The sequence below is a fragment of the Bos javanicus genome, chromosome 7, assembly GCF_032452875.1.
Source record: "Bos javanicus breed banteng chromosome 7, ARS-OSU_banteng_1.0, whole genome shotgun sequence".
NCBI classification, from domain to species: Eukaryota; Metazoa; Chordata; class Mammalia; order Artiodactyla; family Bovidae; genus Bos; species Bos javanicus.
Genome location: NC_083874.1, coordinates 13,494,983 through 13,567,071, shown reverse-complemented (window position 1 = coordinate 13,567,071; position 72,089 = coordinate 13,494,983). Strand labels below are relative to the sequence as shown.

At 39.6% G+C, this 72,089-nt stretch overlaps 2 protein-coding genes across 2 annotated transcripts; both read left to right on the top strand.

Moving 5' to 3' along the window:
- The first annotated feature begins 30,278 nt into the window (after positions 1–30,278).
- On the top strand, positions 30,279–31,291 carry LOC133251976 (olfactory receptor 7E178-like). The gene has a single exon (XM_061424747.1). The coding sequence runs from the start codon at positions 30,387–30,389 to the stop codon at positions 31,221–31,223; it is 837 nt and encodes a 278-aa protein (XP_061280731.1). The 5' UTR covers positions 30,279–30,386; the 3' UTR covers positions 31,224–31,291.
- Positions 31,292–60,566: 29,275 nt separating this feature from the next.
- Positions 60,567–61,619, top strand: LOC133251975 (olfactory receptor 7E178-like). The gene has a single exon (XM_061424746.1). It carries the CDS (start codon positions 60,690–60,692, stop codon positions 61,617–61,619), a length of 930 nt encoding a protein of 309 aa, XP_061280730.1. The 5' UTR covers positions 60,567–60,689.
- The last annotated feature ends 10,470 nt before the right edge of the window (positions 61,620–72,089 follow it).

The following is a 72,089-nucleotide window of genomic DNA, read 5'->3' as shown; positions in this document are numbered from 1 at the left end:
TCTATATTTGCAGATGAATTCTTTACCACTAGCACCATCTAGAAAGCCCAAAAGCAATAGACAGAGGAGCCCGGTGGGTTACTGTCTAAAGGGTTTCAAAGAGTTGGACACGACTGAGCCACTAAGCCCTTCCACTTCCATGGAAGGACAGAGGAGTTCTCATTGTTCTACATCCTCACCATCACATTGATATTTTCCATATTAGCTTCTATTTATCAATTCTGCATATGGAGTTTATGTGGGAGGATACATATAACCTCTCCTCAGTCCTGGTTTTTATGAAAATCATCCAGGAAACATAAAAATACTGACAATTGGGTCTCAATAACAGAGATTCTGATTTAACTGGACTTGGTTGTGCCCTGAGGATGAGGACTATTAAAAGCACTCAATGGTCCTACTGAGAATTACTGATATGAACCAATACGTTCATTCAAAGGTGCCCTTTATGCTTTGGGTCCTAACTGCTCATGGATGAAGATGCTAAAGTGATCAGACTTCAGTAGGGGACAATATGAAAAGCCAACTGGCAGTTTATTTCCTCCATTATTCCTGAAAATGATTTGCACATATGGTCTCTCTTCATACCATACAATTGGGTCTGTGTGCTGTTTGTGTGTTTGTGAAGCTATCATCTTTGCCCCAAACTCACATTTATATACTTTGTTTGGGGTGGAGCTCTAAAATCCTTGCTCTATTTCCCATCTTGTGGTCATCTTATATACATTCAATTGTGGTCAGTAAAATTCTCTTTACCCTAAATCCTCGACTGTTCCCTTTTTATCCCTCAAGGCCTTGGAGTTGTAGCTTCCTTCACTTTTTTTCTCCTTTTTTACTCATTCATCAACCATTTATTTTTCTCAGTTGCATTTTTACAAAAACAACATCCACTCATTGTGACAAGCCAGCGATAGAATTATAAAGAAAATCATCCTTCCCCTCCTTTCTCCAACCTCATTTGCTGGATTGAGTATTGCACCTAGGATTTCTTTCATCCTCTTCTCTATATTCAGACAGGCAAAAGCAAATGCAAGGGTTTTTTTTTTTTTTTTTTTTTTTACCTTTTACAAAGAATAAGGTTGTTCCATACATATCACTCTGAAATTACAATCAATATGCATGGGTATTTTTTTGGTTTTTAATATTTATTTTGTCTTATAATTGGAAGAAAATTGATTCACAATGTTGTGTTGGTATTTGCCATACAACACGAATCAGTCATATTTATACATATATCACCTTCCTCTTGAGCCTCCTTCCTCTCCCCTGATCCCACCCATCTAGGTCATCGAAGAGCACCAGACTGGGCTCCCTGTGTCCTATAGCAACTTCTCACCAGGTATCCATTTTACACACGATAGTGTGTATATGTCGATGTTACATTCTCCTTTCATCCCACTCTCTCCTTCATTCACTGTGTCCACAAATCCATTGTCTACGTCAGGTGCTCCATTCCTGCCCCACAAATAGGTTCATTGATACCATTTTTCTAGATTCCATATATATATATACATTAATATATGATATTTGTTTTCTTTTTCTGACATGTCACACTTATGACAGACTCTAGGTTCATCTACCTCACTACAATGGACTCAGTTTCATTTCTTTTATGGCTGAGTAGTATTCCATTGTATATATGTACCACATCTTCTTTATCCATTTCATCTGTAGTTGGACATCTAGGTTGCTTCCATGTCTCAGCTATTGCAACTAGTGTGCTGATGAACTTTGGGATACATATGTCTTTTTGAATTATGGTTTTCTCAGGGAATATGCCCATAGTAGAATTGCTGTGTCATATGGCAGTTGTATCCTAGTTTCTGAAGGAACTTCCATGCTGTTCTCCATAGTTGTAGATAGAATTTTAAAAATTACATCATATCACTATCCACAAACATCCCACTTTATCCACTATTAAAAAATGGGTGAGCCCAAATCACATTTTATAAAAGTGTTCAAGCACTGAGACCACAAAGAAACCTTAAAAAAATATATTCTGGAGCGAGTAGATTCCCATGTAGTTAGCAGAAATTGGAAGCGCATGGAAGATTTATTACATTCATCCATGAAATGGCTGCAGGTTGTCCGGATGTTGGTGGAGGAGCTCTCTTTCTGCTAAGTGGCTTCAGTTGTGTCCGACTCAGTGTGACCCCATAGACGGCAGCCCACCAGGCTCCCCAGTCCCTGGGATTCTCCAGGCAAGAACAATGGAGTGGGTTGCCATTTCCTTCTCCAATGCATGAAAGTGAAAAGTGAAAGTGAAGTCTCTCAGTCATGTCTGACTCTCGTGACCCCATGGACTGCAGCCCCACCAGGCTCCTCCGTCCATGGGATTTTCCAGGCAAGAGTACTGGAATGGGGTGCCATTGCCTTCTCTGGGAGGAGCTCTCTTAGTATATCAGAAACCAGGGGTCTACTTCAGACTGTATTATGTGAAGCAGTAGAGTAGGATCTGCAGAAGTACCCAGGGGAGAGTAAGTTCTACCCATAATCTAGCTTGTGTCCAGGAAATTTTTGTTGAGATCATGGTGGTGGGGTGAATCTGGGGATATGCTGGAAAGCAGATGGACAAGCCCTGAGTCTTGAATTGTTTGGAGGACAAAGTCTTTATAGAGAACGAGGATTGTGTGGTGGGCAGTATCTGAGAAGCTCCCAATGTCCCATCTCTTGGTTTCCATTGCTTTGCATATTTCCCTTCCCACTGAGTGTGACATGTACATAGAGACCCACTTCCAACAATGAGAATGTGGAAGAATGTTGGGAAGTCAATTCTGGGAAGCGAGTAAAATAATCTGGCTTTGTTCTTGCTGCATCTCTCTCTTGTTTTATTGATAGTCCACACTGATAAAACCCAACTCCCCCACCAGGCAAGGAGGTCAAGTGTCAAGGAACTTAAGGAATTCTTTGGACAATATTGTGTGGACAGGTGAATCCTCCCAACTGGTTCATGAGTGTGCTTGAAAGTGGACACCTGCTGATTCAATCTTGAGATGCCTGCAGCCCTGGCTATCACCTTGAATACAACCTTCTGGGAGACACACTGAAATATTTAAAGTATCAGTAATAAAATCATAAGTAAAGATCAATAATTTTCTAATATGCCAATGTAATTCATTTAGAGAAAAAAACTTAGAACTGAAGATTCATTCAAATTAGCAAAACATTGAAGTCCCCCATTTCCGATACCAGCTGAGCCAGGGTGAGGAAAGGAAAATAAGAAGTTATCCTTAGAAACAAATATTAACTGTGAAAATGGAAAGTGTATCATATCCCTGGTATGGATCTAATGCTGCACAGACCTCATGATTGATACAATCAATTTGCAGATATCAAGACCACACTGAGTGTTTTAGATTGTGAAATAAAATCTGAGTTTTATGTTAAGAACCTGTAAATTAGAAGTAAGAAGCAAGAGTACAGGTGAATTTCCTTCTGAGAAGAGGAACTGAGTCACTGCCCAGGACATTCACTTTTTTCCTTTTCCTTTGCTGTTAATATTAACAAGTCCCCAGAGATAGAGGCAACACTGTCCCACTGGCTAATGATGAGCTCTGGGCGTTGAGCCCTAAGGTCAAATCATTTTAAATAATTAGCCTGTGCCTAGAGCTCTTTAGTTTGCCAGCTTTAATATTGTGACTCCACACCCATGTCTTTATCCTTTGCAGGAGCTTGCATCATAAGGTTCAGCCTGATTCTGTCTTTCTGCCCATCCTGAGGAGGGACCCTGAGACTTCATCACACATCAGGCAGGAGAGGGTCAGTGAGTCTGTGCTCCTTGGTCATGTTCTAGCAGCCCAGCCCAGTAAGTGCAGAGGGGAATGTGTAGAATGTTATTATATCTACAGAGATTCTATAGTTTATCCCTGGCAGCCTAAGCATACTCAAAAGATGAGTAATTCCCTTTCATTTATACATCAGCATATGCAAAATAAATAGCAAGTGAGAATTTGATATGTGACACAGGGAACTCAACCCAGTGCTCTGTGACAACCCAGAGGGATGGGATGGGATGGAGATGGGAGGGGGACTCCAGAGGGAGGGGACATATGTATACCTGTGGCTGATGCATGTTGATGAATAGCAGAAGCCAAGACAATATTGTTGGAGAAGGCAATGGCACCCCACTCCAGTACTGTTGCCTGGAAAATCCCATGGATGGAGGAGCCTGGTAGGCTGCAGTCCATGGGGTCGCTAAGAGTAGGACACGACTGAGCGACTTCACTTTCATTTTCCACTTTCATGCATTGGAGAAGGAAATGGCAACCCACTCCAGTGTTCTTGCCTGGAGAATCCCATGGACGGAAAAGCCTGGTAGGCTGCAGTCCATGGGGTCACATAGAGTTAGACACGACTGAAGCAACTTATCAGCAGCAGCAACACAATATTGTAAAGCAATTATCCTCCAAGGAAACAAAAAGAAAAAATATCTATGCAAGGAGATATAAATAAGTAAAAATTAGTTTTCATGTCTTTTTCCCCCCCGGAATTATCTTTTATTTATTAATATTTTAATATAATTTTATTTTTTAACTTTGCAATATTTATTGGTTTTGCCATATATCAACATGACACCACCACAGGTATACACGTGTTCCCATACTGAACCCTCCTCCCTCCACCTTCCCTGCACCATCCCTCTGAGTCGTCCCAGTGTACCAGCCCCAAGCATCCAGTATCTTTCATCGAACCTGGACTGGTGACTTGTTTCATATATGATATTATTCATGTTTGAATGCCATTCTCCCAAATCATCCCACCCTCTCCCTTTCCCACAGAGTCCAAAAGACTGTTCTATACATCAAGTTTGTTTTGCTGTCTCGTATACAGGGTTATTGTTACCATCTTTCTAAATTCCATATATATGCGTTAGTATACTGTATTGGTGTTTTTCCTTCTGGCTTACTTCATTCTGTATAATAGGCTCCAGTTTCATCCACCTCATTAGAACTGATTCAAATGTATTCTTTTTAATGGCTGAGTAATACTCCATTGTGTATATGTACCATAACTTTCTTATCCATTTGTCAGCTGATGGACATCTAGGTTGCTTCCATGTCGTGGCTATTATAAACAGTTCTGTGATGAACATTGGGGTACACGTGTTTCTTTCAATTCTGGTTTCCTCAGTGTGTATGCCCAGCAGTGGGATTGCTGGATCATAAGGCAGTTCTATTTCCAGTTTTTAAAGAAATCTCCACACTGTTCTCCATAGTGGCTGTACTAGTTTGCATTCCCACCAACAGTGTAAGAGGGTTCCCTTTTCTCCACACCCTCCCCAGCATTTATTGCTTGTAGACTTTTGGATCGCAGCCATTCTGACTGGCATGAAATGGTACCTCATAGTGGTTTTGATTTGCATTTCTCTAATAATGAGTGATGTTGAGCATCTTTTCATGTGTTTGTTAGCCATCTGTATGTCTTCTTTAGAGAAATGTCTGTTTAGTTCCTTGTCCCATTTTTTGATTGGGTTGTTTATTTTTCTGGAATTGAGCTGTAGGAGTTGCTTGTATATTTTTGAGATTAGTTGTTTGTCAGTTGCTTTATTTGCTATTATTTTCTTCCATTCTGAAGGCTGTCTTTTCACCTTGCTTATAGTTTCCTTTGTTGTGCAGAAGCTTTTAAGTTTAATTAGGTCCCATTTGTTTATTTTTGCTTTTATTTCCAATATTCTGGGAGGTGGGTCATAGAGGATCCTGCTGTGATGTATGTCAGAGAGTGTTTTGCCTATGTTCTCCTCTAGGAGTTTTATATTTTCTGGTCTTACATTTAGATCTTTAATCCATTTTGAGTTTATTTATTGTATGGCATTAGAAAGTATTCTAGTTTAATTTTTTTAGAAGTGGTTGACCAGTTTTCCCAGCACCACTTGTGAAAGAGATTGTCTTTAATCCATTGTATATTCTTGCCTCCTTTGTCAAAGATAAGGTGTCCATAGGTGCATGGATTTATCTCTGGGCTTTCTATTATGTTCCAATGATCTATATTTCTGTCTTTGTGCCAGTACCATACTGTCTTGATGACTATGGCTTTGTAGTAGAGCCTGAAGTCAGGCAGGTTGATTCCTCCAGTTCCATTCTTCTTTCTCAAGATAGCTTTGGCTATTTGAGGTTTTTTGTATTTCCATACAAACTGTGAAATTATTTGTTCTAGCTCTGTGAAGAATACTGTTGGCAGTTTGATAGGGATTGCACTGAATCTATAAATTGCTTTGGCTAGTATACTCATTTTCACTATATTGATTCTTCCAATCCATGAACATGGTATATTTCTCCATCTATTAGTGTCCTCCTTGATTTCTTTCACCAGTGTTTTATAGTTTTCTATATATAGGTCTTTAGTTTCTTTAGGTAGGTATATTCCTAAGTATTTTATTCTTTCCGTTGCAATGGTGAATGTAATTGTTTCCTTAATTTCTCTATTTTCTCATTTTTAGTGTATAGGAATGCAAGGGATTTCTGTGTGTTGATTTTATATCCTGCAACTTTACTATATTCATTGATTAGTTCTAGTAATTTTCTCGTAGAGTCCTTAGGGTTTTCTATGTAGAGGATCATGTCATCTGCAAACAGTGAGAGTTTTACTTCTTCTTTTCCAATTTGGATTCCTTTAATTTCTTTTTCTGCCCTGATCGCTGTGGCCAAAACCTCCAAAACTATGTTGAATAGTAATGGTGAAAGTCGACACCCTTGTCTTGTTCCCGACTTTAGGGGAAATGCTTTCAATTTTTCACCATTGAGGATATTGTTTGCTGTGGGTTTGTCATATATAGCTTTTATTATGTTGAGGTATGTTCCTTCTAATCCTGATTTCTGGAGAGTTTTTTCATAAATGGATGTTGAATTTTGTCAAAGGCTTTCTCTGCATCTATTGAGATAATCATATGGCTTTTATTTTTCAATTTGTTAATGTGGTGTATTACATTGATTGATTTGCGGATATTGAAGAATCCTTGCATCCCTGGGAGAAAGCCCACTTGGTCATGCTGTATGATCTTTTTAATGTGTTGTTGGATTCTGATTGCTAGAATTTTGTTAAGGATATTTGAATCTATGTTCATCAGTGATATTGGCCTGTAGTTTTCTTTTTTTGTGGGATCTTTGTCAGGTTTTGGTATTAGGGTGATGGTGGCCTCATAGAATGAGTTTGGAAGTTTACCTTCCTCTGCAATTTTCTGGAAGTGTTTTAGCAGGATAGGTGTTAGCTCTTCTCTAAATTTTTGGTAGAATTCAGCTGTGAAGCCATCTGGACCGGGGCTTTTGTTTGCTGGAAGATTTCTGATTACAGTTTCAATTTCCGTGCTTGTGATGGGTCTGTTAAGATTTTCTATTTCTTCCTGGTCCAGTTTTGGAAAGTTGTACTTTTCTAAGAATTTGTCCATTTCTTCCACGTTGTCCATTTTATTGGCATATAATTGCTGATAGTAGTCTCTTATTATCCTTTGTATTTCTGTGTTGTTTGTTGTGATCGCTCCATTTTCATATCTAATTTTATTGATTTGATTTTTCTCCCTTTGTTTCTTGATGAGTCTGGCTAATGGTTTGTCAATTTTATTTATCCTTTCAAAGAATCAGCTTTTGGCTTTGTTGATTTTTGCTATGGTCTCTTTTGTTTCTTTTGCATTTATTTCTGCCCTAATTTTTAAGATTTCTTTCCTTCTACTAACCCTGGAGTTCTTCATTTCTTCCTTTTCTAGTTGCTTTAGGTGTAGAGTTAGGTTATTTATTTGACTTTTTTCTTGTTTCTTGAGGTATGCCTGTATTGCTATGAACTTTCCCCTTAGGACTGCTTTTACAGTGTCCCACAGGTTTTGGGTTGTTGTGTTTTCATTTTCATTTGTTCCTATGCATATTTTGATTTCTTTTTTGATTTCTTCTGTGATTTGTTGGTTATTCAGCAGGGTGTTGTTCATCCTCCATATGTTGGAATTTTTAATAGTTTTTTCTCCTGTAATTGAGATCTAATCTTACTATATTGTGGTCAGAAAAGATGCTTGGAATGATTTCAATCTTTTTGAATTTACCAAGGCTAGATTTATGGCTCAGGATGTGATCTATCCTGGAGAAGGTTCCATGTACGCTTGAGAAAAAAGTGAAATTCATTGTTTTAGGGTGAAATGTCCTATAGATATCAATTAGGTCTAACTGGTCTATTGTATCATTTAATGTTTGTGTTTCTTTGTTAATTCTCTGTTTAGTTGATCTATCCATAAGTGTGAGTGGGGTATTAAAGTCTCCCACTATTATTGTGTTATTGTTAATTTCCCTTTCATACTTGTTAGCATTTGTCTTACATATTGCGGTGCTCCTATGTTGGGTGCATATATATTTTTAATTGTTATATCTTCTTCTTGGATTGATCCTTTGATCATATGTAGTGACCTTCTTTGTCTCTTTTCACAGCCTTTGTCAAAAATAAACAAATGGGACCTAATTAAACTTAAAAGCTTCTGCACAACAAAGGAAACTATAAGCAAGGTGAAAAGACAGCCTTCAGAATGGAAGAAAATAATAGCAAATGAAGCAACTGACAAACAACTAATCTCAAAAATATACAAGCAACTCCTACAGCTCAATTCCAGAAAAATAAACAACCCAATCAAAAAATGGGCCAAAGAAGTAAATAGACATTTCTCCAAAGAAGACATGCAGATGGCTAACAAACACATGAAAAGATGCTCAACATCACTCATTAACAGAGAAATCAAAACCACTAGGAGGTACCATTTCATGCCAGTCAGAATGGCTGTCATCCAAAAGTCTACAAGCAATAAATGCTGGGGAGGATGTGGGAAAAAGGGAACCCTCTTACACTGTTAGTGGGAATGCAAGCTAGTACAGCCACTGTGGAGAACAGTCGGAGATTCCTTAAAAAAGTGGAAATAGAACTGCCTTATGACCCAGCAATCCCACTGCTGGGCATACACACTGAGGAAACCAGAATTGAAAGAAACACGTGTACCCCAATGTTCATCGCAGCACTGTTTATAATAGCCAGGACATGGAAGCAACCTAGATGTCCATCAGCAGAGGAATGGATAAGAAAGCTGTGGTACATATACACAATAGAATATTACCCAGCCATTAAAAAGAATACTTTTGAATCAGTTCTAATGAGGTGGATGAAACTGGAGCCTTTTATACAGAGTGAAGTAAGCCAGAAAGAAAAACACCAGTACAGTATACAAATGCATATATATGGAATTTAAAATGATGGTAACAATAACCGTGTATACAAGACAGCAAAACAAACTTGATGTATAGAACAGTCTTTTGGACTCTGTGGGAAAGGGACAGGGTGGGATGATTTGGGAGAATGGCATTGAAATATGTATAATATCATATATGAAACGAGTCACCAGTCCAGGTTTGATGCACGATACAGGATGCTTGGGCTGGTGCACTGGTACGACCCAGTGGGATGGTATGGGGAGGGAGGAGGGAGGAGGGTTCAGGATGGGGAACACATGTATACGTGTGGCAGATTCATTTTGACATATGGCAAAACCAATACAATATTGTAAAGTTAAATAAAATAAAATTAATAAATAAATAAAAATAAAATAAAGTCTATTTTTTCTGATATGAGTATTGCTACTCCTGCTTTCTTTTGGTCTCTATTTGCATGGAAAATATTTTTCCAGCCCTTCACTTTCAGTCTGTATGTGTCCCCTGTTTTGTGGTGGGTCTCTTGTAGACAACATATGTAGGGGTCTTGTTTTTGTATCCATTCAGCCAGTCTTTTTCTTTTGGTTGGGGCATTGAACCCATTTACGTTTAAGGTAATTATTGGTAAGTATGATCCCGTTGCCATTTACTTTATTGTTTTGGGTTCGAGTTTATACACCTTTTTTTGTGTTTCCTGTCTAGAGAATATCCTTTAGTATTTGTTGGAGAGCTGGTTTGGTGGTGCAGAATTGTCTCAGCTTTTGCTTGTCTGTAAAGCTTTTGATTTCTCCTTCATACTTGAATGAGATCCTTGCTGGGTACAGTAATCTGGGCTGTAGGTTATTTTCTTTCATCACTTTAGTATGTCTTGCCATTTCCTCCTGGCTTGAAGAGTTTCTATTGAAAGATCAGTTATCCTGATGGGAATTTCCTTGTGTGATATTTGTTGTTTTTCCCTTGCTGCTTTTAATATTTGTTCTTTGTGTTTGATCTTTGTTAATTTGATTAATATGTGTCTTGGGGTGTTTCGCCTTGGGTTTATCCTGTTTGGGACTCTCTGGGTTTCTTGGACTTGGGTGATTATTTCCTTCCCCATTTTAGGGAAGTTTTCAACTATTATCTCTTCAATTATTTTCTCATGGTCTTTCTTTTTGTCTTCTTCTTCCAGGACTCCTATGATTCGAATGTTGTAGCGTTTAATATTGTCCTGGAGGTCTCTGAAATTGTCCTCATTTCTTTTAATTTGTTTTTCTTTTTTCCTCTCTGATTCATTTATTTCTACCATTCTATCTTCCAATTCACTAATCCTATCTTCTGCCTCTGTTATTCTACTATTTGTTGCCTCCAGAGTGTTTTTTATTTCATTTATTGCATTATTCATTATATATTGACTCTTTTTTATTTCTTCTAGGTCCTTGTTAAACCTTTCTTGCATCTTCTCAGTCCTTGTCTCCAGGATATTTATCTGTGATTCCATTTAGATTTCAAGATTTTGGATCATTTTCACTATCATTATTTGGAATTCATTATCAGGTAGATTCCCTATCTCTTCCTCTTTTGTTTGGTTTGGTGGACATTTATCCTGTTCCTTTACCTGCTGGGTATTCCTCTGTCTCTTCATCTTGTTTATATTGCTGAATTTGGGGTGTCCTTTCTGTATTCTGGCAGTTTGTGGAGTTCTCTTTATTGTGGAGTTTCCTCACTGTGTGTGGGTTTGCACAGGTGGCTTGTCAAGGTTTCTTCATTAGGGAAGTTTGTGTCGGTGTTCTTGTGGGTGGAGCTGGATTACTTCTCTCTGGAGTGCAATGAAATGTCCAGTAATGAGTTATGAGATGTCTATGATTTTGTAGTAACTTTGGGCAGCCTGTATATTGAAGCTCAGGGTTGTGTTCCTGTGTTGCTGGAGAATTTGCATGGTATGTTTTGCCCTGGAACTTGTTGGCCCTTGTGTGGTGCTTGGTTTCAGTGTAGGTATGGAGGCGTTTGAATAGCTCCTGTTGATTAATGTTCCCTGGAGTCAGGAGTACTCTGGTGTTCTCAGGATTTGGACTTTAGCCTCCTGCTTCTGGTTTTCAGTCTTATTTTTACAGTAGTCTCAAGAATTCTCCATCTATACAGCACCGTTGATAAAACATTTAGGTTAAAGATGAAAAGTTTCTCCACAGTGAGGGACACCCAGAGAGGTTCACAGAATTACATGGAGAAGAGAAGAGAGAGGAGGGAGTTAGAGGTGACCTGAATGAGATGAGCTGGAATCAAAAGAGGATGAGCAAGCTAGCCAGTAATCACTTCCTTATGTGCAATCCACAGTCTGGACCGCTCAGAGATGTTCATGGAGTTATACAGAGAAGAGAAGAGGGAGGAAGGAGACAGAGGTGGCCAGGAGGATAAAAGGGGGGAAATCAAAAGGAGAGATAGATCCAGCCAGTAATCAGTTCCCTAACTGTTCTCCACTGTCTGGAACACACAGAAATTCACAGAGTTGGGTAGAGCAGAGAGAGATTAGGGAAGAGACACAGGCGACCTGGTGGAGAAAAAGGAGAGTCGAAAGGGGGAGAGAGCAGTCAATCGGTAATCTCGATCCCAAGTAAAAATGGGTACTGAATTGGGTTCTTAAAGGTACACCAAAAATAAAAAAATTAAGAATCTAGTGTTGTGTTTGGAATTTCAAAAATACAATGTTAAGGAAAAGAAGAAGAAAAAAAAAGAGAGAAAAAAAAACCAAAGTCATAAAAATTATAAAGAAAATATAGGTATGAAATGATAACAAATACCAAAAAGCAAAAATTAAAAATCTAGAGTACAGTCTGGAATTTCTAAAATACAATATTAAAGATAAGAAGAAGAAAAAGAAGGAGAAAAAAAAGTCACAAAAATTATTTAAAAAAATATAGGTAAAAAATTTATAACAAATACCAAAAAGCAAAAATTAAAAATCTAGGTAGAGATTGGAATTTCAGAAATATAATGTTAAAGAAAGAAGAAAAAAAAAAAAGAGAAAAGAAAAACAAAGTCACAAAAAATATAAAAAAATATATGTATGAAGTTTGCTTTTTAAAAAAATAGGGTCTTTTTTTTTTTTTTTTTTTGCAATGTAATAGTAGGTTATAACTTGACTTCACATTCCAGGATGTCTGGCTCTAGGTCAGTGATCACACCATCGTGATTACCTGGGTCATGAAGATCTTTTTTGTACAGTTCTTCTGTGTATTCTTGCCATCTCTTCTTAATATCTTCTGCTTCAGTTAGGGCCATACCATTTCTGTCCTTTATCAAGCTCATCTTTACATGAAATGTTCCTTTGGTATCTCTGATTTTCTTGAAGAAATCCCTAGTCTTTCCCATTCTGTCGTTTTCCTCTATCTCTTCTTGCTATTCTTTGGAACTCTTCATTCAGATGTTTATATCTTTCCTTTTCTCCTTTGCTTTTCACTTCTCTTCTTTTCACAGCTATTTGTAAGGCCTCCCCAGACAGTCATTTTGCTTTTTGCATTTCTTTTCTATGGGAATGGTCTTGATCCCTGTCTCCTATACAATGTCACGAACCTCATTCCATAGTTCATCAGGCACTCTATCTATCAGATCTAGGCCCTTAAATCTATTTCTCACTCCCACTGTATAATAAGGGATTTGATTTATGTCATACCTGAATGGTCTAGTGGTTTTCCCTACTTTCATCAATTTCAGTCTGAATTTGGCAATAAGGAGTTTATGGTCTGAGCCACAGTCAGCTCCTGGTCTTCTTTTTGCTGACTGTATAGAGCTTCTGCAACTTTGGCTGCAAAGAATATAATCAATCTGATTTCGGTGTTGACCATCTGGTGATGTCCATGTACAGAGTCTTCTCTTGTGTTGTTGGAAGAGGGTGTTTGTTATGACCAGTGCATTTTCTTGGCAAAACTCTATCAGTCTTTGCCCTGCTTCATTCTGTATTCGAAGGCCAAATTTTCTTGTTATTCCAGGTGTTTCTTGACTTCCTACTTTTGCATTCCAGTCCCCTATAATGAAAAGGACATCTTCTTTGGGTGTTAGTTCTAAAAGGTCTTGTAGGTCTTCATAGAACCATTTAACTTCAGCTTCTTCGGCGTTACTGGTTGGGGCATAGACTTGGATTACTGTGATATTGAATGGTTTGCCTTGGAAATGAACAGAGATCATTCTGTTGTTTTTGAGATTGCATCCAAGTACTGCATTTTGGACTCTTTTGTTGACCATGATGGCCACTCCATTTCTTCTGAGGGATTCCTGCCCACAGTAGTAGATATAATGGTCATCTGAGTTAAATTCACCCATTCCAGTCCATTTCAGTTCACTGATTCCTAGAATGTCGTTACTATGAACAAAGCTAGTGGAGGTGATGGAATTCTAGTTGAGCTATTCCAAATCCTGAAATATGATGCTGTGAAAGAACTGCACTCAATATGCCAGCAAATTTGGAAAACTCAGCAATGGCCACAGGACTGGAAAAGGTCAGTTTTCATTCCAATCCCAAAGAAAGGCAATGCCAAAGAATGCTCAAACTACTGCACAATTGCACTCATGTCACACGCTAGTAAAGTAATGCTCAAAATTCTCCAAGCCAGGCTTCAGCAATATGTGAATCGTGAACTTCCTGATGTTCAAGCTGGTTTTAGAAATGGCAGAGGAACCAGAGACCAAATTGCCAACATCCTCTGGATCATCAAAAAAGCAAGAGAGTTCCAGAAAAAACATCTATTTCTGCTTTATTGACTATACCAAAGCCTTTGACTGTGTGGATCACAATAAACTGTGGAAAATTCTGAAAGAGATGGGAATACCAGACCACCTGATCTGCCTCTTGAGAAATTTGTATGCAGGTCAGGAAGCAACAGTTAGAACTGGACATGGAACAACAGACTGGTTCCAAATAGGAAAAGGAGTATGTCAAGGCTGTATATTGTCACCCTGTTTATTTAACTTATATGCAGAGTACATCATGAGAAACGCTAGACTGGAAGAAGCACAAGCTGGAATCAAGATTGCCAGGAGAAATATCAATAACCTCAGATATGCAGATGACACCACCCTTATGGCATAAAGTGAAGAGGAACTAAAAAGCCTCTTGATGAAAGTGGAGAGTGAAAAAGTTCACTTAAAGCTCAACATTCAGAAAATGAAGATCATGGCAACCGGTCCTATTACTTCATGGGAAATAGATGGGGAAACAGTGGAAACAGTGTCAGACTTTATTTTTCTGAGCTCCAAAATCACTACAAATGGTGACTGCAGCCATGAAACTAAAAGACGCTTACTCCTTGTAAGGAAAGTTATGACCAACCTAGATAGCATATTCAAAAGCAGAGACATTGCTTTGCCAACAAAGGTTCATCTAGTCAAGGCTATGGTTTTTCCAGTGGTCATGTATGGATGTGAGAGTTGGACTGTGAAGAAGGCTGAGTGCCAAAGAATTGATGCTTTTGAACTGTGGTGTTGGAGAAGACTCTTGAGAGTCCCTTGGACTGCAAGGAGATCCAACCAGTCCATTCTGAAGGAGATCAGCCCAGGGATTTCTTTGGAAGGAATGATACTAAAGCTGAAACTCCAGTACTTTGGCCACCTCATGCGAAGAGTTGACTCATTGGAAAAGACTCTGATGCTGGGAGGGATTGGGGGCAGGAGGAGAAGGGGACGACAGAGGATGAGATGGCTGGATGGCATCACTGACTCGATGGATATGAGTCTGAGTGAAATCCGGGAGTTGGTGATGGACAGGGAGGCCTGGCGTGCTGCAATTCATGGGGTCGCAAAGAGTTGGACATGACTGGGTGACTGATCTGATCTGATCTGACCTGAGTAGGTTATAAAAGTGAAAATTAAAGGAGTAATAGAGGACTTAAAATTTTTAAAAAAATTAAAAAAGAAAAGAAAAAAGAATGTTCATTAAAATTGTAAAAATATATCTAGGACTTTCTCTGTTGTTGTGGGTATTGTGGGGTTGGTTCATTTTCGGCTAGTTCCTTGGTCCGGCTTATATTTCTCAAGATCTATAGGCCCCTTCTTATGTAGTCAGTACTAACAACAGGGTTTTAATCTATTGCACCTGTCGCTTCCAAGGTGATTCCCTCTGTTTTAGCTTCTTCCGTTTGCTGGTCTCTTCAGTGTCTGATTTCTGCCCTGACACAAAGAGGGCGGTGGTGGACACTTTTTTTTTTAGGCTCACTTGTTCAGTCGCATTGTGGGGAGGGAGGGATGCTGCAAACAAATAACACTGGCGTGTGCTCTCAGTGCCTCAGCCACACTGGACCTGCCCCCACTCACGGCACGTGTACCCTCCCTGCCCACATTGCTCAGGCTCTGGGTTGCTCCGCTGGGAACCATCCAAGGCCAGCCCTGGATGCAGCCTGGGCTGCATGCACCTCCCAGGTCTAAGCCGCTCAGGTTCAGGCACTCGGGTAGTCCTCAGAGGTGCAGACTCGGTTGGGCCTGCGTTTTGTGCCCTTCCCAGGTCCGAGCAGCTCAGGTGACGGGGTGTTTGGCAAGCGCAGTCGCTGCGACTTATCGCCTCCCCACCACTTGGTTTTCTGGGTGTACAACCGGCACACCTTCTCAGACGGATGTTGACCGTCCAGAACCCCAAGAACTCTTAGTTAGCAAAGAAGCCGGCTAACAGTCTTGTAGATAATGTCTCTCTGGGGCTGCGATTGCCCCTTTCTGGCTCTGGCTGCCTGTCACCAGAGGGGGATGGTCTGCAGCTGGCTATCTCTGTTCAGTCTTTGTTCTGTGCGTGGGCCTGGCGGTGTCTTAGGTTAGGGCTGGCTTTTCGCGTGGTAGTTATCCCCGCAGTCTGGTTTTGCTAGCCCAAGTTATTTCACTCAGATAGAGCTTGGGGCATTCAGGCCAGTTCCTTACTCTAAGCGATATAGTCCATGCCTCCCTGCCTAGCCCCTGCTTGCTAGTGGCGGGTGCAGGCATCTGCGCTGCTTCTCCACTGGGGGAGTTGCTGTTGGGCTCGTAATTTGTGGGTTTTAATTGTTTATTTATTTTTCCTCCCTGTTATGTTGTCCTCTGTGCTTCCAAGGGTCGGCACAGACTCGGCAGTGAGAGTGTTTCCTGGTGTTTGGAAACTTCTCTCTTTGTAAGACTCCCTTCCCAGGAAGGAGCTCTGTCCCTCCCTCTTTTGTCTCCTTTTTTGTCTTTTATATTTTTTCCTACCTCCTTTCAAAGACAATGGGCTGCTTTTCTGGGTGCCTGATGTCCTCTGCCAGCTTTCAGAAGTTGTTTTGTGGAATTTACTCAGCGTTTAAATGTTCTTTTGATGAATTTGTTGGGGAGAAAGTGGTCTCCCCATCCTATTCCTCCACCATCTTAGCTCCTCCTCTAGTTTTCCTGTCTTTTTATATTATTCTTCAGGTTTTAGTTCTTAATTTGTAGTTACTTTTGTATTATGGTATAGTGGCTAATAAAAATAAAGTCTTTAAAATTTTTTCTTTTAATATATTGAAAATTTACAATTTTTCTGTAGCCCTTATGTATTTTCTATGTGTGTGTGCCTAGTTGCTTCAATCGTGTCTGACTCTTTGGGACCCCATGGCCTGTAGCTGCCAGGCTCCTCTGTCCATGGGGATTCTCCAGGCAAGAATACTGGAGTGGGTTGCTGTGCCCTCCTCCAGGGGATCTTCCCAACACAGGGATTGAACCTAGGTCTACCACATTGTAGGTGGATTCTGAGCCACCGTCTGAGCCACCAGGGAAGCCCATATATTTTCCATAGTAAATTCTATTTTTCAAATCTCTACATGCAGTTTTGTGTGAGGATGCATGCCACTGCTTATCAACATTGACTTTTATCTAAATCATCTTGGAAGCTTAAAAATACTGATCACTGGGTCTCACCACCAGATATTCCTATTTAACTGACTTGGGTATGGTCTGAGTATGAGGATTTAAAATAGTACTCAGGTGTTTCTACTCTATGGCCGACATAGTAAACTACTGAGGTAAGTCAGGTGTTTCACTCAAAGGTGACCTCTAAACCTTGGGTCCTAACTGCTCATGCACAAATGTTCAAGATTTGAAAGAGATCAGAAGTTGGAGGGGGAAGATATAAAGAGCCTCTACTCTAACACGAGACAATGTGTTTACACATTGTTTCTGATAATTTTCTTCATTTAGCTTCTCTACATCATACCACCTGGGCTTTGCTTTGGATTAGGGGACTTGAAATCACTGCTCTATTCTCCATCTTGTCATCATCTTACATACTTTCTGTAGTGGTCAGTAAAACCTCTGCACCCTTAAAGTTCACCTGGTCCCTTCATACCCTTCAGGCCCTTGGGGCATTAACTTCAACCTTCACTCAGGATTCCTATGTTACTTCTTTATTCTTTCTTGCCTTTCAGTCCTTCAGTAATTCTTTAACCAACTTTACTCTATTAAATTTTTTCACTCAAAGAACTAATTTCACTATTCCTGGCCAGTGGCCACTCAGCCACACAAAATAAATAAATAATGCTATTTTTAGCAACATGGATGGACCTAGAGGTTGTTCTACTGGGTAAAGTACATCAGAGAAAGACAAATATCATATGATATCACTTATACATGGGATTTTAAAAACAGGCACAAATAAACCTATCTACAAAACAGAAATAGTGGGGTTCAGGACGGAGGGGACATGCATGCCTATGGCTGATTCATGTTGATGTATGGCAGAGGCTATCACAATATTGTAAAGTAATTATCCTCCAGTTAAATTAACTTAAAAAAGGAAAGAAAACAAAAGATTAAGACTCACAGAATATAGGTTGGGGTTTGAAAAGTACTACAAATAACAAAGGGAGAAAATGTGAGAATAGAAATTTCTCAATTTCATTTCACATGGTGAAAACATTCCCATTTCCTGAAAAGATACTCATGTTTGTGAAGAGGAATTGAGAAAAGGTAATCACTAATTTTATTATATGCACATCAGTATCTGTGTGTTTCATACACCATGTCCTATACACACATCTTTGGCAATGACTCTGATATCATATCCCTTCTACACAATATACCATGAGTTTAGGTTAATACTATTTTTGCTACTGTCCAAATATTTTAAATGATTCCAAATCTCACTTCCACTTTCTCTAATCCACCTCTGCTTATTTACCACTTAGTAAAGGATACTTATCATGAGAACTGGGAAAAGTACAAAGCATATGTCACATTTTTGATCCAAACATAACTAGTACTGGTTTTCATATCGCATGTGCTGGAAATCATGTTTGTTACTGATGGTCAGTTGCTTCAGTTGTGTCTGACTCTTTGTGACCCCATAGCCTGCCAGGCTACTCTGTCCATGAGATTTCCCAGGCAAGAATACTGGAGTGGTTTGCCATTCCCTTCTCCAAGGGATCTTCTCAACCCAGGAATTGAACCCACGTCTCCGGCATTGGCAGGTGGATTCTTTACCACTGCACCACCTGGGACGCCCTTTTGTCACTGAACCTAGTACCTTATCTTATCTATTCTATTCATTATCGAATAACTTCTGTTTAATAACATATTTTTGCACTGGACTCATTATTTTAAATGCCTCAACACTCTCTCTCTCTCTCTCTCTCTCTCTCTCTCTCATATCCACTTCTACATATCTGCCATGTGCTCTTGACTAATTGGTCCCATCACTTTTGGGAAAATAGATGGGGAAACAATGGAAACAGTGACAGACTTTATTTTCTTGGGCTCCAAAATCTCTGTAAATGGTGAATGCAGACATGAAATTAAAAGACACTTACTCCTTGGAAGAAAAGCAATGACAACCCTAGACAGCGTATTAAAAAGCAGAGACATCACTTTCCTGACCAAGGTCCATATAGTCAAAGCTATGGTTTTTCCAGTAATTATATATGGATGTGAGAGCTAGACAATAGAAAGGACTGAGTGCTGAAGAACTGATCCCTTTGAACTATGGTGCTGAAGAAGATTCTTGAGCATCCTTTGGACAGCAAGGAGATCAAACCACTCAATCCTAAAAGAAACCAGCCCTGAATATTCATTGGAAGGACTGTATTGAAGCTGAAGCTCCAATCCTTTGGCCACCTAATGCTAATAGCTGACTCATTGGAAAAGACCCTGATGCTAGGAAAGATTGAGGGCAGGAGGAGAAGGGGAAGACAGAGGATGAGATGGTTGGATGGCATCACCAACTCAAGAGGCATGAGTTTGAGCAAACTGTGGAAGATGGTGAAAGACAGGGAAGCCTGGCATGCTAAGTTCATAGGGTCACAAAGAGTCAGATCAGACTGAACGACTGAACAACCACTCCCCTAAACAATATTCTCTGTTTCTTATTCCCACACAGGTAACTAACATCCTTTCCTGGGTATTGAATTTGAATTTGGTATAAATTAAAGTTTTCTTCATATTGTTTAATGATAAACCAGTCTCTGCATTCCTCAGCACAGAGGTCTGTGAGTCAGAAAGGCTGCACGGACAGGATTTAGAAGGTTACATCACACTACTACCTGCTTACATCTCACTTTATCCACTAGAAGAAAACAGATAAGCAAAAACCATACTTTATTAAAGTCTTCAAGAGTTGAGAGCGCAAAAAAATGTGAAGAAAATATGTTCTGGAGTAAGTTGATTCCTCTTTAGTGAGAATAAATTAGATTCACTGGGAACATTTGTTACATCTGTCAATGAAATGGCTGCATATTGGTCTGATGTTGATGGAGGCGCTCTCCTAGTGTATCAGAAAACAGGGGTCAACTTGAGACTGCACGACCTTAAGCTGTAGAGTGAGGTCTGCAGAAGTATTCAGTGAAGGGAAAGGTCTACCCATATGCTAGTTTCTGTCCAGGGAATTTTGTTGATATTATGGTGGTTCAATGAATTTGGGAATATACAGGAAAGCAGATGGACAGGATTTGAGTCTTGAATTGCTTGGAGAACAAAGTCCTTATAGTGGATGAGGCCTGTGTGGTGGGCAGGATCTGAGACGATCTCACTGATCCCAACTCTTGTTATTACAGTGTATTTCCTGCCCATTGACTTGAATTGCATATAGTGACTCAATTATAACAATGAGAAAGAAATTTTGGGAAGTCATGACAGGCATTAGATAAAAAGATAAATCTGGCTTTCTTCTTGCTGCTTTTCTCTTTCTCTTTTGGTTGATAGAACCCAACTTCTATGTTGTGCTCTACTCCTTCAGGGGCCCATGTAACAAGGAATTTCTAAATTCTCTGAATAATATCCTGGGTACTTGCGAATCCTACCAAAAGCCCTGTGAGTGAGCTTGAAAGTGATCCTCTGTTCATCAAGACTTCAACTGCCTGCAACCCCAACCAATATCTTGGATGTGCTCTGAAGTATTTCAGCAAATTTCAGTTACCAAATAATAAGTAAAAACTAAAGACTTTCCTTTTTTTTAATACTGAGCTTGCATGAGCTGTTCGTATATTTGGGAGATCAATTTCTTGTGGGTTGCTCCATTTGCAAATATTTTCTCCCATTCTGAGGATTGTCTTTTTGTTTTGTTTATGGTTTCCTTTGCTGTTCAAAAGTTTTTAAGTTTAATTAGGTCCCATTTGTTTATTTTTGTTTTTACTTTCAGTACTCCAGAAGGTAGATCAAAAAAAGATGCTGCTGCAATTTGTGTCAGAGAGTGTTCTGCCTCATTTTTCTTCTAATAGTTTTATATTATAGTAACTTGTGTTAAATTTAGGTCTTTAGTCCATTTCACATTAACAATCAAATTTTAAAAAATGAGCAGGAAAAAAAATGAGCAGAAAATCTAAATAGACATTTCTCCAAAGAAGCCATACAGATGGCTAAAAAGCATATGTTGACGATAAGTTCTTTTTTTTTTCTTTTATTATATGGTTTACTACCTGGGAGAATAAAAAAGCCATTTTAATTGTGAAATTATTAAATGTAAGATTTGTCTAACTTTTAAAATATTATATGCTGTATCACTCCTGATATAAATTTATGGTTTGCATAATTAAAAAAATAGAAAGCACATGAAAAGAGGCTCAACATCACTAATTACTGGAGAAATGCAAATCAAAACTATAATGAAATATCCCCTCACACCAGTCAGAATGACAATCATCAAAAAATCAATTCTTCAATGCTCAGCTTCCTTTATAGTCCAACTCTCACATCCATACACGACTACTGGAAAAACCATAGCCTTGACTAGACAGACATTTGTTGGCAAAGTAATGTCTCTGCTTTTGAATATGCTGTCTAGGTTGGTCATAACTTTCCTTCCAAGGAAAGTTTTTTAATTTCATGGCTGCAATCACCATCTGCAGTGATTTTGGAGCCCAGAAAAACAAAGTCTGACACTGTTTCCACTGTTACCCCATCTATTTGCCATGAAGTGATGGGACCAGATGCCATGATCTTCGTTTTCTGAATGTTGAGCTTTAAGTGAACTTTTTCCACTCTCCTCTTTCACTTTCATCAAGAGGCTTTTTAGTTCCTCTTCACTTTCTGCCATAAGGGTGGTGTCATCTGCATATCTGAGCTTATTGATATTTCTCCCCCCAATCTTGATTCCAGCTTGTGCTTCTTCCAGCCCAGTGTTTCTCATGATGTACTCTGCATAGAAGTTAAATAAGCAGGGTGACAATATACAGCCTTGACGTACTCCTTTTCCTATTTGGAACCAGTCTGTTGTTCCATGTCCAGTTCTAACTGTTGCTTCCTGACCTGCATACACGTTTCTCAAGAGGCAGGTCAGGTGGTCTGGTATGCCCATCTCTTTCAGAATTTTCCACAGTTTATGGTGATCCACACAGTCAAAGGCTTTGTCATAGTCAATAAAGCAGAAATAGGTGTTTTTCTGGAACTCTCTTGCTTTTTTAATCATCCAGCGGATGTTGGTAATTTACTCATCCATAAAAAGAATGAAATAATGTCATTTACAGCAAAATGGATGGACCTAGAGATTGTCATACTAAGTAAGGTAAGTCAGACAGAGAAAATCAAGTATCATGGTGTCACTTATATGTGGAATCTTAAAAAAAGGTACAAATCAATTTATCTGTAAATAGAAATAGACTTACAGATGTAGAAACTAAACTTATAGTTACTATGGGGTAATGAAGGGATAGGGATACATGGGAGATTGGGATTGACATATATACACAACTATATATAATAATATATAACTAATATGGACCTACTGTATAGCATAGGGAACTCTTTTCAATACCCTGTAGTGACTAATGTGGGAGAAATCTAAAAAACAGTAGGTATATATGATGTATAAATGATTCACTTTCCTGTACACCTGAAACTAACACACCATTGTAAATCATTTATATTCAATAAATTAAAAAAATAAAATCATTTTTCTAATATGGCAACATAATTCTGTTAGAGAAAAACTCAGAAACAAAGACTCATTCAAATTAGAGACAAAATGTAAATCTTCATGATATAAAATGTCATTCAAAGCAAGGAATAAGGCAATGAAAATAAAAATTTATACTTACTTACAGACAACTATTAACTGAGAAAATGGAAAGGGTATCATATCCTTGGTATAGAAGTCCTAATACATCTAGATTTCATGATAAATAAAGTGGACTTACAAATATCAAAATCACACATTGTGTGATTAAATTGAGAAAAAAGTCTGAATTTTACGTTATCTTCGCACAACTTGGAAGTAAGAAGTAAAGAGGAGAGGTGCACAACCACCTGAGGAGAGGAGGAACATTCCCAGGACATTCACTTTTCTCCTTTTCTTGTTCTGTTAATATTAACAAGTCTCCAGAGATTGGGACAACATGGACCATCTGGCTAATGATGAGCTTTGGGCACTGAGCTCTAAGGTCATACCACTGAAAATAATTGGCCAGTGCCTCCAGTTCTTTAGTTTGCCTGTTCTAATATTGTGAGTCCACACCTATGTCTCCATCCTTTGGAGGAACCTGCATCAGAAGGTCCAATCTGAGTGTGTCTTCCTTCCTCTCCTGAGGAGGGACCTGAGACTTCATCACACACCAGGCAGGAGAGAGGCAGAGTCTGTGCTCCTTGGTCCTGTTTCAGCAGAGATGCAGCCCAGCCCAGTAAGTGCTGAGGGAGACAGTAATTGACAGAGGGACTGTTTGAGCATTCTTTCCCCCTCAAGAGCAGCAAACACAATAGTTTTCATAAAAGGTAGGAAGGCACCCATCTACGTGGTTTTGGAATAGAGACTTTTGAAATTTATCTATTAGGTTCTGGTTGGCATATGAGAACTCTCATTCAGAGTTCTGCATATGCCTTACTTGTTCTGGTTCTGTCTGGCATCCTTCCCACAAGAACAGCTAATGGGTCTGTAAACTTCCCTTCACTCATTTAAATCATATGAAAGCAGTGATGAGAATGAGGAGGATAAAACTGATCATAACATCATGTACTGTTGTTCAAGGCTTCTTAAGTGTCAGACTCTGAGGTACGTTTTATGTTTCTTGTTCGATTCTGTCTGCATAATCTCTCCCAAATTGTTAGTGCACACATTATTATAATTTTAAAAAGAGGAAAGAGGCACAGCATTTTATGTCACATCTACCAGTTCATGAGTTAGAAAGTATTAAAGCCAAATCTGAAGCCTGTCAATCTGGGGAGTCTGACTCCAGACACATGGCATCTGGGCAGTCTTCCCCTTTTCACCCAAACAGTCCTGTCACTTCCTGGCACTCCCTGCTTACTGTGCCCTTCCCCTTGGAATTTCCTGGAGGACACAGTGTTGGGCAGTAGGTGGCACTTGCCTCATCAACTATGGGAAGAACGTCTGAAATCACAGACGAAGCCATAGAAATAATTGGCACCTAATACTTTAGGGTAGATCTCTGTTGATGCTGTTCTGTGATTTCACTTCACCTGTCCACTGTCTCTTCTACAGTTATAATGAGCTAAGTCAATCACAAAAGGAGACACAAAATCAGTCTTGTGGTCCAGACTTATGCAGGAAAATGAAAATGCTTAAAATAATATACTCCAGATGCATCTGTAGTTATACCTCTCTACCTCTGCTGAAAACTTTCAGAAAGTCTGAAAATGAAATTCAGGGCATGGGACTCAGAGAAGAAAACCTTAATTTTGTTTGTTTGTTTGTTTGTGTTTTTTTTGAAAAATTTTTTTTAATTTTTATTTTTTTTTAAACTTTACAATATTGTATTAGTTTTGCCAAATATCGAAATACGAAACCTCCAATAAGGCCTACTCCTGTGTTCTCCCATCCTTAACCCTCCTCCCTCCCCCTCCCCATACCCCCCTCCCTCTGGGTCGTCCCAGTGCACCCCACGCCCACCCAGGTCATCAGATCTGCATACCCGGGACTGGTGACTCGTTTCATACATGATATTATACATGTTTCAATGCCATTCTCCCAAATCTCCCCACCCTCTCCGTCTCCCACAGAGTCCATAAGACTGATCTATACATCAGTGTCTCTTTTGCTGTCTCGTACACAGGGTTATTGTTACTATCTTTCTAAATTCCATATATATGCGTTAGTACACTGTATTGGTGTTTTTCCTTCTGGCTTACTTCACTCTGTATAATAGGCTCCAGTTTCATCCACCTCATTAGAACTGATTCAAATGAATTCTTTTTAATGGCTGAGTAATACTCCATTGTGTATATGTACCACAGCTTTCTTTATCCATTCATCTGCTGATAATAGCATCTGCAGCATTTAGTCACTGAGAAGTCATTGAAGAGATTTTCATGAATATGAGGGGAATAAAAGAGAAAAGAATAGGACATGTATATTTTAATGCATGGGCTGAGACTTATTTTAGGGTTTCATGTTAACTGTGCTCCAGCTCTGAGATAGGAAAGGCTTTGATCTCTCTGCTATATACTCCATGATACATCATTACATTTTGGGCATTGTATTTTATTAATAAACATGCATGCCTGCTAACTCGCTTCAGTTGTGTCCAACTATTTGCAACGCCATGGACTGTAGTCCACCAGACCCCTCTGTCCATGGAGTTTTGCAGGCAAGAATACTGGAATGGGTTGCCATGCCCTCCTCCAAGGGATCTTTCTGATCCAGGGATCAAACCTGCATCTCATGTCTCCTGCATTTGCAGGTGGGTTCTTAACCACTAGTGCCTCTTGGGAAGCCCTATTAATAAGCACACTATCCCAATAATGATTAAAATTATTTATACAAATGACCAAATATTGTTTCTAATTTCCCTTTGGTGCCATATATGTTCTAGAGTGGGTGGTAGATCTTTATGTCCAAGAAGAAGAGAAGCACAGAGAGCTTGAGATATTTGCACACATTTCGCTTACAGGGGTGAAAGACCCAGGACTCAAATCACTGATCTGATTTTTCATGTACCAGCTCTCAGTCACCTCCACTGTGGCTCATGTGTTTCTTTTCAAACCTACTTGGGTCCCAGAGGTGAAAGGAAGGTAGAGAATTGTTTCGTCCCCTTTTGGTTCAGTGAGTATCTGTGAATCACTGGACTAAGGCCGCAGTTTACAGAGATCATAATGGCACTAACATGGATGACTATAAGGTTTTCAATGAATAATCATGCATTGCAGTACAGCTTTCAAATTTAAGGTTGAAAAGATTTCCTATATAAGGTGAAAATGTTATGAATGCAGTTGACAGAATGTTATTTTTGCACTGAAACAAATATAAGGAATTAGCTTCCCTGGTGTCTCAGACAACATAGAATCTACCTGTGATGCAGGAGGCCCGGGTTCAATCCCTGGGTCAGGAAGATCCCCTGGAGAAGGAAATGGCAACCCACTCTGCCAGGAGCCAGCATGGGAGTCCCCACCCATGACAAGGTCATGTGGGAGAGTTCTGGTGGGCAAGGCGAGCAAGAACTCGAGGGGTACCCCTCTGGGCCTGCCTGAGTGTCTACCCCAAAACCAGAGTCTGTCTGTTTTACTGCTTCATGACTTTCACCAACTCCTCTGACAGTCATGGTAGGCTATCCCCGACCACCTTTTCTCTGAAGGAAATCAACTTAGAGCTCTAGCTAATTAGCCTCCTGGGCATAATAGGAGTGTTTCAATCCAAAGCCCTCAGACGGCTCTCTAATTTGCCTGACAGGTTTACCCGGACTCCTACAGCTATGCATACGATTGTTTACAGTCTCCCAGCCATGAGAGGCATGGGAAGCCTAAGATATTCAAACAGTATAGAGCCTCTCGGGGAGTTGGAAATTGTTAGAACTAGTAGAAGATTTCATTGTTGAGCCAATGCTTGCTGGCAAGTTTCCACATCCCCTGTATTTATCCTTAAAAATGTATTAATTAATATAGTTGGTACATAGGAAAAATAAGTAGTGGCCTTGGTGCTAACAACTTTAGACCCTTAAGGTAATAAATTCTTTCCTTGTTGTAAACCCACTGCACCTCTGCCCTATAGGAATGCAGCTTTATCTAGCACCTTCGGAGGATGGCGCCAAACTTTAAAATAATTACTCTTAGAGAAAATAAGTCTCATGGTTGACAAACCTTTATCAGAGTCATAAAATGTTAACAGGCCTTCTGGCCAGAAGATGATGTAAATCACCCAAACCATTTGTATACGATAAGCTTGCAGAAGAGAAAGCCTGGTCTCGATAAGGATCAAAGACTGCTGACTTCGCATGATTTCACCCCTCCAATTATTCTCTAGGCAGAACTTAAGGTATGTAAGGTCCCTTTGAAAATAAAGCTATGGGCCTTGCTCAAAGCTTGGTCTCCCGGTGTCATTCTTTCTTGTTTCCTTTTCCTCCTTTTCTTTTCTGTTCTTCCTTCAGGACATTTAATTGGAGTGTGGGGGTCCTCTGGGACTACTTATTTGCCTGGGCTTCTAAGACCCACTCGAGAAGGCACCCAAGGTGGAGCACCTTCCGCTATTTGAGAGGGCGCCTGCGGCCTCCATAGTCAGAGCAAGTTCGGTGTCATGAACTTTATTGATTTCCCACATAAACCAGTTATTAATGAGCCTCTAAAATCTCTCAGCTTTTGCTATTATAATCGCCAACACCGTCCTCCTGAGGGAATCCCTGGATCCTACCAGGACTGGACTCTGGTACTACTCCAGTATTCTTGCCTGGAGAATCCCATGGACAGAGGAGCCTGGCTGGCTCCAGTCCATGGGATCACAAAGAGTCAGACATGACTGAGCACACACACACATACCAAACTGGTTATGCACCCATTTTGAGAACTTAACTAATTGCCACTCACATGTTATGTACTAATTTCCATTTGTCTGAAACAGAGAGAGGTACAAGAATTTTCATAGGATTGTTGTAAGCAAAAACTGATATAAATAAAAAATAATATACATAATGTAAACTAAATACTTATTTAATATGTAAAATATATTAAATTATATATTACTGCATTTAAATGTGTAAAATTTGTTAAAGTGAAATTAATTTATATAAACTTACCAACTGAAGAAAATGGTATGTTTCCTTATGTAATAACATGTGTCAGGAAATTGTTTGATGTAGTTGTATGTACTTCACAAGAGACTTAACCAAAATGTTGGGTAAAGAAGTGCATTCATACGCAATATGGATAGTATTCTATTTAGGGAAAAGTTTTTAAAAGCTGGTTATGCATAACGTCAAATGAATATTGACATTATGGAAACATTTACAAGGAAACATCTATCAAGTTCATCACACTAGTTGCTTTTGGGGACATGTATGCAGAGAAATGGGATAGAACTGAGATTCCAAAAGAAGTTAAATTTTATCATTAATGTTTCAAATTTCTATAATATGTGGAATCTGAAGCAATATTATTAAATGTTTATATTTTAAGAATAGGTAGGGTATTCATGCAATGGCACCCCACTCCAGTACTCTTGCCTGGAAAATCCCATGGACGGAGGAGCCTGGTAGGCTGCAGTCCATGGGGTCGCTGAGGGTCGGACACGACTGAGCGACTTCACTTTCACTTTTCACTTTCATGCATTGGAGAAGGAAATGGCAACCCACTCCAGTGTTCTTGCCTGGAGAATCCCAGGGACGGGGGAGCCTGGTGGGCTGCCGTCTATGGGGTCGCACAGAGTCAGACACGACTGAAGTGACTTAGCAGCAGGGTATTCATGACAGTATTAATTGATAATATTCATGGAGATTTTTCTAAGTGTTGGGCAATATTCATTCTAAGGCAGTGTTGATCAAGCCCTGGTTCACAGAAGGGAGACCAAGACACTCGCCAGTAGAGATCCTGAAACTGGTTCTGGGCTGAAGTTGGGGTAACTAAGCATTTTTAAATGAGCACACATGAATAACGGAAGTGAGAATCACTGGTTTTTAAAAACTTTCTTGAATGATATTATTCTGTAGGTTCAATTACTATCATAATTTCATAGATAAGGATACTGCAAGATGTGTTGGGATGATTCTATTTAAATCTTTTTAATGCATTCCCTTGTCATTGCAATATTATTTGAAATAGTGAAAATATGAATACATGTATGTTGACAGATGAACAGGTAAAGAAAATATGGTGTGTATAAATAAGATATTACTCAGCCATGAGGGGAGATATAGTTAGGGAGGGAATCAACATGTACACTCTGCTATATGCTTTTTTTGTTCTTTGTTACATTTATATTTTTAATTGATTTATTTATTTTACTGGAAGGTAATTAAAATATTGTGATGGTTTTTGCCTTACATCAACATGATTTGGCCAAAGGTACACATGTACAACCAACAAGGACTTACTGTATAGCACAGGGAACTCTGCTCAATGTTATGTGGCAGCGGGGAGGGGAGGGGATTTTGAGGCAGAATGGATACATTTATATGTATGGCTGAGTTCCTTTGCTGTTTGCCTGAAACTATCACAACATTGTTAACTGGCTATACTCCAATATAAAATAAGAAGTTTAAAAGAAAGAGCTGTAGTTTTGAGAACTGGTAGTGGAGAAGGTGGAGAAATGTTGGTCAAAGGATATAAACTTTTGTTATAAAATGAATACATTCTGGGGCTCTAATATGCAGTCTGATGACTATAGGTAATAATTTTGTATTGTGTGTTCTTGAAATCTGCTGTGAGAGGTCTGTTTAACTTACCACATAGGCGCGTGAGCACAAATAGAAGCTATGTAAGGTGACATATACATTAATTAATTTGATTGTGGTAGTTATTCACGATTTGTATTCTGTTAAATCATCATTTTAATGATGATTTTCATTTTTCAAAACCTCCTTTAAAAACCTTCATGTGGCACAACACAAATATATGCAATTTTGTCAATCATTCCAATAAACTGAAAACAAAAAAGCAAAACAATAAGGTAGTGTTATTTCACCAACACAGAATAGAGTCCAAAAGATCTAAAGTGGTCTCACACATTAGACATTTAAATGAGATGGTATGGAAACAAATAACATTGTATAAAATTAAAAAAAATTTTCAAGAGCGTTTCTAAAATTTCGTTATTGTTTAGTCATTGAAATGCTCTGTACACTAATGCTGTAATTATAGTTACTGATGCTGTATGATCATGTGCACTTAATTAACCCATGCAGATCAAAGTTTTCAGTACACTAAAGTCAAATGAAATATATACTAAGTGATTCTTAAAACAGAACCCTGATAACTGAGTAATTACTTATTTCATGAAGGAGGGAAGACAGAGAAACCAATAAAACTCTGAATATCACCTAAAAATGCTTTCTGACTGTGAACATTCATTTTTAACTTAGAATCCAGACGACCAAGTCCTTCATTTCATAGAGATTTAAAAAATATTCCAAATAAAGGAAATATCTAGAATTGAATTTAAATGAAATACGATTTATACAAATATTTCATTTCTTTGAAGTATAATTTTTCATAAAGGGGAAGGGAATTTCTCTTTCTGTATTATTTCTAAATAAGTAGGCTGTATTTAACTGAGATCATGGATGTTCTAGTTCCCTTTCACTTTTCTGTGAAGTTTTATAATCTAAGAGTTTATAGACAGACATGTATAACACAGAAATCAAGAAGGAAAAATTCTAAGCAAATATAATTTGTCACAGTGAGAAATATTGTTGAAGGAACAGGGATATATAATCTTAGAAATAAGTTAGTTGAATCCAAAATATGGACACAGTGCTGCATGACTGACCATTTATGTATTTCCTATTTTCCAAGTCCTCTTTTCTTTTTCCAAAGATATCCAACCTACATAGAACTGGAAATCTAACCAGTGTCTCAGAATTCTTCCTCCTGGGCCTCTCAGATGATCCAGAACTGGAGCCTTTGCTCTGTGTCCTGTTCCTGTCCATGTACCTGGTCACCGTGCTGGGGAACCTGCTCATCATATTAGCCATCACCTCTGACCCCCGCCTCCATACCCCCATGTACTTTTTCCTCTCCAATCTGTCCTTGGCTGACATCAGTTTCATCTCCACCACCATCCCTAAGATGATTGTGAACATCCAAAGTCACAGCAGAGTCATCTCCTATGCGGGCTGCCTGACACAGATGTCTACTCTTATCCTTTTTGGGTATATGGATTGTACTCTTCTTACCGTGATGGCCTATGACAGGTTTGTGGCCATCTGTCACCCACTGCACTACACGGTCATCATGAACCCACGCCTCTGTTGCTCCTTAGTCTTGGTGTCCTTTTGTGTTAGCCTTTTGGACTCCCAGGTGCACAATATGATTGTGCTACAACTTTCCTGCTTCAAGAATGTAGAAATTTCTAGTTTCTTCTGTGACCCTTCCCAACTCCTCAACCTTGCCTGTTCTGACACACTCAAAAATAGTATAGTCAGGTATATTATTGGTGCCATGTCTGGTTTTATCCCTACCTCAGGGATCTTTTTCTCTTACTATAAAATTCTTGTCTCCATTCTGAGGGTCCCCTCATCAGGTGGGAGGTATAAAGCCTTCTCTACCTGTGGTTCTCACCTGGCAGTTGTTTGCTTATTTTATGGAACAGCCCTGGGTGAGTACCTCAGCTCAGCTCTTTCACAATCTCCCAGGAAGAATGCTGCAGCCTCGGTGATGTACACTGTGGTCACCCCCATGCTGAACCCCTTCGTCTACAGTCTGAGAAACTGGGGCATCAAAAGGGCCTTGTGGAGATTCCTTAGCAGAACAATCTCCTCTTAGGTTCTGGCCACCCATTTGAGTGTAGTCTTGAAAATGTAGCAAAACTAAACCTGGAGATATAAAAATTCTACCTCTCTCATGTTATCAGTTTTGTAAGTCTTATGACCCCCTTGCCTTTCTTTGATTGACACCTGAATATTGCTTCTCTTTCATGGTTTAACATGACAGTAGGGACATTGAGGATCCTTTGTGTATCATAATCACTCCTTGACTGAATCTCATTATATCTATGGAGATTCAATAATTTTCTTTGGTGGTGCAAGCATCCTTGAAAGGTGAATCATTCCCTTTTTTTTGCCACTTTTTTAATTTTTATTTTTTGACATACGGTGCTTTATTATTTCAAGATAGGTAAAATCTCAACTGAGAGATGAGAAAGGGTTTATATAGAAGGTGCTGTGACTGATTGAACATGTCCACAGTGGTTTGTGAAGTTCTGTACTGGAGATTTCTCACTGGATGATGCTCCATGGTTGGGTAGACAAGTTGAAGTTGATAGAGATCAAATCAAGATACGAGGTGAGAAAATAATTTGCACCAGCTTGATTATGTTTATTGCTTTAATATCTGGATTTCACATAAGTGAAAAAGCCTTCTTGACTGTATTTCTGCTTGTGATTCTCTACTTAAATGTAAGGAAAATGTTCTGTTTTTAAAACAAATTGTGACAGGTGATGTACAGTGGATACTGTACAGTAATGTGGAATGGAAGAGATCATGGTGCAAGTGAAATGAATCACCACCAACCACACCAAAGGCTGGTGTTCACCCAAAGAAGGTGATGTATATGGTGGAATGGAAAGGAGTCCTCTGTTATTAATATAAGCTCCTCCTAGAAAATCAAATGATTAATTCCAACAAGTAATGCTCCCAATTAGACCAACTGAAAACAGTACTCCATGAAAAGCATCCAGAAAATGCATAATTATCCAACTATGAATTATGAAGTTGCCTGGATTATGGCAGAAATTAGTAGAACAAAACTAATATGTTGTTCAATAAAATTCTTTGATGAAAGTGACAATTGTCTTTTATTTTTACTTAAAACCAGGATAATGCAAGACCACATGTTTCTCTTTCTGTTTGTTTGTTTGTTTGTTTGTTTTTTGGTTTTGTTCTTTACAAATTTTTTAAAATTATTTTTTATTGAAAGATAATTGCTTTACAGAATTTTTGAGTCACGTGATTTTGTTGTTCATGATTCACGTTGATTGATTCATGTTGAGGTTGTTGTCTTCTGTCAAAGCTCAACATGAATCAGACATAGGTACACATAAATCCCCTCCCTTTTGAACCTCCCTCCCATCTCACTCCCCATCCCACACCCCTAGGTTGATACAAAGCCTCTGTTTGAGTTTCCTGAGCCATACAGCAAATTCCCATTGGATATCTATTTTACATACAGTAATGAAAGTTTCCATGTTACTCTTTCCATACATAAACCCTCTCTTCCCCTGTCCCCATTTCCATAAGTTAATTCTCTATGTCTGTTTCTCCATTGCTGCCCTGCAAATAAACTCTTCAGAACCATTTTTCTAGATTCTCTATATACGTGTTAGAATGCAACATTTATGTTTCTCTTTCTGACTTACTTCACTCTGTATAATTGGCTTTAGGTTCATCCATGTCATTAGAACTGACTCAAATGCATCCCTTTCCATGGCTGAATAATATTCCATTGTGTATAGGTACCACAACTTCTTTATCCATTCATCTGTTGATGGCATCTAGGTTGCTTTCATGTTCTAGCTATTGTAAATAGTGCTGCAATGAACAGTGGGATACATGTGTCTTTTTCTTTTTTTTTAAATTTTATTTTATTTTTAAACTTTACATAATTGTATTAGTTTTGCCAAATATCAAAATGAATCCATCACAGGTATACATGTGCTCCCCATCCTGAACCCTCCTCCCTCCTCCCTCCCCATACCATCCCTCTGGGTCTTTTTCAATTTTGGTTTTCTCAGGGTATATGCCTAGGAGTGGGATTGCTGGGTCCTATGGTGGTTTTATTCCTAGTTTTTTAAGGAATCTCCATACTGTCTTCCATAGTGGCTGTATCAATTTACATTCCCATCAGCAGTGCAAGAGTGTTTGTTCCCTTTTCTCCACACCCTTTCCAGCATTTATTGTTTGTAGACTTTTTGATGATGGCCATTCTGACAGGTGTAAGGAGATATTTCATTGTAGTTTTGATTTTCATTTCCCTAATAATGAGCAATATTGAGCATTTTTCATGTGTTTGTTTCATGTGTTTAGCCATCTTATGTTTTCTTTGGAGAAATGTCTGTTTAGGTCTTTCCCCCACATTTTGATTGGGTTGTTTGTTTTTCTGGTATTGAGTTGTATGAGCTGCTTGTAAATTTTGGAAATTAATCCTTTGTCAGTTGTTTCATTTGCTATTATTCTCTCCCATTCTGAGGGTTGTCTTTTCACCTTGTTTATAGTTTCCTTTTCTGTGCAAAAGCTTTGAAATTTAATCATGTCCCACTTGTTTACTTTGGTTTTTATTTCCATTACTCTAGGAGGTGGGTCATAGAATTTATGCTTTGATTTATGTCATCGAGTGTCCTGCCTATGTTTTCCTCTAAGAGTGTTATAGTTTTTTGTCTTATATTTAGGTTTTAAATCCATTTTGAGTTTACCTTTATGTATCGTGTTTGAAAGTGTTCTAATTTCATTCTTTTATATGTAGCTGTCCAGTTTTCTCAGTACCACTTATTGAAGAGGCTGTCTTTGCTTCATTGTATATTCTTGCCTCCTTTGCAAAAATAAGGTAGCCACAGGTGCATAGGTTAATTACTGGGCTTTCTATTTTGTTCCTTTGGTCTATATTTCTGTTTTTGTGCCAGTACCACACTGTCTTAATGACTGTAGCTTTGTAGTATAATCTGAAGTCAGGAGGGTTGATTCTTCCAGCTCCATTCTTCTTTCTCAAGACTGCTTTGGCTATTCAGAGTCTTTTGTGTTTCCATATGCATTGTGAAATTTTTTGTTCTAGTTCTGTGAAAAATGTCATTGGTAATTTGATAGGGATCATATTGAATCTGTAGATTGTATCTGGTAGTATAGTATTTACATAACATTGATTCTTCCTACCCAGGAACATAGACTATCTCTCCATTTGTTTATGTTGTCTTTGATTTCTTTCATCAGTGTCTTATAATTTTCTCTGTACAGCTTTTTGTCTTCTTAGATAAGTTTATTCTTAGATATTTAATTCTTGTTGTTGCAATGATGAAGGGGATTGATTTTTTAATTTCTCTTTCTGACTTTTCATTGTTAGTATATAGAAATGCAAGTGAGTTCTGTGTATTGATTTTGTATCCTGCAACTTTGCTAAATTCACTGATTAGCTCTAGTAATTTTCTGATAATATCTTTAGAGTTTTCTATGTACAGTATCATGTCATCTGCAAGCAGTGAGAGCTTTACTTCTTTTCTAATCTGGATTCCTTTTTATTTCTTTTTCTTCTCTGATTGCTGTACTAGATTTCCAAAACTATGTTGAATAATAGTGGTGAAAGTGGACACCCTTGTCTTGTTCCTGATGTTAGGGGGAATGCTTTCAGTTTTTCACCATTGAAAAAAATGTTTTCTGTAGGTTTATCATATATGGCCTTTACTATGTTGAGGTAGGTTCCTTCTATGCCCATTTTTTGAAGAGTTTTAGTCATAAATGGGTGCCAAATTTTGTCAAAGGATTTTAATGCATCTATTGAGATTATCATATGGTTTTTATCTTTCAATTTATTAACGTGGTGTATCACATTGGTTGATTTGTGCATATTGAAGAACCTGTGCATCCCTGGAATAAACCTGAATTGATCATGGTGTATGAATTTTTTGATTTATTGCTGAATTCTGCTTGCTAAAATTCTGTTGAGGATTTTTGCATATCTGTTCATCAGTGATATTGGCCTGTAATTTTCTTTTTTGTGTGTTGTCTTTGTCTGGTTTTGGTATCAGGGTGATGGTGGCCTTGTAGAATGAGGAGTTTGGAAGTGTTCCTTCTTCTGCAATTTTTTGAAAGAGTTTTAGAAGGATAGGCATTATCTCTTCTCTAAATGTTTTTGATAGAATTCTCCTGTGAAGCCATCTGCTCCTGGGCTTTTGTTTTCTGGGAGATTTTGGATCACGGCTTCAATCTCAGTGCTTGTAATTGGGTTGTTCATAATTCCTATTTCTTCCTGCTTCAGTCTTGGAAGATTGAACATTTCTAAGAATCTGTCCATTTCTTCCAGTTTACCCATTTTATTGCCATATAGTTGTTCATATTAGTCTCTTATAATTCTTTTTATTTCTGCATTGTCTGCTGTAACCTCTCCTTTTTCATTTCTAATTTTGTTGATTTGATTCGTCTCTCTTTTTTTCTTGATGAGTCTGGCTAAATGTTTGTCAATTTTGTTTATCTTCTCAAAGAAGCAGCTTTTAGTCATTAATCTTTACTATTGTTCCGTTCATTTCTTTTTTTTGGGGGGGGGGGTGCTGTTTGCCCAGTTGCTCCCACTAGTCATATCTGACTCTCAGCTCTGGCCCATCCCTGCTGCTACTGCTGCTAAGTCGCGTCAGTCATGTCCAACTCTGTGCGGCCCCATAGACGGCAGCCCACCGGTTCATTTCTTTTTCATTTATTTCTTCTAGGATGTTTATAATTTATTTCCTTCTACTAATTCTGGGATTTTTTCTTCTTCTTTTCCCAGTTGTTTTAGGTGTAAAGTTAGATTGTCTAGTCCATGTTTTTCTTGTTTCTTGAGGTAGGATTGTATTGCTATAAACTTCCTTCTTAGAGCTTCTTTTGCTGTACCCATAGGTTATGAGTTGTTGTATTTTAATTTTCATTTGTTTCTAGAAATTTTTTATTTCCCTTTTGATTTCTTCAGTAATCTGTTGGCTATTTAGAAACATATAATTTAATCTCCATGTGTTTTTGTTTCTTACAGTTTTTTTTTCTTGAAATTTATATCTAGTCTCATAGCCTTGAGGTTGGAAAAGATGCTTGATATGATTTCAATTTTTAAAAATTTCCTGAGGTTTGATTTGTGACCCAAGATGTGGTTTAATCTGGAGAATGTTTCATGTGCACTTGAAAAGAAGGTGTATTCTTCTGCATTTGGATGAAATGTCCTGAAGATATCAATGAGGTCCACCTCATCTAATGTATCATTTATTGTGCTACTGTCTTTTTCTCCTTTTATATCTGTTAGTGTTTGTCTTAGGTACTGAGGTGCTCCTATGTTGGGTACATAGATATTTACAATTGTTATGTCTTCCTCTTGGATTGATCCCTTGATTAGTATGTAATCTGATCTCTTGTAATCTTCATTTCTTGTAATCTTCTCTATTGTAAAGTCTATTTTGTCTGATATGAGGATTGCTACTCCAGTTTGCTTTTGCTTCCTATTTGCATGGAATATATTTTTCCATCCTCTCACTTTCAGTCTATATGTGTCTTTAGGTCTGAGGTGGGTTTCTTGTAGACAGCATATATATGGGTCTTGTTTTTGTATCCATTCAGCCAGTCTGTGTCTTTTGGTTGGAGCATTTAATCTATTTACATTTAAAGTAATTATTGATATATATGTTCCTATTGCCATTTTCTTAATTGTTTGGGTTGATTTTGTAGAACTTTTTCCTTCTCTTGTATTTCTTGACTATATAAGTCCCTTTAATGTTTGTTTTAAAGCTGGTTTGGTGATACTGAATTCTCTTAACTTTTGCTTGTCTGAAAAGCTTTTTATTTCTCCATCGATTTTGAGTGAGATCCTTGCTGGGTACAGTAATCTTGGTTGTAGATTTTTCCCTTTCAGTACTTTAAATATATTCTGCCATTCCCTTCTGGCCTGTAGAGTTTCTGCTGAAAGATCAGCTGTTAAGTGTATGGGGTTTCCCTTGTATGTTACTTGCTGTTTTTCCCTTGTTGCTTTTAATATTCTTTCTTTACATTTAATCTTTGTTAGTTTGATTAGTCTGTATCTTGGTGTGTTTCTCCTTGGGTTTTTCCTGTATAGGACTCTTTGTGCCTCTTGGACTTGATTGACTATTTTCTTTTCCACGTTGGGGTAATTTTCATATATAGTCTCTTCAAAAAATTTCTCATACCCTTTCTTTTTTTCTTCTTCTTCTGGGACCTCTATAATTTGAATGCTAATATGTTTGATATTGTCTCAGAGGTCTGAGTCTATCCTCGGTTCTTTCCATTCTTTTTACTTTATTCTGCTTTTCAGAAGTTTTCCCCACCATTTTATCTTCCAGCTCACTGATTCATTCTTCTGCTTCAGATATTCTGCTATTTATTCCTTCCAGAGTATTTTAAATTTCAGTAATTGTGTTTTTTGTCTCTGTATGTTTGTTCTTTAATTTTTTAGGTCTTTGTTAGTTGATTCTTACATTTTCTTCATTTTGTTTTCACGGTTTTTGATCATCTTTACTATCATTATTCTGAATTCTTTTTCAGGTATTTTGCCCATTTCCTCTTCATTTATTTGAACATCTGTGTTTCTAGTTTGATCCTTCATTTGTGTAGTATTTCTCTGCCTTTTCATTATTTTTTTTTTAACTTAGTGTGTTTGAGGTCTCCTTTTCTCAGGCTTTAAGGTTGATTTTTTTTCTTTCTTTTGATTTCTTTTTTTTTTTTTCCCCTATAACTGTTTATTAGAATAGATAGTAGTATCTTCATTTTGGGGATATTTCCTGTAGCGTGTATCTGAGTTGAATTTGGGTTGTTCCATTGATTTCAATAATGTAGTGGAATCAGGTTTGTACAATGCCTAATGCATTCTATTTTTAAGGTACTATTTTGGTGGCTATGGTGATAAAACTAGGTTGCATTTTGCCATCCTAAGCGCATTAAACCAGTTATTGCCTGTAAATGACTTGGGCTTTGCCTGAGTTCACTGTAACAAAGGCACCTCAGATGGAATTCCACCAGTTCTTCAGTTCCCAGCCTGGCAGCACTGTGTGACTTATGGCCCCATAACCATGCTACTACTGAAATCATCACAGTCTGATTTGTGTTTATTAAGATAAATTCCGAGAAAAAAGTGCTTTCTCGAATCAACTTTGCATGTTTACAAAAGATTAAAAAAAAATTTACTAAACTACATAATTTAAGGCATTTTAGAAATTGACTTCCAGAATAATGGAAATCATTCAAAATTATGGCAATTCTAAATCAAAATTCTACTAGACAGACACATATGGAAATATACACCCATAAGCAATAAGCAACACAATCAAGTTCTATTAGGTCCTACATCACGGCTTCCATGATCTGCAATGTCAAACAATGAATGGAAAAGGAACTGCCAGTTAAGCCATAGCAAAAATAAGGCTGCAGCACAAGCTGGATGATTTTATAAAGCAAAATCAAAGCAACCTGAAGACATACACAAATTCATGAGTATGAGTAATAAAACACAGACATAAAATAACAAGAGAAGAGAAACAACATGAATAGATGAGGCATCCTGCACAGGGTGCTACTGATGGTTGGGTGATGCCATGGATACTCCCTAAAGTTAGTTCTCTGGTAGCTTAGGGTCTTGGCATCAGTGCTTCCACTCCAAAGGCTCAGGGTTTGATTTCTGTCAGGAACAGATTCCACAAGTGGTTTGTTATGGCATTAAATGATATTAAAACAAATACCAAAAAAATGAGAAACCAAAATGAACCCCAGACAAATGGCAGTTACAAAATCAGGCAAATAATAATGAAAATATTGGAATATACACATATACATATACACCCATAAGCAAAGTCAAACAGTTCAACAAAAATAAAGTACAGTAGATTGGCTTGGCAAACAAAGGAAATAAAAAATTACATTTACCAGTTAAGAACAAAACTAACTTAAGCACAAACTGGAAAGCAAAATTAAAGCAAGGTGTTAATTGGGGAATAAATTAATGCAAACAAAACTAACAAATATGTTGAAAGGAAAGGAAAGAACGAAAAGAAAGAAAGAATAGATACACAAAGTTAAATAGAGGTAGATGAAGATTTATATATGTTAAAGATTAACTGCAAGGGGAAAAGAACAGTAGAAAAGGCAAACAAAGGAATAAATGTAGAAAAAAATTAAAATTAAAAATTAAAATCAAAAAAAGAGAGAGAGCAAAAAAGGAAAATTCCACAGAACTGCAAAAACCCAACATAGAGGCAGAGGTTTATAACAACAATAAAAAATGTTACTGAGAAAAAAGAAAGCTCAAAACCTTAATTAGGTTTCATAGTGCCATTAAAATCAACAACTACAACACAGGGGTAAAAATAGGAAATAAAAGAAAGAAAAAAATTCCAAAAGAATCTACAGAACAAGTCAAATCATAAGAATAATAAATGTTTTTCTTGAGTCACTGCTGTAAGAGTCCTTTCCCTCACTGGGAGTCACAGTCCACCTCACTTCCTTAGGATGCCCTCCAACACTGTGCTGTTCGCTGGACCTGCTGTGGGAACAGCTCAGATTCTAATCTGGTCCTATTCCTGTGTGTTCTTGCCTCCAATGTCCACAGCTATCAGAACTAGTGCATTTTCTTTTGTGGGGGCTCTCAACGTCCTTTTATATATTCCATAGACACAGAGTTTGCCTTGTTGATCGTGTAGAATTTGCAGCTTGTACAGCTAGTAGGAAGGTTTTGGGTCTTCTTCCTTAGCCATACTGCCCCTGAGTTTCAATTGTTTTATTTTCACTTCTGCATGTGGGTAATCCACTGGGGTTTGCTCCTGAGGCTGCCCTGGAGAACTTGGGTTTACCCCTGTGAGGGCCAAGTGTGGAAGTGGTTCAGCTGCTTGAGTTTGGGGGTTCTGGCAGCCCCAGTTACTCAGGGGAGTCAGCGGCAAGGGCAGCAGGAAATATAGTGTTCTAGAAGGGTATGGTGACTGCAGCCATGAAATTAAAAGACGCTTACTCCTTGGAAGGAAAGTTATCACCAACCTAGATAGCATATTCAAAAGCAGAGACATTACTTTGCCACCAAAGTTCGTCTTGTCAAAGCTATGGTTTTTCCTGCGGTCGTATACAGATGTGAGAGTTGGACTGTGAAGAAGGCTGAATGCCAAAGAATTGATGCTTTTGAACTGTGATGTTGGAGAAGACTCTTGAGAGTCCCATGGACTGCAAGGAGATCCAACCAGTCCATTCTGAAGGAGATCAGCCCTGGGATTTCTTTGGAAGGAATGATGCTAAAGCTGAAACTCCAGTTCTTTGGCCACCTCATGCGAAGAGTTGACTCGTTGGAAAAGACTCTGATGCTGGGAGGGATTGGGGGCAAGAGGAGAAGGGGATGACAGAGGATGAGATGGCTGGATGGCATCACTGACTCGATGGATGTGAGTCTGAGTGAACTCCGGGAGTTGGTGATGGACAGGGAGGCCTGGCATGCTGCGATTCATGGGGTCGCAAAGGGACACGACTGAGTGACTGATCTGATCTGAGAAGGATATGGCAGCCAGTATTGGTCAATATGATCCTATATTTCTGCCTGATGAACCCCCCTGACAGAGAAGCCTGGAAGGCCAGTGTACAGGATCACAAAGAGCTGGACATGACAGAAACGACTCTGTGCACATAGATGCAAGACTTTTTTTTTTTTTTTTTGCCTGTGGCAGCTCTGCCCCAATGCGAGTTGAGCGTGAATGTGGCACAACTCCTTGGCTTGCAGGGACTCTGGTAGTGCCAAGTGTGCAGGGAAATGGACTGCCTCTGCCACAGGTGTTATGGCCCTATCAGAATCTTTATTCAAGCCTCTTATAGTTGGTGATCAGAAGGCCTCTTTGGCCAGTCTTTCTCCATAGCTCTGCCCATTCTGGTACTTAGAGGACTCCCTTGCCTGGGGTCCTTCGTCATTTGGCACATCAGGCACATAGAGGGCCCCCTCCTAGCTGGGGTCTTACTCTGTAGATCGGCATGTCAGGCACGTAAAGGAGCACCCTGGGTGGGGTCCCACTTTGTAGTTCAGCTAATCAGGCATTTGATGGGCCAGCCTCTCTATTGTTCAGCTGCCAATGCTGGCATGTGGGGAGAGAGGCTATGATGATGGCTCCACCTCCCTATGCATGACTCGGCAGTATCACCTTGCTTCCATGGCTGCCTGGCTTTCTTCCGTGGGCATTTCCCACCACAGTCTCCTCCCTCATATCCCCTCAATCCCCCTGGGATTACTCCACAATCCTTAAACTCCAGCTCCCAGTCTCTGCACCTTCCAGGGGACCTGCATCCTTGTCTAGGGTATGTACGGCTATGGCAAGGACTGCCTGATTCTCATTCCATTTAGGCTGCCACAGATCAGCTGTCTCACTCTCAGCCTTACACGTTTCTCCTCCGACTCAGACAATTGCCCTGATGTGGGGATAGGACCCCTGATTCAGTTCCCCCACCCACTGAGGGCAGGTCCAGTCCCATTAATACTCCTGTTTTCCCCCTAATTCCTTCATCCTACCGAGTTTTGCATGGTTCTATATATTCTTTTCCACTGGCCAGGTACTTCTGTCCACTCTCAGCTGGTGTTCTGCATGCATTTCTGTGTCTGAAGGTGTATTCCTGACGTATTTGTTAGAGAGATATATACTCCATGCCCACCTACTCCTCTGCCATCTTGTTCTCTCCCTGCCACTTAATTTTTTAAATTGAAGGATATTTGCTTTACAGAATTTTGTGGTTTTATGTTATGCATCAACAAGAATCAGTCATAGGTACACTCATGTCCCCTTTTAATACACTGAAAATTTGCAAGTTTGTCACAGTCCTTATGTATTTTTCACAGTAAATTCTATTTTTCAAATGTCTGCATGCAGTTATGTGTGAGGAGACATGCTACTGCATCTCAACCTTGGGTTTTATTGCAGTCACCTGGGAAGGTTAAAAATACTGACCATTGGTTCTCACCACCAGATATCCTGATTTAACTGTATCTGGGTGTGTCTTGGAGTTTTTATGGTGGCTGAGATGGTAAAGAATCTGCCTGCAATGAGGGAGACCTGGGTTTGACCCCTGGGTTGGGAAGATACACTGGAGGTGGGCATGGCAACCCACTCTGGTATTCTTGCCTGTAGAATTCCCATGGACAGAGGAGCCTGGAAGGCTACAGTCCATGGGGTGGCAAAGGTTGGACTTGACTTAGTGACTAAGCACAAGGCATGTTCTGAGCATGAGGCTTTTGAAAAGCACTCAGGTGGTTCTAGTGTGTGTCCAAGGTTGTTAACTACTGATCCAAGTCAGATCGTTCCTTCAAAGGTGAACTTTACATCTTGGGTCTTAACTGCTCATGGACAAATGCTAAAGATCCAGAAGAGATCAGAGGGCAAAGGTGGTGGTGGTGGGGGATATGAAGATCCTGATGTTGTAGCAAGTGATGTGTTTTTCCCATTATTTCTAATAAATTTCTTCACATAGCTTCTCTACATCATATATATGGGCTTCAGTTCCAAGTGAGGTGCTTGAAATCACTACTCTATGTTGCATCTTGTATTAAACTTACATATTTTCAACAGTGGTCTGGAAATGTCTTTTTGCTTTAAAAACTCAGTCGGTCCCTTTACACCCCTCAAGCTATTGGTGGAATAGCTTCTTCAGTCAGTTATGATTGCTGTTACTTCTTTGTTCTTTCTTGCCTTTTGTCCTAAAATAACGCATTAACCAACTGTCTTTTAAATGTTCATCATTACAAGGACTAATTTGCTTCTATTGCATCTTTAGTTTGGCAGTTCTGAATTTGTGGCTCCACACCTATGTCTTCATCCTTTGTAGGAATCTGCAGCAAAGGCTTCCATCCTGAGTCTGCCTTCCTGCCTGTCCTAAGGAAGGACTTTGAGATTGCATCAAACTCCAGGAAGGAGAGGGGTAGTGAGTCTGTGCTACTTGGTCATGCTCCAGCATGGATGCAGCCCAGCCCAGTAAGTGCTGAGGGAGACAGAGAGGGATGAAGGGAGTGTTGGGAGCATGATTTCCTTCTCAAGCAGAATGAACATGATAGTTGTCTACAAGAGACCCACCTCAAAATAAGGGACACATACAGACTGAAAGTGAAGGGCTGAAAAAAGATATTCCACACAAAAGGAGACCAAAAGAAAGCAGGAATAGCAATACTCATATCAGATAAGATAGACTTTGAAATAAAGGCTGTGAAAAGATAAAAAGAAGGTCACTACATAATGATCAAAGGATCAATCCAAGAAGAAGATATAACAATTGTAAATATATATGCATCCAACATAGGAGCACTGGAATACGTAAAGCAAATGCTAACAAGTATGAAAGGGGAAATTAACAATAACACAATAATAGTGGGAGACTTTAATACCCCACTCACATCTATGGATAGATCAACTAAACAGAAAATTAACAAGGAAACACAAACTTTAAATGATACAATGGATCAGTTAGACCTAATTGATATCTATAGGACATTTCACCCCAAACAATCAATTTCACCTTTTCCTCATATGCACATGGAACCTTCTCCAGGATAGATCACATCCTGGGCCATAAATCTAGCCTTGGTAAATTCAAAAAAATTGAAGTCATTCCAAGCATCTTTTCTGATCATAATGCAGTAAGATTAGATGTCAACTACAGGAAAAAAAAAAAAAAACTATTAAAAATTCCAACATATGGAGGCTAAACAACACGCTGCTGAATAACCAAAAAATCACAGGATAAATAAAAAAATCACAGGAGAAATCAAAAAAGAAATCAAAATATGCATAGAAAGGAACGAAAATGAAAACACAACAACCCAAAACCTGTGGGACACTAAAAGCAGGGCTAAGGGGAAGGTTCATAGCAATACAGGCTTACCTCAAGAACAAGAAAAAAGTCAAATAAATAACCTAACTCTACATCTAAAGCAACTAGAAAGAAATGAAGAACCCCAGGGATAGTAGAAGGAAAGAAATAATAAAAATTAGGGCGGAAATAATTGCAAAAGAAACAAAAGAGACTATAGCAAAAATCAATAAAGCTAAAAGCTGGTTCTTTGAGAAGATAAATAAAATAGATAAACTACTAGCCAGACTCATCAAGAAACAAAGGGAGAAGAATCAAATCAACAAAATTAGAAATGAAAATGGAGAAATCACAACAGACAACACAGAAATACAAAGGATCATAAGAGACTACTATCAGCAACTATATGCCAACAAAACAAACAACTTGGAAGAAATGGACAAATTCTTAGAAAAGTATAACTTTCCAAAGCTGAACCAGGAAGAAATAGAAAATCTTAACAGACCCATCACAAGCACGGAAGTCAAAACTGTTATAAGAAACATTCCAGCAAACAAAAGCCCAGGACTATACGGCTTCATAGCTGAGGTCTGCCAAAAATTTAGAGAAGAGCTAACACCTATTGCCAGGAGAAATATCAATAACCTCAGATATGCAGATGACACCACCTTTATGACAGAAAGTGAAGAGGAACTAAAAAGCCTCTTGATGAAAGTGAAAGAGGAGAGTGAAAAAGTTGGCTTAAAGCTCAACATTAAGAAAAAAAAGATCATGATATCTGGTCCCATCACTTCATGGAAAAAGATGGGAAAACAGTGGAACAGTGTCAGACTTTCTTTTTGGGGGCACCAAAATCACTTCAGTTGACGATTGCAGCCATGAAATTAAAAAATGCTTACTCCTTGGAAGGAAAGTTATGACCAACCTAGATAGCATATTCAAAAGCAGAGACATTACTTTGCCAACAAACGTCTGTCTAGTCAAGGCTATGGTTTTTCCAGGATCATGTATGGATGTGAGAGTGGGACTGTGAAGAAAGCTGAGTACCGAAAAATTGATGCTTTTGAACTGTGGTGTTGGAGAAGACTCTTGAGAGTCCCTTGGACTGCAAAGGGATCCAACCAGTCCATTTTAAAGGAGATCAGTCCTGGGTGTTCATTTGAAGGACTGATGCTGAAGCTGAAACTCCAATACTTTGGCCACCTCATGCGAAGAGTTGACTCATTGGAAAAGACTCTGATCCTGGGAGGGATTGGGGGCAGGAGGAGAAGAGGACGACAGAGAATGAGATGGCTGGATGGCATCACTGACTCAATGGACAGGAGTTTGGGTAAACTCTGGGAGTTGGTGATGGACAGGGAGGCCTGTCACGCTGTGATTCATGGGGTTGCAAAGAATCAGACACGACTGAGTGACTGAACTGAACTAAATACCTATTCTATTCAAACTCACCTGAAAATTGCAGAGGAAGGTAAACTTCCAAACTCATTCTATGAGGCCACCATCACCCTAATACCACAACCAAACAAAAATGCCACAAAAAAAGAACAGTACAGGCCAATAACACTGATGAACATAGATGCAAAAATCCTTAACAAAATCCTAGCAAACAGAATCCAACAACATATTAAAAAGATCATACATCATGACCAAGTGGGCTTTATCCCAGGGATGCAAAGATTCTTTAATATCTGCAAATCAATCAGTGTAATACAGCACACTAACAAATTGAAATATAAAAACCATATGATTATCTCAATAGATGCAGAGAAAGCCTTTGACAAAATTAAACATTCATTTATGATAAAAAACCTTCCAGAAAGCAGGAATAGAAGAAACATACCTCAACCTAATAAAGCTATATATGACAAACCCACAGCAAACATTATCCTCAGTGGTGAAAAACTGAAAATATTTCCTCTAAAGTCAGGAACAAGACAAGCGTGCCACTCTCGCCACTACTATTCAACATAGTTTTGGAAATTTTAGCCATAGCAATCAGAGAAGGAAAAGAAATAAAAGGAATCCAGATTCAAAAAGAAGATGTAAAACTCTCACTGTTTGCAGAAGACATAATCCTCTACATCAGATCAGATCAGACCAGATCAGTCGCTCAGTCGTGTCCAACTCTTTGTGACCCCATGAATCGCAGCACACCAGGCCCCCCTGTCCATCACCAACTCCAGGAGTTCACTCAGACTCACATCCATCGAGTCAGTGATGCCATCCAGCCATCTCATCCTCTGTCGTCCCCTTCTCCTCCTGCCCCCAATCCCTCCCAGCATCAGAGTCTTTTCCAATGAGTCAACTCTTTGCATGAGGTGGCCAAAGTACTGGAGTTTCAGCTTCAGCATCATTCCTTCCAAAGAAATCCCAGGGCTGATCTCCTTCAGAATGGACTGGTTGGATCTCCTTGCAGTCCAAGGGACTCTCAAGAGTCTTCTCCAACACCACAGTTCAAAAGCATCAATTCTTTGGCGCTCAGCCTTCTTCACAGTCCAACTATCACATCCATACATGACCACAGGAAAAACCATAGCCTTGATTAGACAGACCTTTGTTGGCAAAGTAATGTCTCTGCTTTTGAATATGCTATCTAGGTTGGTGATAACTTTCCTTCCAAGGAGTAAGCGTCTTTTAATTTCATGGCTGGAGTCACCATCTGTAGTGATTTTGGAGCCCAGAAAAATAAAGTCTGACACTGTTCCCAATGTTTCCCCATCTATTTCCCATGAAGTGATGGGACCGGATGCCATGATCTTTGTTTTCTGAATGTTGAGCTTTAAGCCAACTTTTTCACTCTCCACTTTCACTTTCATCAAGAGGCTTTTTAGTTCCTCTTCACCTTCTGCCATAAGGGTGGTGTCATCTGCATATCTGAGGTTATTGATATTTCTCCCGGCAATCTTGATTCCAGCTTGTGCTTCCTCCAGCCCAGCATTTCTCATGATGTACTCTCCATATAAGTTAAATAAACAAGGTGACAATATACAGCCTTGACGAATTCCTATTTGGAACCAGTCTGTTGTTCCATGTCCAGTTCTAACTGTTGCTTCTGACCTGCATACAAATTTCTCAAGAGGCAGATCAGGTGGTCTGGTATTCCCATGTCTTTCAGAATTTTCCACAGTTTATTGTGATCCACACAGTCAAAGGCTTTGGCACAGTCAATAAAGCAGTCAATAAAACCCGCGTCCGAGGTCAGGGGTGGCGACGAGAGGAGTTACCTCTCGTCAGAGAGGGGAGGCCGCCGGGAGGAGATGCCCCATGCCCCCACGCCCGAGGCCAAGGGCGGCAGCCGGGAGAACCAACCCCATGTCCAAGGAGCCCTGGCTGCATGGGCGCAGGAGGACCTAAAGGAGCTATCCCACGTTGAAGGTCAGGAAGGGCACTGGTGAGGAGATACCCCTTGTCCAGGGTAAGGAGCAATGGTTGCTCTTTGCTGGAGCAGCCGTGTAGAGATACCCCACGCCCAAGGTAAGAGAAACCCGGTAAGACGATAGGTGTTGCAAGAGGGCATCAGAGGGCAAACACACTGAAACCATACTCACAGAAAACTAGTCAATCTAATCACACTAGGACCACAGCCTTGTCTAACTCAATGAAACTAAGCCATGTCCGTGGGGCAACCCAAGACGGATGGGTCATGGTGGAGAGATCTGACAGAATGTGGTCCACTGGAGAAGGGAATGGTAAACCACTTCAGTATTCTTGCCTTGAGAACCCCATGAACAGTATGAAAAGGCAAAATGATAGGATACTGAAAGAGAAACTCCCCAGGTCAGTAGGTGCCCAATATGCTACTGGAGATCAGTAGAGAAATAACTCCAGAAAGAATGAAGGGATGAAGCCAAAGCAAAAAGAATACCCAGCTGTGGATGTGACTGGTGATAGAAGCAAGGTCCAATGCTGTAAAGAGCAATATTGCATAGGAACCTGGAATGTCAGGTCCATGAATCAAGGCAAATTGGAAGCGGTCAAAGAGGAGATGGCAAGAGTGAATGTCGACATTCTAGGAATCAGCGAACTGAAATGGACTGGAATGGGTGAATTTAACAAGATGACTATTATATCTACTACTGTGGGCAGGAATCCCACAGAAGAAATGGAGTGGCCATCATGGTCAACAAAAGAGCCCAAAAGGCAGTACTTGGATGCAATCTCAAAAATGACAGAATGATCTCTGTTTGTTCTCAAGGCAAACCATTCAATATCACAGTAATCCAAGTCTATGTCCCAACCAGTAACGCTGAAGAAGCTGAAGTTGAACGATTCTATGAAGACCTACAAGACCTTTTAGAACTAACACCCAAAAAAGATGTCCCTTTCATTATAGGGGACTGGAATGCAAAAGTAGGACACCAAGAAACACCTGTAATAACAGGCAAATTTGGCCTTGGAATACGGAATGAAGCAGGGCAAAGACTAATACAGTTTTGCCAAGAAAATGCACTGGTCATAACAAACACCTTCTTCCAACAACACAAGAGAAGACTCTATACATGGACATCACCAGATGGTCAACATCAAAATCAGATTGATTATATTCTTTGCAGCCAAAGATGGAGAAGCTCTACACAGTCAGCAAAAACAAAACTGGGAACTGACTGTGGCTCAGACCATGAACTGCTTATTGCCAAATTCAGATATAATTGAACAAAATAAGGAAAACCACTAGACCATTCAGGTATGACCTAAATCAAATCCCTGATGATGATACAGTGGAAGTGAGAAATAGATTTAAGGGCCTAGAGCTGATAGATAGAGTGCCTGATGAACTATGGAATGAGGTTTGTGACATTGTACAGGAGACAGGGATCAAGACCATCCCAATGGAAAAGAAATGCAAAAAAGCAAAATGGCTGTCTGGGGAGGCCTTAAAAATAGCCGTGAAAAGAAGAGAAGAGAAAAGCAAAGGAGAAAAGGAAAGATATAAACTTCTGAATGCAGAGTTCCAAAGAATAGCAAGAAGAGATAAGAAAGCCTTCTTCAGCGATCAATGCAAAGAAATAGAGGAAAACAACAGAATGGGAAAGACTAGAGATCTCTTCAAGAAAATCAGAGATACCAAAGGAACATTTCATGCAAAGATGGGCTCGATAAAGGACAGAAATGGTATGGACCTAACAGAAGCAGAAGATATTAAGAAGAGATGGCAAGAATACACAGAAGAACTGTACAAAAAGATCTTCACGACCCAGATAATCATGATGGTGTGATCACTGACCTAGAGCCAGACATCCTGGAATGTGAAGTCAAGTGGGCCTTAGAAAGCATCACTACGAACAAAGCTAGTGGAGGTGATGGAATTCCAGTTGAGCTATTCCAAATCCTGAAAGATGATGCTGTGAAAGTGCTGCACTCAATATGCCAGCAAATTTGGAAAACTCAGCAGTGGCCACAGGACTGGAATAGGTCAGTTTTCATTCCAATCCCAAAGAAAGGCAATGCCGAAGAATGCTCAAACTACCACGCAATTGCCCTCATCTCACACGCTAGTAAAGTAATGCTCAAAATTCTTCAAGCCAGGCTTCAGCAATATGTGAACTGTGAACTTCCTGATGTTCAAGCTGACTTTAGAAAAGGCAGAGGAACCAGAGTTCAAATTGCCAACATCCGCTGGATCATGGAAAAAGCAAGAAAGTTCCAGAAAAGCATCTATTTCTGCTTTATTGACTATGCCAAATCCTCTACATAGAAAACCCTAAAGACTCCACCAGAAAATTACTAGAACTAATCAATGAATAAGGTAAAGTTGCAGGATATAAAATTAACACACAGAAATCCCTTGCATTCTTATATACTAACAATGAGAAAACAGAAAGAGAAATTAAGGAAACAATTCCATTCACCATTGCAACAAAAATAATAAAATACTTAGGAATATATCTACCTAAAGAAACTAAGGACCTATACATAGAAAACTATAAAACACAGAAAGAAATCAAAGATAACACAAATAGGTGGAGAAATATATCATGTTCATAGATCGGAAGAATCAGTATAGTGAAAATAAGTATAGTACCCAAAGCAATCTATAGATTCAATGCAAACCCTATCAAGCTACCAATGGTATTTTTCAGAGAACTAGAACAAATAATTTCACAATTTGTATGGAAATACAAAAAACCTCGAATAACCAAAGCAATCTTGAGAAAGAAGAATGGAACTGGAGGAATCAACCTGCCTGACTTCAGGCTCTACTACAAAGCCACAGTCATCAAGACAGTATGGTACTGGCACAAAGACAGAAATATAGATCAATGGAACAAAACAGAAAACCCAGAGATAAAGCCACGCACCTATGGACACCTTATCTTTGACAAAGGAGGCAAGAATATACAATAGAGAAAAGACAATCTCTTTCACAAGTGGTGCTGGGAAAATGGTCAACCGCTTGTAAAAGAATGAAACTAGAATACTTTCTAACACCATACACCAAAATAAACTCAAAATGGATTAAAGATTTCAATGTAAGACCAGAAACTATAAAACTCCTAGAGGAAAACATAGGGAAAACACTCCCCGACATACATCACAGCAGGATCCTCTATGAACCACCTCTCAGAGTAATGGAAATAAAAGCAAAAATGAACAAATGGGACCTAGTTAAAATTAAAAGCTTTTTCACAAAGAAGGAAACTATAAGCAAGGTGAAAAGACAGCCTTCAGAATGAAAGAAAATAATAGCAAATGAAGAAATTGACAAAGAATTAATCTCAAAAATATACAAGCAAGTCCTGCAGCTCAATTCCAGAAAAATAAATGACCCAATCAACAAATGGGCCAAAGAACTAAATAGACATTTCTCCAAAGAAGACATACAGATGGCTAACAAACACATGAAAAGATGCTCAACATCACTCATTATCAGAGAAATGCAAATCAAAACCACAGTGAGGTACCACCTCATGCCAGTCAGAATGGCTGTGATCCAAAAGTCTACAAGCAATAAATGCAGAAGGGGGTGTGGAGAAAAGGGAACCCTCTTACAGTGTTGGTGGGAATGCAAACTAGTACAACCACTATGGAGAACAGTATGGAAATTCCTTAAAAAACTGGAAATAGAACTGCCATATGACCCAGCAATCCCACTTCTGGGCATACACACCAAGGAAACCAGAATTGAAAGAGACATATGTACCCCAATGTTCATCGCAGCACTGTTTATAATAGCCAGGACATGGAAGCAACCTAGATGTCCATCAGCAGAGGAATGAATAAGAAAGCTGTGGTACATATACACAATTGAGTATTACTCAGACATTAAAAAGCATGCATTTGAATCAGTTCTAATGAGGTGAATGAAACTGGAGCCTATTATACAGAGTGAAGTAAGCCAGAAAGAAAAACACCAATACAGTATACTAATGCATATATATGGAATTTAGAAAGATGGTAACAATAACCCTGTATACGAGACAGCAAAAGAGACACTGATGTATAGAACAGTCTTTTGGACTCTGTGGGAGAGGGAGAGGATGGGATGATTTGGGAGAATGGCATTGAAACATGTATAATGTCATATATGAAATGAGTCGCCAGTCCAGGTTCATTGCACAATACTGGATGCTTGGGGCTGGTGCACTGGGATGATCCAGAGGGATGGTATGGGGAGGGAGGAGGGAGGAGGGAGGAGGGTTCAGGATGGGGAACACATGTATACCTGTGGCGGATCCATTTTGATATATGGCAAAACCAATACAATATTGTAAAGTTAAAAAATAAAAAATAAAAAAAAAGAAGTGGTGGTATATACATACAATAGAATAATACTCTGCCATATAAAGGAATGAATTTGAATTTCTTCTAGTGAGGTGGATGAACCTATAGCCTATTATACAGAGTGAAGTAACTTAGAAAGGACATGACTGAACACATGATGGATGTTTCATTCATGTTTTTCATCTTTTAGTAAATATTTAATTGATTATGTTCTTATGCTCAGTTATGTCTGACTGTTTGTGACCCCATGGACTGTAGCTCACAAGGTTCCTCTGTCCATGGAATTCTCCAGGCAAGAATACTGGAGTAGGTTGCCATTTCCTTCTCCAGGGGATCTTCCCTACCCAGGGATCAAACCTGGGTCTCCTGCATTGCAGACAGATTCTTTACCAACTGAGCCACTAGGGAAGCCCATTTATTTAATTACTTCTGTTAAATTATCTTGATTAACAATACTGAGTTCTCTTCTTGATTAAACTCTGACTGAAAAATCATATTAGGGGAGAAAAAAGGTATATTGTGAGATTCTGTAATTGGAGGATAGCAAAGTGAACTCTGGGGGAGGGGGTAAAAGATGATTTTAATGATATGTCTTGGCCAAGGGTATATAATTGAGGTTTAAGATAGTGGCATGGTATTTCCAGTGACTGTGTGAGTCTAATTGTGCCTGTGGATAAATCACCCAAGTCACTATGGATAAATGACAACTAGAAAAGCCCACATGCCACAACTAGAGAAAGCTCTCATATTGCAACAAGGAGCCTGCACACTGCAATGAAGACCCAGTACAGTCAAAACAAGTTTTAAAAAGGGATACCTCTACCCCAATGTTCATTGCAGCACTGTTTACAATAGCCAGGACATAGAAGCAACCTAAATATCCATTGACAGAGAAATTGATAAAGAAGATGTGGTACAAACACACTACAGTATATTACTCAGCTATAAAAGGGAACAAAATTATGTTATTTGCATCAACATGGATGGACCTAGGGATTATCATACTAAGATAAGTCACAGAAAGACAAATAGCATATGATATCACTTATATGTGTGAAATCTTAAGAAAGGGTACAAGTGAACTTATATACAAAACAGAAATAGAGAAGAAACTTACGGTTATCAGTGGGCAAGGGGGGAGGAATAAATTAGGAGATTGGGACTGACATATACATACTCCTATATATAAAATAGATAACTAATAAGGATCTACTGTATACTGGAGGGAACTATACTCAATACTCTATAATGGCCCATATGGGAAAAGAGTCTAAAAGTGGGTATATGTATATACATAACTGATTCACTTTGCTTTATACATGAAACTAACACAACATGGTATATCAGCTCGACTCCAGTAAAATTTTTTAAAAAATACACATGCAAACCAAAGTTCATAACAGTACTGTTTACAGTACCTAAGCCATGAAAGCAACATAAATGTCCTTTAACATGAATGGATAAAGAAGGTGTAGTGTTGTATACAATGGAATATTATTTACCCATGAAAAAGAATTGACTAATGCCATTTGAAGCAACATGAGTGAACCTAGAAATTATAGTATGAAGTAAGTCAAAGACAAAATTATATGACATCATTTATATGTGTAATCTAAAAAAGTAATACAAATGAACTTATTTACAAAGCAGAAGTAGAGTCACAGTCTTAGAAAACTAACGGATGTTTACTAAAGGGGTAAGAGAGGAAAGGATACATTGGGAGCTTGGGATTAACATATTAACTACTGTATATAAAATTACTAACTACTGTATATAAAATATCTAAATATCAACTTACTATATAGCACAGGGGACTATATTCAATGTCTTGTAATAATCTATAATGGAAAAGAATATGAAAAATAATGGATATATGCATGTGTAAAAAAGTATATGAAGTTTCCAATAAGGTAAACGATTTGGACATCAGAGGTAAGTAGAGGTCAGCCTATTCCTGGAAAGAGAAAAGGTTCAGATAGCTCCTAACACATTCACTTTTCTCCTTTTCCTCCTCCATTAAATTAACAAATCCTCAGAGATTGAGAAAAAAAAAAGTTGGACCAATTTAGCTAATTATCCGCTATGAGCATCAAGGTCTATTGATGTTCTAGATATATTTAGAGCATATCACTCTAAATAATTACCCTGTACTTCCCAGCCCTTCATATAGCCAAATTCTCTACTTTGAGTCTCACCCTCCCAGAGTTGTCTGCACCAGGAGGCCCACACCTGAGTCTGCCTTGCTGCCAGTCCTGAGGATAAAGCCTCAGTCCTCATCCAAACAGTAGGTAGAGGAGGGGAAGGCAATCTGCATCCCTCAGTCCTGCTTCAGTAGAGACACAGCACAGCCCAGAGAGTGCTAAGTGCAGAGGGAGACACTGAATGCAGGAGGTATGGGAGAGCCTTTTTTCTTATCATCAAAGCAATGGGACAGTTGAGATAGCCAGTGGGAGGGCACCAAAACGCACAGATTCAGCTCAGAGCCCTATGAAGTTGCTGTTGTTAGTGGTCGGGCTCCGAGAACTCTTATTTAAATTTCTATTTTCCTCTGACATTGGTTTTATCTTTGGGGGGCATCTTTTCTACCTGAGCAGAAAAGCATCCCCTCTAAATTATCTTCCAAGTGCTCCAAAAGATCTTGAAGGGGATGCTGATGAAAACGATGAGAGTAACCTATATAGTATCATAAAATATTGCCTAAGGATTCCAAATGCCAGGAGTTGAGCCAAGTTCTTTTATGTAGCTAGTTACTTTTTATTGCAATTGCCACTCCCAAAATAGAGCAACATTATCATCACTTGGTAGTTCTGGATGGGAACACAATACTTTAAGGTACTGTGGTTTATTTTTAAGGTTTATTTTTATAAACCCTGAAGGAGGAAGAGGGTAAAATCAGATCTGAATGCAGACTGTGATATTCCATCCATAAGGCACCTAGATAGTATCCTGTCCTACTAACCCAATCTGCATTCAGGGAGCTGAATTTAGGAGCAATGCAATACCTCTGTAAGGAAGAATGGACTTGAAAATGCTTTAAGTTGGTACAAGAAGGCAAGCAGTATTTGAGACCTGACTTTGATCTTCAGTTCTTTCACTGTTTGTAAGAGGGTTGGATTTGAAGAGAAATCAACCCTTCACCAATGTTTAGCACTGAAGGCATATTTAAGAAATGTCATCAAACCGTTATTAAAAACAAAAACAAACTCTCTCTTCTTTCATCCCAGTCAGATATCCCTTGATCACTGTGCTCTTCTTTCTGGGTATTCATGGAAGACACAGTGGTGACCACGTGCAGCACCTGCTACTTTAGTTATAGGAAGGAAGTCTGAGTTGAAGGTGGGGATTCTAGAAAGATTCTGCTTACAACAATTCAAGTCAGTTCTTTATCTTGCCCCTGGTCTTGAATTTTGCTTCACTGTCCACTTCCTCCTTTATTCTTGTAATTTACACCCTCTTGATCACTAAGGGAGTGTAGAGTCAGAGCGTTGGGTTCTATTCTTAGGCAGGAAATAAGAAACAGTTCAAAGGTTTTAATATATCTTAGGAAAATCAGAAGAGACTCCTGAACCTCTGCTTAAACTACCTCTGAAATGTAGGGAAACAGAGTGGACAAGTTCAGTGCATGAGACCCACAATTTAATTTTGATTCTTATCTGACCTATTTATTATCTAAATGACAAAGAACTGGGCAAGTTACTAATATCTTTAAGCCTGTGTTGCCATCTAAGTTGATACATAGTTGACAAAACTGTATTAAGAATGAAACAAAATGAGTATGAAGCATGTGAATAAATGTGTGATGGATGCATTATAGTAAAACCAAGTGAATTTTAAGTATTGTTATAATTATTGTTATTCTCAAGGTTAAGTACCAATCACTCAAATAAAATATCTTGTGATCTGAGGTTTGGTTTTCCCTAGACCCTGAGAGAACATTTTACTTTTTGTTCTTTACACTAGTAGATTCTGAATGCCTGGAAAAAATTGAGACTCAATTATTTCTGATTCCCCAGAGCCTTTCCTTGCTTGTCACAAAAGAGATTGCAACAAGAAATTTTTTTGCTAGATATTGAATGGACTCTTTCTGGTTCTCATAAACAATATGTGTAGGCAATGTGGCTTCCACCCACTGGGCACTTTCCTGCCTGAGTTTCCTTCCTTCCAGTGATGTGTAGGGCTAGACAAAAGATAAAATGGTGCTTGCATGACTCTGTGTCACTTTCTACAGGAGCTATCATTTTACATTTAATAGAATTTGCGACTTAGCAGCAGCAGCAGCATAACCTTCAATTGGGCTTCCCTGGGGCTCAGAGGGTAAAGAATCCATCTGCAATGTGGGAGACTTGGGTTCAATTCCTGGGTCAGGAAGATTCCATGGAGAAGGAAATGGCTACCCACTCCAGGATTCTTGCCTAGAGAATTCCATGGACAGTGGAGCCTGGTGAGCTACAGTCCATGGGGTCCCAAAGAGATGGACACACCTGAGCAACTAACACATTCACTTTTTACTTTCACAACATTCAGTAATTTTTTTAAAAAGAGTGGATCATAAAAATGAAAAAAAAAAAGAGAGAAAAAGAGAAAGAAAAAGGGAAGTTAATTTTATTGTGTGGACTGAGACATATTTTAGGATTTCCACTCATTCTCTGAATGAATTCCCTGAGATGTGATAGGCTTCTAATTCTACTTCATATATATAAAATATTGGAGAAGAAATGGCAACCCACTCCAGTATTCTTGCCTGGAGAATCTCATGGACAGAGGAGCTTGGCAGGCTACAGTCCATGGGGTTGGAAGAGTCAGACATGACTTAGTAACTAAACCACCACCATAATAGAATATAAGATCATTAAACTAATATTAGAATTGTATTTCATTAGCTAACTACTTCAATAATAAACCAAATTCTGTACACCTAAAACTATCACAACATTGTTAATCAACTATGTGAAAGTGAAAGTGAAGTTGCTCAGTTGTGTCCGACTCTTTGCAACCCCATGGATTCTAGCCTACCAGGCTCTTCCATCCATGGAATTTTCCAGGCAATAGTACTAGAGTGGGTTGCCATTTCCTTCTCCAGGGGATCTTGCCAACCCAGGGATCGAATCCAGGTCTCCCACATTGTAGACAGACGCTCTACCATCTGAGCCACCAGGGAAGTCCTAAAAAAGTGAAAGTCGCTCAGTCATGCCCGACTCTTTGTGACCCCATAGACTATACAGCCCATGGAATTCTCCAGGCCAGGATACTGGAGTGAGTAGCCTTTCCCTTCTCCAGGAGATCTTCCCAACCCAGGGATCAAACCCAGGTCTCCCACATTGCAGGCAGATTCTTTACCAGCTGAGCTATAAGGGAAGCCCAAAGGAGAACTTTCAGTGCCTTATCCATCCCCACCCCAGATGGGACTCGAGCCCACGCCAGTGCCTTATCCATTAGGCCACTGGGACTTCAGAGAAATGAAATGAAAGTCACTCAGTCGGGTCTGAGTCTTTGCAACCCCATGGACTTCTCCATGGAATTCTCCAGGCCAGAATACTAGAATGGGTAGCCTTTCCCTTCTCTGGGGGATCTTCCCAACCCAGGGATCAAATCCAAGTCTCCCGCATTGCAGGCAGAGTCTTTACCAGCTGAGCCACCAGGGAAGCCCAAAACACAAGGTGTGGCAGTGGTGGGATACTCCAGTATAAAATAAAAATTTAAAAAATTTTTATTTAAAAACTGTGACTGAATATTTGACCTGGACAAAGGAGCCTGTCGGACTACAGTCCATAGGGTCACAAAGAGTTGGACATGACAGAAGCAACTTAGCACACACAGGGACTCCCCAGGTGGCACTAGTGGTAAAGAATCCTCCTGCCAATGCAGGTGATGCAAGAGACACGGGTTCAATCCCTGGGTCGGGACGATCCCCTGGAGGAGGGCATGGCAACCCACTCTAGTATTCTTGCCTGGAGAATCCCATGAACAGAGAAGCCTGGGAAGCTATAGTCCTTTGGACTGCAAAGAGTCAGACACAACTGAGCCACTACTGGGGATCAGGTTGGGCTGCCCCAAAACACGCAAAATGGCATATTGGTTAGTTATAATTGATGTTATTCAAGAAGCAGCTGATTCAAGGAGATTCTGATTCTTGTCTCTCTGAAATTAGTAAATAAATCTCTCACATGAAAGGGGCTGTCCTGTATCTGGAGATAGAAGGACCCCTTTATCATCAGAGATGGGGGATTTGGAGCCTAGAAGTTATATGTAAGCAAAGCTTGTTATTTCTTTAATATACTACCCCAAGTCCAAGCTATTAAGATTCTTTACTAATGAAGAACCCAAAGCCTAAATTTCTTTGTCCCATAAATTCCTCATCAATTTATTGTTTCTCTGAAAAGGGATACAAGTTGCCTGCTTCAGACACTTCTTAGGCCCCATCTATGAGACCTTCATGTGCATGAATTCAAATTTGTTATCCTTTTTCTCTGTTAATCTGACTTGTGTCAATGTTATTATTAGTTTGGCCACAAGCACTCAGCAGTGGTAGATGGAGAAATTTCCCCTTCCTCAACATCACACTGTCCTACAAATGATATTATTATTGGTCTGACTGCAATGTAAGGGATACCAGTACAGAGAGGTGGGGAGATTTATACACACTCCACATTTAGTGGGTGAAAGATGCGGGTCTCACACAAAGGCTTCCTTATTCCCACCCCATGGCTCCCACCAGAGTGAACTGATTGTTTTCTTTTGAAACCTGCTTTAGTCCCAGATGAGCAAATGCAGTTAGAACCATAGATTCCTCCTGCTGGGATATGGTGAGTTTATCTGTGAATTAGCAGAATGGAACAAGTGGTTTTCAGGAGCATTTTACTTGAATATTATGAATGATGGAGTTTTCTATGAATAGAAATACATTTTCCAGTGAAATGAAAATCGTTCAGTTGTATCCGTGTCTGTGCTACCCTACAGACTGTAGCCCGCCAGCCTCCTGTCCACAGAATTCTCCAAGCAAGAATCCTGGAGTGGACAGCTAGTCCCTTCTCCAGGGGATCTTCTGAATGCTGAGGTTGAACTCAGGTCTCCTCTACTGCAGGCAGATTCTTTACTGTTTGAGCCACTATTTTCCAGACCATTCTGTAAATCTGAGCTATGGAAACATCATTCCCTATGCAAGTCGGAAGAAGGATCTTTTTAATTTTATCCCTTGACAATCGGAGCGTGTACTTGCTTTTGTCTGATATCTTGGTCAGGAAAATAAGCCTAGGTCATTAATAGGAAAGTTGCCATTTCAATTTTTAGAACTGAGGCAATAGTCATAGGCTTATATATTTTGGAAATACTCTCTTGTGTAGGATGGAAGGCAGCATTAGAATTCTTTTATCTGTATCATAATAAGAAATTGAAAAATAAATGAATTCTAACCCTCAGGTAGTACTTTGCATGATTTTATATGCTGAAACACCTATATGGTCTTAGTTCCCCCACCAGGAATCAAACCTGAACCACCTGCATTGGAAGTATGGATTCTTAACCACTTGACCATCAGAGAAACCCAAAACCTCTCTATTTTTATCAGTAATAAATATAAGTTCTAAAGCAAGTATTGCTAAATTTTTGCATTTTAATATGTGAAGTGGATAATCATGGTATTAATGATGCCAAAATCTTGGCTCCCTGTCTGCCAAGGCCAAATATAAATACAGAGACAGAGTCTGGAGGAAATAGAAAAGAGTTTCTTTATTTTCTTTGCCAGGTAAAAGGGAAGCACAGCAGGTTAGCACCTCGAGAACTATGCCCCCACCCCTTTCTCAGGAATAGGGAGAGGTTTTATATCCTCTTGAAGGTCTTGGATTTTTTTCTTTTGCAAAGTTTCAAAATGGCCACAGCTGGCATCAGGCAACTCAGCAACCAGGTCTGGTGCCCCTGTGGTTATTGGCCCATGATCTTTCTGAAATGCAGAATACTACAAGACAGTGTAGGGGAGAAGATTGCCTGGTGCAGAGTAAGATCTATATGGAGTCAGAGAGTAATTCGCTTTGTGAAAGATTGTCCAGCCACAGGTGTTTGTTAGGAGTAACAACTAAAGAATAACCAAGATTGTTTAACTCTTGTAGGCCTGTTTGGCTGGTGTGTGCCAAAGATTGTTCATTCATCTCCATTTTTGCTGCAATGAATATCCCGTTAGTTATTCTCTCTGTATCAGTGGGGGAAGGGAAGCAGGCATCGTTCTTGTGTGGCTAAAGACAAAAACTTCAGTTTTGCTCTGTTCGACAAACATTAGCTGCCTGGTCCAGTGGCCCATCTATCTCCTGCTTCACATTTGAGTGCTTCTTTGGGCTTCTCTGGTAGCTCAGCTGGTAAAGAATCTACTTGCAATGCAAGAGACCCCGGTTCGATTCTTGGGTTGGGAAGATCCCCTGGAGAAGCGATAGTTTATCCACTCCAGCGTTCTTGGGCTTCCCTAGTGGCTCAGATGGTAAAGAATTCACCTGCAATGTGGGAGACCTGGGTTCGATCCCTGGGTTGGGAAGATCCCCTGTAGGAGGGCATAGCAATCCACTCCAGTATTCTGGCCTGGAGACTCCCCATGGACAGAGGAACCTGGTTGGTTACAGTCCATGAGGTCATAAAGTGTTGGACATGACTGAGCAACTAAGCACATTGTGTTCTTTAATGAGATTGATTTTTTTTAAAGAGAAGAGGAATTTTTAGTCCACATTTTTCCTTAACATGTAGGGAACAAATGTTTTACTATGTTCATGGATCTGTGATCTCAAAATGTCCTTACTTGTCTCATATTCTTTGGACCTATGCCTCAAAAACAGATGTGTGAAGAAACAAGTGAATGCCCTGGGAATCAATAAAGATGTGTTCAGACTCAGAAAATTGTGAAATAAACTGGGGGGTATGGTCCTCAAGCATGAACACGTTATTTATGAATTGCTCAAAGTATGAACACTTATCTGAGTACCTGTACAATTGTTGTGTGTATTCAACACTCGCTTCTTTTTCAAAAGGTGCCCCATCTACATGGAACCACAGAATCATACACGTGTCTCAGAATTCCTCCTCCTGGGCTTCTCAGATGATCCAGAACTTCAGCTCCTCCTCTTTGGGCTCTTCCTGTCCCTGTACCTGGTGACTGTGCTTGGGAACCTGCTCATCATCCTGGCTGTCAGCTCTGACCCTCACCTCCACAGCCCCATGTACTTCTTCCTCTCCAATCTGTCCTTGGCTGACATCAGTATCAGCACCACCACCATCCCTAAGATGCTAGTGAATTTTCAAACGCACAGCAAATCCATCACCTATGCAGGGTGCATTGCTCAGGTGAACTTTTTTGCTCTTTTTGCGTGTTTGGAGAGTCTGCTTCTGACAGTGATGGCCTATGACCGGTTGGTGGCCATTTGTCACCCCCTATACTATCTGGTCATCATGAACCCTCGCCTCTGTGGTTTGTTGGTCCTGGCATCACTTTCCATTAGCTTTTTGAACTCCCTGCTGCACTACTTGATGATGACACAGCTTACCTTCTGTGCAGGTGTGGAACTTCCTCATTATTTTTGTGAATTTTCTCAACTCTTTAACCTTACTTGTTCTGACACCTCCATCAGTAGCATATTAATCTATTTCATTGGTACCATCTTTGGTGGAGTTCCACTGTCAGGGGTCCTTTACTCTTATTCTCGAATTATTTCCTCCATCCTCAGACTCTCATCATTAGGTGGGAGGTATAAAGCCTTCTCCACCTGTGGTTCTCACTTGTCAGTTGTTTGTTTGTTTTATGGAACAGGCATTGGGGTGTATATAAGTTCAGCTCTCTCATCTTCCCCTAGGAAGAGTGCGGTGGCCTCAGTGATGTACACTGTGGTCATCCCTATGCTGAACCCCTTCATTTACAGTCTAAGGAACAAGGACATCAAGAGTTCCCTGTGGAGGATTAGCCACAGAATAGCCTAATCTCAAATCCTGTGCCATCTTGCTTTTTGGTTCATAAGACATGAGTTTGAGCCAACTCCAAGAGATAGTGAAGAATAAGGAAGTCTGGCATGCTGCAGTCCAAGGGGCATAAAGAATCAGACACAACTTAGTGACTGAACAATCACAAAAAAAGATCTACAAAGGCAGTAAAATCAAATATGTGCAACAAGAAGTTCTGAATATGCAAACACATAGTGTATATATACTTATCTGGCTTCCTGCTTTCTGTTTATGCAGGTTTTCCTCTTAGAATAGCTTTAATCACTTAGGAGATTCTTTTTGAATTCTCCACATAAGTCATATTCCCACCAGGATTTTTCACAGTACACCAGTATACCATTCTGTCTTTCCTTATACATGATCCAGGACCTTTGATCATGGGCAGTCTTGTTTCTATCACTACAAAATAATCATAGCCCTCTCTTTCTTAAATTTACTGTTTCTATATTTTCCTATGATTTTTTCCACTATTTGATATGAGAATCCAAATCTTACCTGAAAGCCCAAGATGTTTAGGATGTTTTTATCCCCTAAAGATCTTGGGCAGGTTTTTGAGCAAATAGGGTGACTAATTTCCCATTTTAAATCACATACTTCCACTAACTCCCTTTCTTCCTGGATCACTGGACCTTGTATAGAGTGCTCTACAACTCCCCAAAGAAGCAATGTTTGGTTTATTTCTATTAGTATGTATACAGAGTAGGATCTGTTTTTGTCCAACTACTAGTGTGCACACGATTGTCACAAAATACAGGGTGTGTTTATATGATTCACAAAAAACAAAGTGATAAAAAGTGAGGATAGACATTTCTCAATTGGACGTCTCAAAAGACAATACAAGAAGGTGTTGATTTACCTGTTTCCTTGAAGAATAAGCATAATAGCAGGGAGGGGAGATTCAGAAAATCACAAAACAAATCTATGAAAAACACATCATGGTTTTCAAATGCCATGTCTTCTAAACTCATTTCGGTAGTTTTCTAACAACCAAACTCTGCTTCCCACTATGAAATGATTTCACTTTCTTTTTACATTTTGTCACTGCTCAAGCATTCTATTAATAAAATTTATTGATACTCACAGAAAACTAGTCAATCTAATCACACTAGGACCACAGCCTTGTCTAACTCAATGAAACTAAGCCATGCCCGTGGGGCAACCCAAGATGGACGGGTCATGGTGGAGAGATCTGACAGAATGTGGTCCACTGGAGAAGGGAATGGCAAACCACTTCAGTATTCTTGCCTTGAGAACCCCATGAACAGTATGAAAAGGCAAAATGATAGGATACTGAAAGAGAAACTCCCCAGGTCAGTAGGTGCCCAATATGCTACTGGAGATCAGTGGAGAAATAACTCCACAAAGAATGAAGGGATGGAGCCAAAGCAAAAAGAATACCCAGCTGTGGATGTGACTGGTGATAGAAGCAAGGTCCGATGCTGTAAAGAGCAGTATTGCATAGGAACCTGGAATGTCAGGTCCGTGAATCAAGGCAAATTGGAAGTGGTCAAACAAGAGATGGCAAGTGTGAATGTCAACATTCTAGGAATCAGTGAACTGAAATGGACTGGAATGGGTGAATTTAACTCAGATGACCATTATATCTACTACTGCGGGCAGGAATCCCTCAGATGAAATGGAGTAGCCATCATGGTCAACAAAAGAGTCTGAAATGCAGTACTTGGATGCAATCTCAAAAACGACAGAATGATCTCTGTTTGTTTCCAAGGCAAACCATTCAATATCACACTAATCCAAGTCTATGCCCCAACCAGTAATGCTGAAGGAGCTGAAGTTAAATGGTTCTATGAAGACCTACAAGACCTTTTAGAACTAACACCCAAAAAAGATGTCCTTTTCATTATAGGGGACTGGAATGCAGAAGTAGGAAGTCAAGAAACACCTGGAGTAACAGGCAAATTTGGCCTTGGAATATGGAATGAAGCAGGGCAAAGACTAATAGAGTTTTGCCAAGAAAATGCACTGGTCATAACAAACACCCTTTTCCAACAACACAAGAGAAGACTCTATACATGGACATCACCAGATGGTCAACATCAAAATCAGATTGATTATAATCTTTGCAGCCAAAGATGCAGAAGCTCTATACAGTCAGCAAAAACAAGACCAGGAGCTGACTGTGGCTCAGATCGTAAACTCCTTATTGCCAAATTCAGACTTAAGTTGAAGAAAGTAGGGAAAACCACTAGACCATTCAGGTATGACCTAAATCAAATCCCTGATGATTATACAGTGGAAGTGAGAAATAGATTTAAGGGCCTAGATCTGATAGATAGAGTGCCTGATGAACTATGGAATGAGGTTCGTGACATTGTATAGGAGACAGGGATCAAGACCATCCCATGGGAAAGAAATGCAAAAAAGCAAGATGGCTGTCTGGGGAGGCCTTGCAAATAGCTGTGAAAAGAAGAGAAGTGAAAAGCAAAGGAGAAAAGGAAAGCTATAAACATCTGAATGCAGAGTTCCAAAGAATAGCAAGAAGAGATAAGAAAGCCTTCTTCACTGATCAATGCTGGGAAATAGAGGAAAACAACAGAATGGGAAAGACTAGGGATCTCTTCAAGAAAATCAGAGATACTAAGGGAACATTTCATGCAAAGATGGGCTCGATAAAGGACAGAAATGGTATGGACCTAACAGAAGCAGAAGATATTAAGAAGAGATGGCAAGAATACACAGAAGAACTGTACAAAAAAGATCTTCACGACCCAGATAATCATGATGGTGTGATCACTGACCTAGAGCCAGACATCCTGGAATGTGAAGTCAAGTGGGCCTTAGAAAGCATCACTACGAACAAAGCTAGTGGAGGTGATGGAATTCCAGTTGAGCTATTCCAAATCCTGAAAGATGATGCTGTGAAAGTGCTGCACTCAATATGCCAGCAAATTTGGAAAACTCAGCAGTGGCCACAGGACTGGAAAAGGTCAGTTTTCATTCCAATCCCAAAGAAAGGCAATGCCAAAGAATGCTCAAATTACCACACAATTGCACTCAAATCACACACTAGTAAAGTAATGCTCAAAATTCTCCAAGCCAGGCTTCAGCACTATGTGAACCGTAAACTTCCTGATGTTCAAGCTGGTTTTAGAAAAGGCAGAGGAACCAGAGATCAAATTGCCAACATCCACTGGATCATGGAAAAAGCAAGAGAGTTCCAGAAAAACATCTATTTCTGCTTTATTGACTATGACAAAGCCTTTGACCATGTGGATCACAATAAACTGTGGAAAATTCCCCTGCCTCTTGAGAAATTTGTATGCAAGTCAGTAAGCAATAGTTAGAAATGGACATGGAACAACAGACTGGTTCCAAATAGGAAAAGGAATACGTCAAGGCTGTATATTGTCACCCTGTTTATTTAACTTATATGCAGAGTACATCATGAGAAACGCTGGACTGGAAGAAACAGAAGCTCCAGCTCAAGATTGCCAGGAGAAATATCAATAACCTCAGATATGCAGATGACACTACCCTTTTGGCAGAAAGTGCAGAGGAACCAAAAAGTCTCTTGATGAAAGTGAAAGTGGAGAGTGAAAAAGTTGGCTTAAAGCTCAACATTCAGAAAACGAAGATCATGGCATTCAGTCCCATCACTTCATGGGAAATAGATGGGGAAACAGTGGAAACAGTGTCAGACTTTATTTTTTGGACTCCAAAATCACTGCAAATGGTGACTGCAGCCATGAAATTAAATGACGCTTACTCCTTGGAAGGAAAGTTATGACCAACCTAGATAGCATATTCAAAAGCAGAGACATTACTTTGCCAACAAAGGTCTGTCTAATCAAGGCTATGGTTTTTCCTGTGGTCATGTATGGATGTGATAGTTGGACTGTGAAGAAGGCTGAATGCCAAAGAATTGATGTTTGAACTGTGGTGTTGGAGAAGACACTTGAGAGTCCCTTGGACTCCAAGGAGATCCAGCCAGTCCATTCTAAAGGAGATCAGCCCTGGGGTTTCTTTGGAAGGAATGATGCTAAAGCTGAAACTCCAGTACTTTGGCCACCTCATGTGAAGAGTTGACTCATTGGAAAAGACTCTGATGCTGGGAGGGATTGGGGGCAAGAGGAGAAGGGGACGACAGAGGATGAGATGGCTGGATGGCATCACTGACTCTATTGACGTGAGTCTGGATGAACTCCGGGAGTTGGTGTTGGACAGGGAGGCCTGGCATGCTGCGATTCATGGGGTCACAAAGAGTCGGACACGACTGAGCGACTGATCTGATCTGGTCTGATTAATATTTGTCATAGAGTCTATCTTGTATATTGTCTGATGTTTATCAGGATCCCTGGTCTCTACTCGTGAGATACCAGCACTGAGTTGTGATAAGCAGAAACTGGTTATTCCAGTGTTCTCAGCCAGGCTGATTTTGCCAGTTGTTCCAGAGAGGGCAAATTCAGTCTGGTTGAGAACACTGGAATAAAATAAAATTCTGTGGGTACCAAAATTGATGGTGTATGCTTTCAACGAGATGGGATCATAGAAAAAGCAACATTTTGGGGAGGATAAAATGTCAGGTTATCTTGGAAAGGTTGAGTTGACGGCCTTCAGAACACCCCACTATTATCTGAGAGGTAAGTGGTATTGGTTTGGATATCATTAATCTGCATAAGTGACATAAAAAGTTAATTAATCATACAGACAGAAGAAGTTTCTGCTGAGAGATTCAGGAGTTATTAATAGAAATAGAAGCCCATGCTTGAATGAATCCTACACACGATGCTTCAGTTCTCAGTTGTAGAGCCTCATCTGGATATATGATCTCATTTGACCCGTTATAATATCCAATCATCCCCATCCCCATTTCTTTCAAGGGAAATAAAACACTCACAGACCCATACTCCCCTTTGGGTATCGCTCCAAACTTCTAAAGAATTTGGTCAGTATCTGCTACTTCCATTTTCACAACATTCACTCTCTTCTCAACCAACTCATCAGGAGTATTTCTACCTCCATCACAACTGCCTTCCCTAAGGTCTGCAGTGACCTCACATGCCAAATAAGTTATTTTTTTTCTTTTCTTAAATTTACATTTATTTATTTTAACTGGAGGCCAATCACTTTACAATACTGTATTGGTTTTGCCATACATCAACATGAATCCACCATGGGTGTACACGTGTTTCCGATCCTGAGCCCACCTCCCACCTCCCTCCCCATACCATCCCTCTGGGTCATCCCATTGCACCAGCCCCAAGCATCCTGTATCCTGCATCAAACCTAGACTGGCGATTCATTTCTTATATGTTATTATACATGTTTCAATGCCATTCTCCCAAATCATCCCACCCTCTCCCTCTCCCACAGAGTCCAAAAGACTGTTCTATACATCTGTGTCTCTTTTGCTGTCTTGCATACAGGGTTATCATTACTATCTTTCTAAATTCCATATATATGCATTAGTATACTGTATTGGTGTTTTTCTTTCTGGCTTACTTCACTCTGTATAATAGGCTCCAGTTTCATCCACCTCATTAGAACTGATTCAAATGTATTCTTTTTAATGGCTGAGTAAATAAGTTTTAAGGGATATTTCCTTTTGTCAAAATGCTTGATGTCTCAGTAGCAATATCACTAATGGCTGCATTCCCTTTCTTGAAATAGGAAACTTTCTAAAGCATTTTGTTTCTGTTACAATGGGATTCCCAGATTCAAGTCCACTGGGCAACTTGCAGCATTAACGCATCCCTGAGGGAGAAACTTCTAACTTTGAAATCAAATCCTATAAAGCGGAAGAAAGAATTAGGGTAGAATCTTACAGAGCCCTGGGAGACTTCTTCATGAAGAAAGCTTTTTAATCTCCAGGGGAATAATCTGGACTGTAAATGTTTGAGCATAGCCAGATAAATTAAGAATAATTGGAACAAAGAAATTTGCCTCTCTTTACTATGATCTTCAGGGAAACAGCAGTGGCAGAAAGTTTCTTTTCTATTATTCTCCTTCTACCCCAAGGGAGCTTAATTGTTTAAAGAGTAGAGTGACAACAGGCCAATTTATTTAATGAGACAGCCTGAGAATTCAGCTACCAAAGTTCTCGAAACTTTTGAAATAAGCTTTCTGTGTCCCCAAGGCAAAGCATCTTGGGTTTCCCAGACATATGGTGTGAATTCCCTTCTTGGATGATCTCCCTGTACTTTCTGGAAGAAAATGTGTGCTATAGGAAAACAATCAAGACAACTAGGGGTTTCCATGATGTCATCTGAAAGAGGCAGGGTACCAAAGTAAAGGTTGGGGGTGGTATAGAGGAGGGAGATGTAAGCAATGGAGGGAAAACTTATTAGACAGAGTCCTAGGGACACAAAGAAGAGTAGTGTTTCTCATAGTTTTGTCTCCAGACCAGCAGCATCAGCATCACCTGGGAGCTTGTTAGACATGCGCATTTTTCCTTCATCCTAGATCTATTGATGCTAAGTCAGAAACTCCAGAGTCAGCCCTAGCTACTTGTGTTTAACAAGCCACCCAAGTGGATCCTATGGGTGACTAAAATTTGAAAACAACTGCCTTAAGGGATTTGTTGAAGTGAGTGATGAAGGACCCTCACAAAGCTGCATCTTCAGAGATTTGAAAGATCTTCACCTCCAACATCTGATCAACAAATGATGATACATTTGTTGTCACTTTAAAATGTTTATCTCCCTTTCTTGTTTTCATTTTATGCATTTGTTTGAATTCTCAAAATAATATTAAATACTGTGGTTTATAGCAGTTGATTTTTGCATGTTTGCTAATTGCCATTTCTTAAAGCTTCCACATGGAACCCCACTCCAGTACGCTTGCCTGGAAAATCCCATGGATGGAGGAGCCTGGAAGGCTGCAGTCCATGGGGTTGCTGAGGGTCGGACATGACTGAGCGACTTCACTTTCACTTTTCACTTTCATGCATTGGAGAAGGAAATGGCAACCCACTCCAGTGTTCATGCCTGAAGAATCCCAGGGACAGTGGAGCCTGGTGGGCTGCCGTTGGTGGGGTCACACAGAGTCGGACACGACTGAAGCGTCTTAGCAGCAGCAGCAGCAAAGCTTCCACATGCCATGGAATGTTACCACTCATTTGAAGATCAAAATTTATTATTTTAAAGATATATCTTTGTTTTTCTAGCTTGAGATCCTGCACCCTTCCCTTCCACATATTCATGTACAAATTGCCCTTTGCAGCAATGGCTGTTAAAAATGAACAAATACATTTTAAAAAATTAATTTTTATTGGAGTATAGTTGCTTGCAATGTGTTAGTTTTCACTATATAGCAAAGTGAATCAGATATAGAATCTGACATATATATATATATATATACACACACACATATATATCCTCTCTTTTGAATTCCCTTCCCATTTGAAAAAGTGAAAGTGTTAGTCCCTCAGTTGTGTCTGATTCTTTGTGACCTCATGGACTGTAACCTCTGTCCATGCACTTCTTCAGTCAAGAACACTGGCTTAGGTAGCCATTTCCTTCTCCAGGGGATCTTCCTGACCCAGGGATAAAACTGGGGTCTTCTGCACAGGCAGTTTCAGATTCTCTAAATAGGCAGATTCTCTACTGTCTGAGTCACTAGGGAAGCCCTGACTCTAGTTAGATCTCCAGAATTTATTCATCTTCTATCTGGAAGTTTGGATCCTTTGACCAGTATCTCCCCGTTTGCCCCACCCTTAGTCCCTGGAGAAACTGCTTGCATGAAATAAAAATTAAATTGGGTAGAGTCAACAGAGATAAGGAAAGAGATTTATACCTGTGCCATTGAATGTAGGAGCATGTGAGAATACATAGCTGGGATCTTTGATTCTTGATTCTAAAAATATTATGGAAAATTGTAATTCTTACTGGCCCTATTTTAAAACTAAGAAACTGACATTTCAATAGACTGAGCAACAAACTCTTTAGAGACAGTAGATATTAATAGTTTCAACTACAATTCATACTTAGAATTACAAGTTGATTCAAGAGAGGGGTTATGGACTTCACTTTCACGTGTGCTCAGACGCTTTAGTCACGTCCAACTCTTTGTGATCCTATGGACTGTAGCCCACCAGACTCCTCTGTCCATGGAATTCCCCAGGCATGAATACTGGAGTGTGTTGCTATTTCCTCCTCCAGGGGATCTTTGACCCAGGGATTGAAGTGAGACCTTCCTCACTGCTGAGCCACCAGGGAGAGGAATATAAAAGAATTTGTAAACCATGTCTTAAAACTGCCACAAATTGTGTCAAATATGGGTTTACTGAAGGAGCTACACGGAGAATAGCAGAGTTCCTGCAAAGCTCTTAAATCAGTAAGACATGGAAAGAGACAGAGAGAAAGAAGGTGGTAAACTGTTCACCTCTTTTGCAAGGCACTCACCCAGTTCCACTCTCCTTATTTGCAATCCATGAAGCAGATGGTGTTCCATGTTTCTGTGCATTGTGGCACTTGTGGCTCCCCTGAACATGCATTCCATCTCTTCCAAGTGTGATTGCAACTGTCTCCAAGACCACGGGGCTTGATTTTATTCTTGTCCCAACTGGCATCAAGTTACTCCAATTGAAGGTCCTGCCATTTTGAAGGCATTGACTTAGAGAAAGATACAATCTCCATGACTCAAGATATTGAGTTCCCTTACGGTTGTCAGGAGGAGGGCCTGGCAGTATTCTTGCCTGGAGAATCCAATGGACAGAGGAACCTGGTGGACTGCTGTCCATAGAGTGGCAAAGAGTCAGACACAACTGAAACCAGTCATGCATGGTTGCCGGAGAAGAAGGGAAGGGATACTTTGGGAGTTTGGTATAGACATGTACACAGTGCTATATTTAAAAGGGTTACCAACAAGGACTTACTGTATAGTACATGGAACTCTGCTCAATGTTATGTGGCATCCTAGGAGAGTTTGGGGGGAGAATGAATACATGTATGTGTATGGCTAAATCCCTTCTCTGTTCACCTTTCAGGATCCCAACATTTGTAATTGGCTACACCCCAGTACTAAATGAAAAAAAAAAAAGATATTTAGTTACCCCTTCTCTCTGCCAAGTCCTAAGAGATTAAACTCTTGGAGAGAGATAGGAAACGGATGGCCCATCAGTCTCATACACTGTCCAACTTAGCCCCTGCTTGGGACCAATTTGTACTTTCCATAGGTTCTGCATGCTGGAAGGGAGGGTGTTCAGGGTTCATTTCATTTCAATCACTCAGTCATGTCCTACTCTTTGCAACCCCATGGACTGCAGCATGCCAGCCCCCCTTGTCCATCACCAACTCCCGGAGCTTACTCAAACTTATGTCCATTGAGTTGGTGATGTCATCAAACTATCCTATCCTCTGTCATCCCCTTCTCCTCCTTCCTTCAGTCTTTCCCGGCATCAGGGTCTTTTCCAATGAGTCAGTTCTTTGCATCAGGTGGCCAAAGTACTGGGGCTTCAGCTTCAGCATCAGTTCTTCCAATGAATATTCAGGATAGATTTCCTTTAGGATGAACTGATTTGATCTCCTTGCAGTCCAAGGGACTCTCAAGAGTCTTCACCAACACCACAGTTCAAAAGCATCAATTCTTCAGCACTCAGTTTTCTTTATAGTTCAACTCTCACATTCATACATGACTACTGGAAAAACCATACCTTTGACTAGACAGTCAACAAAGTAACGTCTCTGCTTTTTAATATGCTGTCTAGGTTGGTCATAGCTTTTCTTCCAAGAAGCAAGTGTTTTTTAATTTCATGACTGCAGTCACCATCTGCAGTGATTTTGGAGCCCCCCAAAATAAAGTCTGTCACTGTTTCCATTGTTTCCCCATCTACTTGCCATAAAGTGATCAGACTAGATGCCATGATCTTTGTTTCTTGAATGTTGAGTTTTAAGCCATTTTTTTCACTCTCCTCTTTCACTTTCATCAAGAGGCTCTTCAGTTCCTTTTCACTTTCTGCCACAAAGGTGGTGTCATCTGCATATCTGAGATTATGGATATTTCTCCCAGATATCTTGATTCCAGCTTGTGCTTCATCCAGTCTGGTGTTTTGCATGACGTACTCTGCATATAAGTTAGATAAGCAGGGTGACAATATACAGCCTTGATGTACTCCTTTTCCTATTTGGAACCAGTCTGTAGTTCCATGTCAAGTTCTAGCTGTTATTCTTAACTTACATACAGATCTCTCAGTAGTAGATATAACAGTGTTCAGGGTAGCCATTCTGTTACTGAACCAAACCCGGGTTCTCTTGCCTGCATCCAGAAAAGCCAATCTACTAACTTCAGGTTCAGGTAAAGGAAAGTGCAGACTTTATTTGCAAGGCCAAACAAAGAGTATAGGCAGCTAATGCTCAAATAGCTCAGACCTCCCTGATGGCTTTCCAGGAAATGTTTCTAAAGACAGGGTGAGGAAGAGGATTGTGGAGTGCATGATCAGCTGGTGCACAATTCTCTGGTTGGTTGGTGATGGAGTAATCGAGGGTCAGT

Coding starts and splice junctions, on each gene's coding strand:
- LOC133251975 (XM_061424746.1), top strand. CDS start 60,690: ATGGAACCACAGAATCATACACGTGTCTCAGAATTCCTCCTCCTGGGC.
- LOC133251976 (XM_061424747.1), top strand. CDS start 30,387: ATGTACCTGGTCACCGTGCTGGGGAACCTGCTCATCATATTAGCCATC.